Source organism: Fistularia commersonii, chromosome 8, assembly GCF_037954325.1.
Source record: "Fistularia commersonii isolate RoL2024-O1a breed Wild chromosome 8, RoL_Fcom_v1.0, whole genome shotgun sequence".
Taxonomy (NCBI): Eukaryota; Metazoa; Chordata; class Actinopteri; order Syngnathiformes; family Fistulariidae; genus Fistularia; species Fistularia commersonii.
Window position 1 is genome coordinate 9,883,754 of NC_141291.1, and position 71,886 is coordinate 9,955,639.

At 40.6% G+C, this 71,886-nt stretch overlaps 4 protein-coding genes across 5 annotated transcripts; 2 read left to right on the forward strand and 2 right to left on the reverse strand.

The window, feature by feature from the left end:
- Positions 1-2,353: 2,353 nt before the first annotated feature.
- Positions 2,354-4,666, forward strand: mnx1 (motor neuron and pancreas homeobox 1). Of its 2 annotated transcripts, XM_086150343.1 has the most exons (4): positions 2,354-2,475; positions 2,548-2,915; positions 3,686-3,846; positions 4,233-4,666. In XM_086150343.1, exons 1-4 carry the CDS (start codon positions 2,354-2,356, stop codon positions 4,518-4,520), a joined length of 939 nt encoding a protein of 312 aa, XP_086006469.1. In that variant the 3' UTR covers positions 4,521-4,666. The 2 variants fall into 2 exon arrangements, with proteins under 2 accessions (XP_086006469.1, XP_086006468.1); XM_086150342.1 differs by having other exon boundaries at positions 2,354-2,915.
- Positions 4,667-6,392: 1,726 nt separating this feature from the next.
- Positions 6,393-14,219, reverse strand: nom1 (nucleolar protein with MIF4G domain 1). Its single transcript, XM_086151064.1, has 11 exons — positions 13,167-14,219; positions 12,946-13,058; positions 12,334-12,529; positions 10,946-11,269; positions 10,730-10,840; positions 10,250-10,420; positions 9,806-9,927; positions 9,519-9,651; positions 8,451-8,582; positions 7,666-7,775; positions 6,393-7,137 (listed from the first exon to the last, which is right to left on the reverse strand). Exons 1-11 carry the CDS (start codon positions 14,073-14,075, stop codon positions 6,960-6,962), a joined length of 2,499 nt encoding a protein of 832 aa, XP_086007190.1. The 5' UTR covers positions 14,076-14,219; the 3' UTR covers positions 6,393-6,959.
- Positions 14,220-14,272: 53 nt separating this feature from the next.
- lmbr1 (limb development membrane protein 1) lies at positions 14,273-51,499 on the forward strand. Its single transcript, XM_086151065.1, has 17 exons — positions 14,273-14,515; positions 17,393-17,465; positions 18,147-18,186; positions 21,420-21,559; positions 22,558-22,661; positions 30,434-30,560; positions 32,156-32,224; positions 32,414-32,478; positions 32,799-32,871; positions 37,461-37,550; positions 38,571-38,647; positions 38,963-39,040; positions 43,904-43,977; positions 44,241-44,331; positions 44,914-44,980; positions 48,408-48,569; positions 48,994-51,499. The coding sequence occupies exons 1-17, from the start codon at positions 14,453-14,455 to the stop codon at positions 49,077-49,079; spliced, it is 1,479 nt and encodes a 492-aa protein (XP_086007191.1). The 5' UTR covers positions 14,273-14,452; the 3' UTR covers positions 49,080-51,499.
- A 608-nt stretch (positions 51,500-52,107) lies between these two features.
- Positions 52,108-58,838, reverse strand: rnf32 (ring finger protein 32). Its single transcript, XM_086151629.1, has 6 exons — positions 58,586-58,838; positions 58,356-58,498; positions 56,847-57,004; positions 55,905-56,013; positions 53,145-53,312; positions 52,108-52,338 (listed from the first exon to the last, which is right to left on the reverse strand). Exons 1-6 carry the CDS (start codon positions 58,836-58,838, stop codon positions 52,108-52,110), a joined length of 1,062 nt encoding a protein of 353 aa, XP_086007755.1.
- Between the last annotated feature and the right edge of the window lie 13,048 nt (positions 58,839-71,886).

A 71,886-nucleotide genomic window follows, 5' to 3' on the forward strand; every position in this document is an offset into this window, starting at 1 on the left:
GTCCCACCCCCGCGTCGCACCCGCATCAATCTCGGCCTTATCATCCAGTAATCAGCCCTGATCTTCCGGGGCCACAATTAAACGGCGATACTTTACTTGGAAACCAGCCGCTGACTTGTTGATTTCCCCCGAGCAAATAAACGTCCCCGGGGCCGCGGCGAGTTGATGGATTGACAAAAACTAATCAGCTTTATTGGTAGACAGGTTAAGGGCAACGGGGGTGTCAATAATTCTCATTTTGACCTCCTCTTCCATTAACTTTAAGTAGCTTATTAGACCGGAGTCACCAGGAGCCACGGGCCTGTTCACGCGAGACTTCGCTTCCAACAACGGGATTATGGAGGGCGCTTAATACCTTTGACCACCCAGGTGATGTTGCTACCTCCATTCTGCTTATACGTACGTAATGATCGATTGATTGATTGATTGATTGATCGCATTACACGGGTTCTGCAGAGGGAACCGGTTATTTGCTTTGGCCACGCCGGTCCATACAGTATTAGTATTAGTATTAGTATTAGTATTAGTATTAGTATTAGTATTAGTATTAGTATTGGTGGATATGATTCAATTGTAAGAATAACAATAATAATGATGACGCTCCAGGTGGGGATGATCATGAACTGAAGAGGCCCCTCGGATGAGGGCTGAAACGTCTTCAAGTCAAGATATTCAAGTCAAGTAGCCATGACAAGAGAATTTCGACGATGATAATAATAAGAATTGATGTTGTTCTTTTTGAAGTTATAAATGAAATAATAGTACTTAATAAGAGTACTTTACAAGTATAAACAATCTTCATTTAAACTCTACCATTTTATCTATCTTTGCTGCTACCTCATCATTGCATCTCACTGGCCATAATGCTCATTTCAGCTAATATCTCGCTTTACTACACAATTTTTACCCTGTACTTCGTACTCTGGACTCTGTGCTTTGTACTTTGTGTTGTCTTTTGTGTTATTGTCCATTCGGTGTTTACCATCATGTCAGTAGGAGGTGTAATGGCAAACAGTTTTGAAAACAGATTTTTTTCCCGACAGGCTGTCAGACTCCTGAACCCCCCCCCCCCATGCACACACACACACACACACACACACACACACACACTACATCCCCCCTACAACACTTTACTCCCCTTCCTTCCTTTATATTAGTTGGTATTTCTTTTCTTAGTTAGTCTTTATTACTTACTAAATGATAACTGTGCAATAATCTACCTTCTGTCTGTACTGTTCTAAGTACATCTCTGGAACCTGGTTCCAAAGCTGCTGTTGCATTGTCTTATGTTTTTGTCAGTTATTGTCTCTATTTCTATCCGTCTGTTGTAAAGGGAGTGCACAAAGTAAATAGCATTGCCTGAGTCACCATATTCTTGCAGCATATATGACAAGAAAAATCTTGAATCTTGAATCTGTATCTAATTGTCAACCAGAGTCACATTCCTTGTACGGGTGAACGGAGTTGGTCAATAAAGCTCTTGACTCTGATTCAAATTTGGATCTGGATTCAGATTCGGATTCTGTTTCTGATTCTGATTCCGCTCCTGAGCGGCCTTTTGTTTAAAAAAAAAAAAAAAAAAACAATACCAACAGACTGCTTCTGCATATAATACGTGCAACTTAAATTCAAAAAATCTTCCACATGATGATGATCACAATGTTCCAGACTCTCTGAATATTTTGATGATCTATTTTGCATTGCAGGGGTTTGTGCCTAATGAATTGGCTTAGAAATCTTTAACATTCAAACACTTTCCTCCATTGTAAAAAAAACACATGGAGTTCTTTTGACTAAAACACTTTGTAAAGAAAAATCATATCATATAATCTGATTCATAATTGGAGTTTATGTTTGCCAAAAAGTGAAGGGGGGGCGGTATCCTTGCACCCATGACCTTGTTCAGACTGGGGTTGTATCCGCCTGAAGCCAACCCCCCCAAAAAATGCACTTACTCCCATAATCATAAACTAATAAGGTCTTTAGTCACATTGGACACTTTTACTCTACCGCCCTCCCATTAATGAACTCTATATTGCCTCGAAAAGGCGAAAGATGGCATATCGTTATAATTAATGGAAAATATTAGGGTTTTGGGGGTGGGTGGGGGAGATTTGCGTCATATTCCTATAATAGTAACATCTTATGGAGACATTAACGCCGCCAACTTAGAGGAGAGCGGCTTGGCGGGGTCGGATGCGGGCTTTGGGACGGCCCCCTGCCAGGGGGCTGCACCAATCGCCTCCTCCCCACGGGGATGGAGTGTCACGCCGAGGCTCCTCTCCCACACCTCCACCCGCATTATAACTTTTCAGAGGTGGAGGGGGGAAAAGAGAAGTTAGCAGCCGCGAGAATGGAGAAATCCAAGAACTTTCGCATCGACGCGCTCCTTGCAGTCGATACGCCCAAAGTGCAGACCTCTCCGCTGGCGCTGGTTACTTCCCTCTCCTCATCCTCCTCCTCTTCCTCCTCCTCGTCTTCATCCTCCTCCATCCCGTCGTCCGGGAGCGTGGTCGCCCCGGATCTGACCTCCACCGCCGCCAGCAGCGCTGCCACCGGCGACGCGTTACGCGCGGAGACGCCGTCCCCGCCGCGGATCTCCACCTGCGGCCTGATCCCCAAACCCGGGTTCCTCAACAGCCCGCACGGCATGGTCGGATTACACCCACAGAGCACCGCAGGGATCCCCGCGCAAGCGCTCTACGGCCACCCCATGTACACGTACTCCGCGGCGGCACTCTCAGGCCAGCACCCGGCGCTGTCCTACTCCTCCTACCCGCACGGCTCCCACCACCACCATCACCACCACCACGCCGGAGACCCCATCAAGCTGACGGCCAGCACCTTCCAGCTGGACCACTGGCTCCGGGTCTCCACTGCCGGGATGATGCTGCCCAAAATGTCCGATTTTAATTGTGAGTAAAAAAAAAAAAGAGAGAAAAATGTTACCAAGTTTGTACATCCCCCATCTCAAAGATCCATTTGCTCTTTGATTGTGCATTGGATAGGATAAGATGTACTTTATTGATCCCAGGAATGGGAAATTATTCGACAGAGGCAGCATAACATATTAGGAACAGATAACGACTTGCTAAAATAAAAAATAAAAACAATTAAAAATATTTGGTAATCGGAAATTGGCACAAAAACACAACAGAATTAACTATGCAAAATTTATACAATCGAGTGCAATTTTTAAAAATAAGTGCCTGGCATAGGGAATGATTCTTGGCAATAATTCCCAATATAAAGTTACATGAGTTTCTGGGTCCCGGTTTCTCCTTCCTGAGTGATGAGGAGGAAAGGGATGTGAGGAGATGATGGTTTTTCTGAGAGGAACTAAAATGGACAGATAATGGACAGTGGGAAAGTTGCGCTGGGGTGAGAAACCCACAGTTGACATGCGATTTGCTCACCAGATACTGCCTTCTTGTTCCTGCTCGTTCTAACAGATTTGTTCAAAATGAGGTGGCAAATAGCTCCTCTATGGACATATTCATATGTCAAACGTCGTTTTTTTTTAATAGATGGGAGGAGGGTGTTCATGTTCATCAACTGAGATTTTGACGATTGCATCTTAAATTTCGATTGCGAAGTTCTGCAGGGTATGAATGTGGCTAAAATGAGTGAATGTGGAGATGAATGCACGGCGGGACATTGTTATTCCAGCGTCTCGTCCCTGCAGCCCAGGCGCAGTCCAATTTGCTCGGCAAGTGCAGGAGACCGAGGACCGCCTTCACCAGCCAGCAGCTGCTGGAGCTGGAGCACCAGTTCAAACTGAACAAGTACCTGTCCAGACCCAAGCGCTTCGAGGTGGCGACGTCCCTCATGCTGACGGAAACCCAGGTACCGACTGTCCACACACACACACACACACACACACACACACACACACACACACACTAAATAGCCATTCTCCTCTTTGAATATCACCAAAAGCACGAAAGTCATCTACTCCCTCTCCCCACCATTGTTCAATTTTTTGAAATGGAACACGACTTGCGAAATGCTCCTTTGCATTTCTTGGAATTTTCTGATGACTTAAAATCGCAAAAACGTGTAAGAGTTTTTTTTAATCGACAAAAAACAGTTAACCAGGATTAATCAAGACAAAGTGCTGAGCGCGTTGTTGTGTTGAAGGTTTGAACGGGTTGTAAACTACTCCATTTCTTTCATCTTTATCTTTTTCTTCAGGTTAAAATCTGGTCTTTCATCTTTATCTTTTTCTTCAGGTTAAAATCTGGTTCCAGAACAGACGCATGAAGTGGAAGAGAAGCAAGAAGGCCAAGGAGCAAGCCGCCCAGGAGGCCGAGAAGCAGAAGGGCGCCAGGAACAGCCAGGAGAAACCTGACGGACTCGAACAGTCGGATTATCACAGCAAGACAAACTCAAAAAACGGCAGGATAAGAGACTTCAGGGACAGTGACGACGAGGAGGGAGACAACTTCCTCTACAACTCATCGGACTGCTCTTCGGACGAGGAAAGGAATCACGCCAGCGACCTAAGTCCGCAGCCTTGAACCTGGAGATGGAGAGGATCTGCATTTCCGAGGACTGTGAGGGACTTTGGCGAAAGCGCATCTGCATGTCTTTTATCATCGAAATTATCCATTTTCCCCTTTCTTCCCTTTATTCTAAAAAGAATAGGTCGAATTCAGGCGATCCTCGTGCCAAAAATACATAAATAAAATAAAACCAGCAATAACGCAGATGAACCATTGAATCCGCACATTGCATTATTACGCAGCACTCGGCTTCTTGGATCTGCATGGTTTCAGTGCAAAGCGCATTAGGAGCTGCGCCAAAATGTAAAAACAAACAAAAAAAAAACATACCTGCAAAAACCTCTCCCAGCCTCCTCTGAACACCCCGCTGTCCTCTATCTGGTTTCTTTGTGATGCTCCCCTTTCCAATGTGAGTCGAATCACGCAAAGGGAAGAGAAAATAAAAAACAGCAAAAAAACCAAATATGTTATGTTTATTTTTCTATACTGTATTTATAAAACAGTCATAGCCTTCCAGTGCATGCTAAATTGTTGTTTAGCGTCTCTCTTGGTGCAAACAATGTGAAATAAACTTTTTTTTTTAATATATAAAATGGATCGATTATTTGGGATCACGCGTTTGGATATATGTTTATGTATTGGGTAAAAGGGTGCTTTTGATTTATGGTCGCCCTGCAGCTCGGAGTCGGACAGAGGCTGCTGTTTTCCCGGCGCTCTGACAGCCCAGGTCATGGGAAGCACCGTTAATAGCGCTGTCGGATGCGTGCAAACGTGCAGGGACAGCAAACAGCGAGCAGACGGAGGAAACATTTCACACCACACCAGCAATGGGCTCCTATTAATAACACTTTGAAAAAGGCAAACCGCTTAAACACACTGCTCCCGTGTTGAAACGACCTGAAAACACATTTGGCCCCTCTACAATAGTTGTGCACTTTTGGATTATTGGTAAAAAAAGATGTGTGATTATTTTTTATTTGGTAAGTATGATAGAAGTCACACATTTTAATCTTTCAATTTCCAAAATTTATTTTTGGAAAACCAAATCAGCTTGGGTTTAATGTCTTCCCGCCTCAACTTTTATCTTCTGAAGTTCTGAAAAACGGGAAATGTCACGACCCAGGTAATCTGGGCAGACTGGACCTGTTACTTCACAGAAAACCTCTACAGGACATTCCTGGTTTTCATTGTTCCTGCTAGTAGTCATCCTCAAACTATGGCATGCGTCACTGATTATGTGCCGTTTTCACCAGGATTACCAAAGGATCAGCTGGTTATCTTTCCACTGTTTGCTCTTGCAGTCTAAATCAAAGTTTAGCTGAGGGTCAAGCCCAAGCGGAGAGCGCCGGGTAAGGCTGAAGGCAGCTCCCCGGGCTCAGAGCACAGACATAGGTCAGCATGGGGACTGCACAACCAGTGGCAATTCCATTATCCTCGGTCTCCTGCAGAGAGATTCTGCTTTTTTAGCGTCCTCGCTATCAACATGCTCAACGCAGATTGCACCGAGTTGTTTTAAAATGTGATTCAAACAGTGCTGCACCGCCTTCAACTTGAAGCAAAGCTGTGGCATGTTAATGAATTAAGCAAATTTCAGCCTGCTGACCTTGTTGACCCATTCCCGACCTCGAGCAGCACTCTTGCCTTTCAGGCTGCACCGATGGAGCTAATTAATTGGAGTAAGTATCAAATGTAACAGAATGACTCTGCTATGCTAAACATGTGGGCAGATTCTGGTGTCAGTCCGCAAACAGGAAAGGCCAGACTCGAGGCCTCGGGTCAACTCATCCGGGCGCGTCAATACCGAAATAAAGCAACATATTACCGGTCGTCACAACTGCAGCGGCCAAGTGGAAATATCAACAGAGAACAATATTGTGCATTCATTCATTAATTGCTTGAGCTTATGGCAGCAGGGGACTTTATTAGAAATTATGTTTGCGTGAGCAGGTAAACAGACAAACTTAATCTCAGAAGAATGGCTCCAGGTATATGTGACATTACCAAGCGCTGCACTGATTCCATGAGCGGATACTAAAAACACATTACAGCAAAGATAAGAATAATTTAAAAAAAGTGAAAATTAAAAAAAAAGACCCTTCGCTTTATGAGGTTGTGAAATAAACTCTAATGTTTGCAATTTGATTTTTAGTAGAAAGAAACTGGACAATGTATCTGGAAGGTGAAATAAAGAAAATATCAGTTACACCCATCCCAGGATCATTGAAAAGAAGAAAATTATATGAATACTCATTATGGATTGAACTTATATTTCAGTAAAAATATACATAGCGTATTTGAAGGTATCTTTGTGAATTTTGCAAGAAAATAAAAATATTAACAGTAAGAGTTATTTACAACCAAAGGGCAAACACATGTTTATTCGTTCATGGGAATAATCCACAGATCAGACAGCATAGATGCCTCTCTGGGGTTAGTGATGCATTTTTCCAGGTTTTACAGTTTAAGCTTGGCCTCTTTGGCCTCCATGGCTTTGGTGGCGACCTGAGCATGCTCTGACAGAACGGCTGCTTGCTCAGGCGGCTCCTGCGACTGAGCGTTCTTCAGCAGGAAGTGGCTGATGAAAAGCTTCAAGCCCTCACGCAGCATTCCTAGCTTTGGAAATCCTGAAATCCTAGCGGGCAGAAGGAAATGCGGGACATTGATTCCAATTGTTCAGTTAAATGTAGTGCTGGTCAATGTCACTGAAATGTCAGATGACACGACTATCTATTAACAAGCGACAGATTTTCAGTCAGCGTAACACAGTGATTCACAGAGACGGACGACTGGTGTGACATTAAATCTCTGGATGAATTCCATTGGTGAAATTTGTTAAAAAGTCACACCTTACTCAAGATGAGGCATGTGCCCTCTATAAATCTCTTTCTTATTGTCATCAAACCAGTGTATCGATTTGTCAAGTACTTCAATGTTATATTCAGACCTACTGCTGTTTCAATGAGTGTCCAGTGTTTGCGGGCTGACAAGCGGAAGGTTACCATGGTGACCACTAAAAGAAATGGTATAAAGCTATGCCTAATAGCAGCAGGTAAATGAATATAATAAATGGGATAAAAAAATAAATACATTGAAATGAAAGGTATTGCTTATTCTTCACACGGCCGTCTAAGTGTTGAATTCTGAACAGACTTATGCCCACCTTCCAAATATACCGACTAGATCCTCTGGCTCAGTTTCTTTGAGCAGTTTGGTCAGCACCTGACGCAGGAAGCGCACCTTGGGCTTGTCCAGCTCTCCGAACTCTATCACCTGAAGGCAAGAAGGCAGAAACAATGAATATAAATGAATACTGCAAGTGAATAGAAATATACTGCACAGTTGAATCTAAAATAAACAATAGAAAAAAAGGCTTTACTTTGCCGTGAACAATAATTCTACCCAGATTCAGCCAATACAGATGAAAAAAAAGCACAATATTCAGAAATAAATTCTAATTCTAATATCTTTTTGTATTTACACACATACACACGCGCGCGCGGGCGCGCACACACACACACACACACACACACACACACACACACACACACACACACACACACACACACACACACACACACACACACACACACACACACACACACACACACACACACACACACACACACACACACACACACCTGTATATGAATACACATCAGACAATACAGTCAAAGCCTAATAATGAGAGGTTGGATACTAAAGACAAAGTTACAATTTTTTACAGAAATTCCAAACATTTAAGGAATAATTTTAATTGAAATTTGGCTTAATATATGTATATATAAATTCACATTCAATTTAGTGAGCAAAACCATGCATTACAATGTTTAAAAAAAAAATCACATCACACTCTGAAATCATGATGTGGATATAAATTTTATCAATGTTAAACATGAATTAATGTACTGCCCAGTCATTACCGTGTTCATAAAACCCACCACCTACTTTCAGTATAGAGAGGGAGAGGCATTTCTTCTGAAGGAACAGAGTCACAAGCTGGACCAAGTTGTTGAAGGTGTTGCTGGAAAGGTTTGAGAGCTCCCTGAATTTGTCCCAGAGACTGAACTGGAATGTCATCTGAGGGAATACAGACACTGTATGAGGTGGATGTGTGTTTCCAAGCATATGTATATGAATGAGATTTTCAAAGATGTGATGGTTGCCAGGATTATTGCTCCAAATAGCAGTGCCTGCAGTATCAACACCAGGAACTGACTTTCCTACACAAGTGATTCTCTCAACCAGATCAAGTTTACATGTGAAAAGCAAACATTCTCGCTTGGCCTCTTTGATGGGGACAATGGTCATCAGTTTCTGATATGGACCCGCCGCCAACATGGTGGCAAAGTAGGAAGTGGTGTTTGTTGTCACAGTATGAGCCTAATAATAGTCGAGGCGAAAGGTGTGAGAAGCTTCCACAAAAAGGGGTGAAATGCGGGTCATGAGCTTTTTAAGAGACTGGGTGGTCACACACACCCAGTGGGTACTCCAGTCTTAAACAGCAACCTTGTATTCAGCATTCCTGGGATGAAATGCTCAGTAACTTGTCTCACTTAACAAGAGTAGGACACCATCGGCATGGACCAGAAATTCTAACCTAACATTTGCACAGCAGCCTATACCAGAGCGCATGGTGAATTGTGAATTTCATTATGATACAATTTGAACTCTTGTAAAAAGAAAACAAGTGCATCACCAGTCAACTGGTACTGTGAGGTTATTTGATGCTATTAGCTGTTATCAGCTTTTCATCGGTACAGTGATCATTATCTGTGATGAGTGATATATTAAGTTTAATGATAAATATATTAATATATATAAATTAGCCTTGTGCTTGTCATTTGATTTAGAATACTGAAAACAGCAGATGGTGATGTGATGCAAACCAAACTGTAATATCTCAAAAATAAATAACTAAATAATTGTTAAAGAAGAAAAAAGAAATCAGAAGATCATGGCAAAACGTATCTATAAATATTTCTTGAAGTTCATATTTTGTAACAGTAACGATACCTGGAAGCGGCGGTCGTGAGAGCAGAATTTCTCTCCCAATACAGCATAAAAGGCATTGAAGGTTTTCTCCTGCATACAACAGTCCATAAGAACATGGACAATTTCTCTCTCCTGCTTGTCCTTCAGACCCATCCTACACATAGACAAAATAAAACACATTAAATATCTGCCTCAGTGCTGAGATTAAACGTCCTTCGAAGGTTATCAACAGTAAATCTCTTGGATCCCTCTATCTGGCCCCCCTGCATTGCTGCATAGATGTACAGCAGAGGTGAATGATGACAAACCTGAGCAGCTTCTCAAATGCATCCAGGTAATCTTCACTGGTCATTATCACACAGAAGATGTTTCTCCTGACCTCAGTGTTCATCCTCTGTTTTCTAGCCAGATCCAAAACTTTTTTGCTGAACTGAAAAGAATACCGTTATCTCAGTCAGCAATGCCACTCTGGCCAAATACCGTAATATTTCTGCATAACCGAGACAGACAGGGATTTATTGTGGTTGGTATCACAGGCTGAAAATACATTAAATATTAAACATTTTTATGAATTTACCACTCCTAACACTATTATGAAACTATCTTCAGATTACTTTTAAAATTAACCAAACGATCAAGTTGAGTGGAGCATTTAAATATCCGAGGATGGTTCATTGGTTGATGAGAAGGGATATCATCTATGGGTGTCATGCGTGTAATAATCTCTGCATTCTTTAGATGAGGCACTCCACCTGTCCTTCGTCAGTGCTCTGTTTTGAGGTTGAGCTCCTTTGTTTGCTTATCATGGGGGCTCCACTCCAGGAGGAGCCAACGATCCACCAGCGGCCCACTTTCTCCGCTGCTAGGAGATTATCCAGAGAGACCCGCAGTTTCATGTCGCTGCCTGCGCAGCTCCGCTGTATCTGAGTCACACATTTTTCAGGAATTAGTATCATCTGAACTCGGCAGGAAACTCAGTGATAAATTGCAATAAATATATGAAGGGTGGCTTTCACAAAGAATTTCGCAAAATTGAACGACTCTTCATCAGTCCTGCATGGTCACGCTGAATGCCTTGGCAAGCTTCTGAAAGGTGGTTTTCTGACTACCCCTAGTGGTAATAGTGGAAACTACTCCAAAAATAAAATCTTGGCATAGCATGATAATTATAGTGAAATAATAAGTATAACGTTACTGCCGGATTGTAGCATGGATAATAAGAAATCGCCTACCAGAGTTCTCTGCAACTTTCTCAGTCTTTCCACGGGCTCTGGATCATAGCCTGGAATCTTCCGCATATCATTGTTCTTCAGAGCCATCATGGTTTCCAACATGAAGCGCACCTGAGCACATGTGATCAAATCCAATTTTAGAAAAATTGTGTCAGGGGCCTAGTACATTAATGAGCGACTGCTTAAGTGTGGGTACTTGAATGGCTCTTTCCATACTCTGGTTTGATCCTGAAACTTCTTCCCGATGTCACTGGCCTTGCGTTGGGCCTCGGAGATCAGATCTTTGAGAGCCAGCGCATCGTCCTTCCTCAGGCCAAATCCCACATTCTTCAGCACAAACAAGACCAGCTCAATGTCTTTCTCTGTAAAAGCTGCCACCAAACGTTTCAGAATGTCGAAGATGAGGAGGGAATGGACAACTTGGAAGTTGTAGAGATGAGCGATTATGGCAACCAGGTTGTCACACTCTTTGCCCTCACTTGGGTTCTTGTATACCATGTCGAACTTTCGAACCACGGTTTCAAGAAACTGAGCTCCCACCTGGAAAATAATGAAATGTGAATGAATCAAGCATTATGTTTATTTCACATAACTTAGGACCGATAGCCAATGATCTGTTGAAAATAGATTTCCAATATGTTACAATCTCACAGGTGTAAAACACCAATGGTCAACTGGAATATGTAGTAACAATTGTATCTCTATAGAACAGGTATAATTGTATCTCTTGCAAAAACAGACCCGAAAGCAAATAATCAAAACATCTTGATTAAAAAGATTTTTACTGGAAATACAATAAAATGTCTAAATGTCTTAATATCAGCTTTAAGTAGTATTTCATTCTGACAGAGCTATGTTTCTAGCAGACGTCCAAACAGCTGACAGGAGTTTACGATCCTGGACAACCTTGGAACGATCAGCTACACTTAAATGTTTACATTTCAATTTTACATTCATCGCTGCCCTTGCACAACGATTGTCAAACCTGTCAAACACCCACTAACTACCCAACAATATCAATATTATATATATATTTAACTAACATCTCGTACTCTTTTCTGACAGCAAATTCAGAATTCCATTGTAAAGAGAAACACGTTTCATTATTGCGCATATGATAAACACAATCCTTGAATCCCGTCTCTAGCCTTGCAAACCATGCTTCAATAAACAAGAACACTTTTTTTAATTGCAAACAAAAGTTTTCATTTTATATAAATACAACATTCAGTCAAAAAAATGAGAGACAAGAGAAAATCTTTGTTATACTGCTTCACATTTTAAACACCTATGCTTTATATTTCTTAGCACTGCCTGCACTGTGACTGTTATTATTCTACATTATTAGGTAGTAATAAAATTGGAGGCCCAGCTAATTAAACTCTAACAGCACATACTGCTACAAAAACCAGTATGCAGTGGGTACGACATTCTGCACATATGTGTTTAGTAAAAACAAGCTGCCAAAGCAGCTTGAAACTTGTGCTCAAGTGCTCATATTACAAGGATATACCCTTTGTAGAAACATAAATAGCACACTTACTCTGTAACAGAATAGATACATTTTAATGCAAATTTAATGTTAAGTACTGAAGTTTCTGTACCTCCAAGCCCACTGAATGATGAATGATGCTGACAAGCAGGACATGCTCCATCAGTAGTCTGTCAGGCATCAAGGCTGGGGTGACGCAGGCTGCTAGTAGCACCTCGCTTAGGGTATCACTCATGTCCTTTCTGCTCCAGGTCATGTACAGCTCCTCTACCTGACTACTGATGGACGCCATGTTGGGCTCACTCAGCCTGAAGAGGAAATAACTAACTGTTTTATTTTGAAAGGAACATCAGTGAAACCCAGCCAACGGAGCAACAGGGCAAAAGGGGCAACACTGATCTTCACGTGAAAGAAACCATACTAATTTTGCATCATTTAACACTTAGTTGTTAAATAGAGAGTAGATCTTCCTGAAATCCTTTCAAGCAACATTCATGAGGTATTGTGCTTATTTATTTATAAACAATTTGATAGCTATCAAAACCGTATTGTAGCACTGAAACCACTGGTGTTTTCCCTTCTACGTCTAGGTTGAACAAGGAGGGGATTAAAAACAGCCCACAGGAATACTTAAAAAAAGGTATATGACAAATGACAAAGTGTTTTTCTCATATATGCTCATTCTAAATATTTCAAATAAATCAGTGGTCAGTAAGCCTGTTACCTATTCACCAGGCCTTTCACATTCTTCTTCAGCTTTTCCAGTTCAGCACTCCGTTTCTTGTCTTCAATATTGCGCAAATGAGGAGGCACATACTTGCCTTCTGGAGAAGTTACCTGAATAAACACAAGGTAATCAATAGATAAATGTAATAGAAACAAACCTAGCCTTATAGAATGTCAGTTTTATAATAACAGTAGAAAAAAAAAACATATTGAACTCACCAATCCTGTGTTCGATTCCTCTGCATCATCTTCGTCCTCTGTTGCTCCTTCATTTTCATCATCCTCTGCATCACTTTCATCCAACTCGTCTTCCATTTCCACATCTCCTGCTTCCTCTTTGTCAACCACCTCATCACATTTCCCATCATCTACGTCGTCATCATCATCATCATCATCATCACATCCACTGTGAACAGGATCTTTATCTTTTATGCTGCCTTCGTTTTCCATTTCATACTCGTCTGATTCTTGTGAGCTGTTGTCATCCAGCTTTTCAAAGTTCTCTCTGGCCATATCCATGTTGTCATCACTATCATACGCCCCCTCAGCCAAGGAACCAGAGTCAAGCATACCAAGGATATAATCAAGTCCGTCAGCAACGAAGGACTGCGGAAGGGTTTTCTTGTTTTTCCTCTTGTTTAATTTTAAGTAACGCTCAAGTTTTTTGATTTCTCTGTCCTCTTGTTCATTTGCTTCCAAAAGTGCTTTCTTTCTCGACTCTTGGAATTTATTCATTTTCTTGCCTACCTTGGAGGAGGCTGTTTTGGAGGGCCCAGCGGGGTTATTCGCAGACTTGCTTGAACTTCTCGGCTCTTCTTTCTTAACTGTCTCTTGCTTCCTCTCTATTTGTGTCTCTTTATTCGCAGAATTCACCGAGACTTCATCCACAGGTGAAACGGCAGTCTGTTTACCTTCATAGGAATTTTTCATCTTGGCTTTCTTAAGCTTTCGTTTTTCTTTCCGTAACTCCTTCCTGCTTTTTTTTTTAACAAATCCAAACTCTCGGCTGTTCTCCGATTCTTCCACACCACTTCTGTTTTTCACAAACTCATCCACAGCCACCATGTACTTTTGCAACATTACATTTCCCTTCTTCTTTTTTACGTTCTGTTTCCATTTCCCTTTCATTTCAAATAAAACCTAGCGTAGCAGTGGCAGCTAACGATAACTTTACCGGATAATCAATAGACAAGAAAAGGCAATAACAAACCGATGATTTCAAACACAAACCTATACATGCAACACCATGAGGAGAGTAGCTTTGACCCACGCAGTCACGTGACTATTCCCTTCCAGGGTGCTCTGTCGCATAGTGATGACGTATATTATTTTGTTTTTTTTTTTTGCTTTTTTTTCCTCCGAGCGGGTTTCCCTCGGTGTGTAAACTGACTTGCAGCGGTTCGGGGCAATTGTGGTGAAGGAGACAGCAACACCCGGAGTCTATAGCTGCCTGTCGGAGCTAGCATGTAGTGAGTCCGTAGCTTTTTGAATTTGCAATATGAAGAATGGACGAAGACGATGTTACTGTCAGAGAGCAGAATTTCCACAGTCAAGTTCGAGAATATATCGTAAGTAACAGACGGATCATTCGACCAGTGGAAGCTAAGCTGCTAACAACGTCCTCTATTGCAGAGTAACGATTACGATGGCTAGCGTTAGCTTGAGCTGTCAGATGGACTCAGCATAATTTCTTACCTTGCTTTCCAGACAAACAGAATTGAAATGTATTTTCAGACACGATGCAGTCAATCTTGCATTTCAAACAAAGCCCGCGCGGGAGAATGTTCCTTTAAGCGAGCCTGAAAATAATTTGACTTGCAACTTTTAGATTAATTTATGATATTTAATGATATTTAACGTCTCAGTTTAAGATGTGGCAGGTATCAGAATGCTCATAGGTGATTCGGAATTAAATGTTTTCTTTATTGATGGTAATGAACTTCAGCGTAATGTCATAGTCAAATATGAGATTGCAACCAGAAGCTAGATATTATTATTAGAGTCAGGAGAGTTTGTAGTCGCTTCCAGGGGGTGTCAGTTGTCCCGAAGACCCTCATACATCGCTTTCTTGTTGTGCAGTATCTGGTTATGCTAATAATAGCGTGCACCTTACATATGTGTTCCTGTGCTTAGTTAATGTGGAGCACTTTATTTGTGTCAGTAGGTGGAAAGCTGGTTTCATTTGGAAAAAGCTTACCACAGATGTCAGCTTTTTTCTGGCTAAATCTTATTAATGTGGAGGAACCACCTTTTGTGTGTGATGCAATGTTCTAATGTTATGGCTCCTGCCCTTTCTTCCTTTCTTCATCAGAAGACACATTATTTGTATTTTATATGTTAGCTTAATGCTTTCGGATACACTTGACAGGACTGAGACAGTGTTAAAAATAACAATAGTCAGACAGTTGATGCCAGTGTACACGGCTTTTTAATTTGACAGTTTCTCTTCTTTCACAAGGAAGCTAAATAAAGAAATTCTCAACACAAGATGCTTTTTAGTAATTTTGGTCTTTATCTGAATCCATTTGAACAAAAATGTGTACGTGTCAAAGAATCTGGAAATAATTCAGCCTCTGCCCTTTGCAAACTGCTTCTATATTTGTACATCTTCTGATGTTGATCTATGCCGCATTCTTGTTCACCCATTTCACAAGTCCTAATAGACAGGAAGGCACTATCAAATATCTATCTCACCAGCAGGCATGCCGAATATCTCAGCTTCAGTTTTCACATTTTCATTTTAACTGTGTCTCAGTATGTTGGCTTGTTTTCATTATGGGACCAAAATGTAAAGGTAAATATTCCAAAGTTTTGGTTCGGCATGTCCGTGTACAGTCTTCTTATGGAGATTTTTACAGGTGTAACAATATGTGCTTATTTTACTGCCAATGTTGAGTTTCATGCATGTAAACATGATTCAAAAATGTGCTCTTTACAAGAGTGCATTTGAGTCAAAAAAAGTTTTTACTGTACTCAGAAAACCTTCACTTTAAAAATGAGCTTTTTTAAACAAATAGCTTCAGTTCCAGATGTTGGTGGTTGCTGCCCAAAATAGCAATAGCTCACAAGGGGACAAAAAACCATTACATTCTCTCACCTCTAGCTTAAGTTAATCTATCATAAAGCTGTGAAATACTTTTGCTCTACTAGATGAGGCTTTCATATATCTTTCAAGAAGTAAAATATATTCTTTGCTCTCCTTTCATTGCTTTTTATTATTGCACCATATTTTTGATTTAAATTAGCATTATTCAAGGGCCTCGCACTTTGGCCTCAACTGGTCTGCCCAAGTCTTGCTGTTATCTACTTGTGAGGCTGTTTTGTCTTTGTGTTGCTGTCATTTGTCATGTCATTTTTTGTGACATGCATCACACAATGCCATGAGATGTCTGAATTGAGTATTGCTTTTGTTTTTGTCTCTGCAATTTGCGTTGACACGCTGAGTCATCTCATGATCCCAGCTCAGCCATGCTAAGTTGTGCAATGTTGAGAGGGTGCCAAGTGCTGAAGTTGGAGGTTCTATCATTAGTTATCTCACAGTCACTGTTACAGTCGCGGGGGGGGTGTGTGTGGAATTTGATCGCCTGTTGGACCATCCATCTTGTGGCTACTGATAGCTATTGAATACTATACGTTGGCAACTTTTGCATGACTTTGCAGTCGTGTCCATCACCACTGGTCCCTTCAGATATTGAATTCTTTTCCAAAATTTTGTATTAATATTTTTGCCAACATATTCACAGAAAAAGCTCCCATGTAACTGCAATACTGATCAACTGAAATGTGTTTATGGATCAGAATTGACTTGAAAAAAAAAACAACAAATACAGCTGGCGGGCTCTGTGTTAAATACTAGTCTTCTCTGAAACTTGTTGAATAGATTATTTATGTTTATCTTAAAATGGTTTGTGGTTTCTTAAATCTTACATTCATCACGTAGTTGCAGCTCGTGTAGATTGTATTGTACTGAGATGAAATTGCATATTTTCGGCACTAAGTATTGTTAAATAGAAGTTAATTAATTTGTTTTACTATTTTTACACAGCAGGCTCTATGTCACCAATAACTTATTGCTAGACTGCTGATGCTGATGCTCAAGGGAAGCTTGGAAAATATTTTACAAGTATAATATTATATTTCATGTCTGCTCTGTAGACTTTTGTAATGCTTTTGGAAGCAAATGTCCCCAACTGTGACAGCTTTCTAACTTGAATATACAATCACATTCCATGTGAAGAAAAGGCAACATAGCTGCTTTAGAATAGAATGAGCCTTTGGTTGTCCCACGATGGAGAAATTTCCATATTTCATTTTTAAATCTGTTTGTCTTTTCTCTCATACAACAACCTTTTTTTTCTCTAAACAAGGCTTAAGGGAGGCATCTTATAGATTAGGTTGTTTTATATATTTCATCAGCAATTAAAAGTCTTATTCTTTCATTTCAGATTTGCTTCCTCTTGTTTGCGGTCCTCTACATTGTGTCCTACTGCATCGTAACCCGATACAAGAGAAAGAGCGGTATGTCTGTCAGTAAAAAATGATCTCTGCCTTCATGGGAACAGGAATCAAAAATTGACTGTACCTCAGTGAGACGGTCATGCATTTTGAAGTATGTGTGTGATGGATCTATTTTCACAGCAAACACAGTGGAATGTAGGTGTTGTGTTTCCTAATAGACAGACTCCTTCATTGTGTCAAAACTGGAGACTGCGGTGGGAAAACACAACCATATAGCCTATGTCAGTTTGCTAACTTTTTCATATGAAAACATTGTAACATTTCAAACATCTATTGTGGCAGATACATGTAAATATAAATCTGACAAAAAGGCAGGAAAATAGATCCATGAGAAAAAATGAAGTGCATCATTTTTCTGCAAAGGACTGATAAGGTGTGTCCAGTTCATTGGAGCTTCAGTTATGTCATTTTGAAAGCAGACCATTTTCCACCAGAATACCTCCCTAGAGTCTGTAAAATATAAGAATGCTTGCTGTTTTTGTCACAGCTATGGGCAATGGTGGCACTAATCCTTTGTTGTACAAAAGAATAGTGAATCATAAATCCTGTCTTGCATGTGCCCCTTTAAATCTTTCTATAGTTCACTTCTTAAATAGGATATGCTGTACATCATAAACATATGATTTACTGTCAAATGCGTTCATTCACTGTATAACCGGTACGGTTTGCTCTCTGATTCAGATGACCATGAAGATGAAGATGCTGTTGTCAACAGAATATCGTAAGTAAAAACAATTTACAATTCCAAAAGTGGATGTTGCACATCAGATTGACTAATATTTTTAATATATGTAACATAAATGTTGATAGAGGTATAAAATAACAATTTTGACTTCAAATTCTTATACAAATGATGGCTGGCGTCTATTTTTGTGTCGTAACTGCAACACATTGATACCTTCTGTCCATTGGATCAAAAATGTTTGTGAACATAAAACTGTCTGCCAGTCAAGGAAAAATTGAATAACATGCAATACTAGTGAAATGGTTTGTGACCAGATAATAAATTATGGCACTACTCAACAGTATTTCTCAGTTGTGTTCCACACAGTGTGTTAAGTCAAAGTAGCGTTGGCAAGTAGCATATAATTACGTTCAAAGGGTGTCTGGGCCCTGCAGTTTCATCCTGCATCAGCCCACACCTACTGTGGAAAATGGCACCTCAGGGTCCAGCTAAAAAAAAGAAAGCATTTCAACTAAGTGAACTTCCTTGTTGATGTGGTGAAATTGTGACTTGGTCTCATCCTGAGGGGAATGCCATCGAACAGATGGTTTAGAGCAGTCTTTTGGACCCCTGCCCCTGAATCTCAACAAATCTCTTGACATGGAGCCAGTGCAGGTCTTTTGTTCAGTGACTGAAATACTGGCAGTTCATTTGTTGGACTGAACACAGCTTTGATCAATATATTTTACAAGACTGGGCAGCATAGCTCAGAGACAGAGAAATTAGTTATTGTGAGATTACTGGTTCGATACCAAATTTGTTGTGAGACTTAGGGCAGCACTCTGAGCCTGTAATTTGCTTCTGAGGAATGGACTGACACCTTGCTGGCTGCATCCTCCATCAGAGTGTGAATGTACAGTGTGCGAACATGTATGCGAGGCGGTTCGGTGCAATGCTAAGGTGAACAGGCCATTAAAAAGAGCGATGTATGTACTTGTTGATGTGCTGTATTGTCAGAGGCATTGCTTTTACTCAGAATTGTGCTCAACCCTGCATCTACCCTAAGATTGGCCAAGCTTTACAGCAAGGTTTTACTTTGGTAGCATCAATATGCACCTGTCTGGTTGCAACTTGTGTTTCAGTTGAATCTCACTGCTTTTATGGTGTTTTCTTTCCACAGCAGGCAATTCTCAACTAAAATACTCTTCAAGGTCTGCACTCTGTGCTTGTTTTCAGATAGAAAATGGTAGCAGTTATATATTATATACCAATATGTCCAATATTTTGGTTGTACAGAAATACAGAAATAGGGGTTGGCAATTATATAGTTACTTATGAACAAAGAGTTGTTCCAAGTGATGACATTCAAAGAAAATTCTTGAAATCATGTCTTGTTCGAAGCATTCTATATAAAAGTACGATTAGATTGTGGCAAAGCTTAAAGCTATTCACAAAGTATTTTAGCCCTTCTGAGAGTATTGATTGCTCGAAATGTGCTCTGACTAGACAGGAGGGCTTTTCAGAAGCTCAGCTGTGTCATAACAGAGCAAATGTTTGGAAGAAAAATGAAGAAAGGAAAGATATCCTCAGATTGCATTGCATTAAATCTCTTAAGAGATAATTTCCCAACCCCTAACCAATGTCATCCAGTATCACCTTAGTTAGTTACAGTATTAAGATAGAAAGCAAGAATGAGCGAATTTGTGCTCACAAGGTGGTCTCACATCCGTTTACATAATTCTTATATCATAACAAAACCTTAGTGTCCTAGCCAGCAGGAATGACTTGTTTCATCAGGGCTGTACTTATTTCTTCGAATGGTTTTATCCTCCTCTACTCGTCAAGTTCAGTATTTTTCTTCTGTCCATTTGGCGTCTCTTGTTCGTTTTTGCTTTCAGTCATTTCTCAATTGCTGGCTTATCTTTAGAAACTTTGATTTTGAACAATTAAATGTCAAGCAACACTGTGAGTAGACACTGGCTGGCAACCCAACAAACATTTTAGAAACATCCAATCCAACAAGGCAGTCCATCTCACAAAAGCAAGAGTTTATGTTCTTTCCCAGCGTTTAGTGTATTTGTTTCCTAGCTCCTCCTGCTAGTCAGGTTTCTGGTTATTTTTGCCATCCCTATTTGTCAGTTTATTGTCAGCCAGAGTGCAGACTGCAAACCTTGGCTAGACTAATCATGGATCATAAAAGTGATAAAATTGTTTTCCTCCAGTTAATATTATTTCATGACCTCTACATTATCTTTTCACCCTTTATGAATTTAGAATCTATTCCACAGAGACATCCATTACTCTTAAGTATTATCTATAAAAACACAATGTCATAATAGAGAATACTGGGCTAGTTTTTAATTGAGTATTTTTTCTTGTTTTTTTGATGGCCCATCCACCCCTTTTTGAAGACTGACTCATTCATCAAACCTTTTTAGAGTTAAGTTTGGCGCTGCAGTCACAGCCTGAGGACTGGGAGGATACAGTGCAATGATCTGGCATCCTTCCCTTTGTTTGTGTTCAGTACGGTTTGTATCACAAGATAAAGCTATGAAAATGCCGTAAGCGCTGGTATGTGTGGCCACCCTGCTAATGGGACGTCTGCACAGGGCATCCATCGTCATGACTGCCGGCCGGCTGTGTGTTTGCAGTTGCGAAACGGTTGCGAAGGTGCAGGGATTATTAATTTGAAGCAATGTTTCGCAGCCTTCGGGTGAAAGATATGAGACCATTTCTAATGAAACCTCATGATCGCAATCCCCCTACAATGTAACAATGTTGAAGAGGAAAGATATTTCTCCTTCTCCTCGCTCATAAGACACTTACAAGCCACTCAGAAGACCTCCTCTCTACTATGGCTAAAATGCACTGGGAATAGATTTTTAAAAAAATCTTTGTCAATATCTAGTCTTAAATTCAATAGGAAATTTCTTTTGAAACACATTTATCAAAAGAGTCAACTATTTGGACTGGGAGGCTGTATTAATATTGCTCCAGTTATGGTTTAGTCAGAGCTCCTTTATATTTTCCTGTTTTGCAGTTAAAAAAAAGACTAGTATTTTGTGGCTAATGTGGTTGGTAACAATGAACAACCTGTTTTCTCACATGCTGTTCTGGTACTCCAGTCACACAGGGAATCATTTAACTGTGACACAAACCACGAAATTGCTTGTAACATAAACATTTTAGCCTTATAAATCACTGACATAGCAGTGCTTACTAACGTGCTCTCTTTGTACCAATCATAACGTGTGTGTGTTTGTCTTGTCTGTGTTTGATTTTATTCACAGAATGTACTTATGTACCTTCACCCTCGCCGTGTCGGGTGGTGCCGTCTTCCTACTGCCTTTCTCAATCATTAGTAATGAGATCCTCCTCTCGTTCCCCAAAAACTATTACATTCAGTGGCTCAACGGCTCACTCATCCACGGTTAGTAGATCTCATTGTTGATTTTATTTTAGTTGAGTTGTTTTCACAACTAATTTGCTCTTTCTTTCAGAGAATGCTCAAAATATGCCACCTTATTGCCTGTTCCCAGTTAAGCATACAGTCCATTAAGTATGCTTGTAACATGCTGCTCCCTTTATGTTGATACAAAAGACACAAATACGTGATCTGGTAAAGTATTGTAAAACAATGCCCCCAAATCCTAGCAGTGAAAATTCGCCATGGCAGTATGATTATTTTTTCGAGGGTTAATAGTTCAGCAGCCTTCTCTTTATTTATAGTATTCAGGTTGCATTTTCAAATGCTGTCACTGCACTATTAATCAACAGATGTATGAATTTTGCTGAGCCTTTAAATGTATTGAAACTGATTGGCACAAATTGTTACTTTATGTGTGTTAATCAGTGATAATAAGAGAAGTGGTAAGTGTTTTTAACTAGGCATAATTATTTAACTATGGGAATTCCATTAGTTGCTAAACTGGGAATTATTAAAAGGAAGACTGTGTTTCATACACCAAGGAGCTTAATAACTTGAAGTCAAATTAGTATTTTCAGGATGTAGAATTTGCAAACTTTTACAAATCTGAAAGTTGAACTTTTTATAGAAGGAAACATACATTGAGTCTCGATGTATTGAAAGGTAAATGCTTAATTAAATGCAGGCCAGTGTACCCACCTACATTGGTGTGTGTGACAGGGAATTGTACTTCAGAGAGTCTACTTGACTTCCCCTTGATTCTCAAGGATGTTAGGTATCTCATTTGCCACGAGGTGGCAGCAGAGTCCGTGAAATTGCCACTGAGATGAGAAAAACTTTTTGACTTCTTGACATTGACTCCACTGTGTTTTTGGAATTAAACTGCTGCATTCCTGAAAATCACAATTTTCTTTAAATAGAAAACCTAAAACTTGAGCTTGAGCTGACTGGAAAAACTACCTTTAATTATATTGTAATGCATTCACCAATTCTTTTTGTAGGTCTGTGGAACCTGGTGTCTCTGTTCTCCAACCTTTGCCTCTTTGTCCTGATGCCCTTTGCTTATTTCTTCTTGGAGTCTGAGGGATTTGCAGGCTCTAAAAAGGTAAATATACTTTTATTTTTATCCACAAGATAAAAAAAGATTGTGGGACTTTAATGGGAAACACTAGATTGGGTATAAACATCATGAAAACATGCTTCGAAGGGTCATTTGCATTCTTTTTGAAAGTGACATACGTTCTATTTAAAATGCAAGGTATGCAATTGTTTAGCCCTTTAGTAGGTGACTTGGGTATTACAATACATCCTATGTGCCCTGGTGTATACATGCATTTTGACATTCAAATAGGAGATCTCAACATCCAAAGCAGTGGCGGCAGCAGCAGCAGGTGCCTCGTCTTTGCCCTCTCCCTGACTCACACCGCCGACCGTAACTGCCACCACAGAAAGCTCATTAACCATGAAAGTCTGAATCTGGTCTTCGCTCAGCGCCACATCCTGACAAACTCTTCCAATAAGGCCATAGGCCGCAAACGCTTCAACACTGCTACATCGGCCCCACTGATTTAAGGCCTGATTCCTTGTCACCCCCTCCACAGCCCCCTAAAATAAAACTTCAAAAGGACAGGCTAATAATCGAGTTGTAAGGCTCAGCGAACTTCCTCGTTTAATTGATTACCCCCAAAAAAAGAGGCTGGGGGCTCGTGTTCCAAAAGTCCATAAAGTCGCAGCAACATGACAGCACAATAGAACCTAGCAAAATGGAGGGGGAAAGATTTACTTTTAATACACCTCTATCCTGTGTCACAGTTTGAAACACCCCTGGTTTATGTCCCTCCTGGCAAAAGCACATAAAAATTAGTCTGTACTGTAGTGTAGGCCAGCTCTTTTCTTCTTCAGCCCACTAATTTGTTTAGGTTGGATTTCTTCAACAGAGCGCGGGGCCTGATGTGTGGGAAGCAGGACGAGGGCCTCTTTCACATTTTCCCTTTTTTGTTCTTTTTCATTTCAGCAAGACTGTTTCTTGCTACTGATGTTCCATAAATTTGCTTAAAGGGAGCACTGTTCAGTGTTGAGCTGCACATTCAGGTACACATAGTGTGCCGAGGAAGGGTTGGGGATATGTGGTGGCGGCGGGGTTGAGGGTGACACTCCTGTTTCACCTGAAAGCCGAATTGGTTGCAGAGGCCCTCTTGCAACTGGGAGGAAAAGTGTAAAGCTCAGATCCACCTTTTATAACATGATATTATCCCGTTCCTTAAATATCAGCATTAGACCACAATGCCGTAAGGTTTTATGTGACATTTTAACCTTCTGGGCTGATGTTATGGCACCAAGAGGTCCTTTTGACTGCGGAAATGAAGTGAATGATGAATTTAACTACTAATGTTGTAAGTCAGCCTTTTCATGTGGCTGCGTTTACGTTTGACGATGCACTAAAAGATGCCACCAGAATAAAGATTGAAATGTGGATGTTTTTTTTTTTTTAATGTTAACTGTTCAGCTCTTCAGAGGCTCTGTCAGACAAGTGATTAATAGTATAACAAATTGTCCAAATTGTGGATGAATTGGAGAGACTTAGAGTCTTGATGTTTGATGTTATGATCTCACTTTATTTACTGCTGTACAATGTCTCCTGGTTTACTGCTCTTTTCTCAAATCTTTGCAGAAAAGCTGCACGTGAAGTTTATTTTATTATTCAACTTTTTTAGATTTTGGTGATGTTTTAAAACCAAGGATGTATTAATAACATTGCAGGTCACATTAAATGTGTTTGGAAACAATTTCTTGGCTGATTGCGAGAATGTTTTTAAGGCGGTGGGATTAATGAAATTGCGTCCCTACATTTTTGAGTTCAAGATTGCCTTTCTCTTTTGTATTTGTTCAAGTTAACCTCACACTACCAGTAGATGGCATGATAATGATGAGGTTGATATATCGTGTCATCCTTGTAGATGCTGGTGACAGACGGTGAAGACAGCTCTTTGCTCTAATTTCTATTTATATGGAGAGAATTTGAAAACCTCAATAATTACAGATAATGAGACGTGGCTACAGGCTATATTTAATGAAAACAATTTTAAAAATGTTTTGATAAGGACATCTGAATGTGCAATAACTTTTGGATCTCTGTTCATAATGACCTTTTTTTAAAAAGTATTGCACTAATATATTTGTTTATGGGCCTAAAATGAAAATATCCCTGATATATCTGATCATTGTCTACTTACTTCTATGTACTGATAAAAAAAAAAAAAGCTTTACTTGTTTTTTGTTGATTTTTTTTCTTTTTTTATAGAAAACATGGTACTGTTCATGATGTGAATTATCATGAACAGAATTATCATCAGATAGATTGTCCAGCAGAGTGCGCTCCCACTTAATTGTTTATATTTTCAGTGCTGCCTGCAGCCTGTGACAGAGATGTGCCTCACAGCTGACAGTAGTTAATTGCTGTGCAATTCCAGTGATGCAGCACTTCGTGGGAAGCCGCTACCACTTCAACCGTTTTTAACAGAAATCATAATGACTCAGCATTTGTCAGTTTAGCTACCCTGAATCTTTTCTGCAGCTCAGCAGATAAGATAACGCATAAATGTAGTCTGATGATTACATGATGACTTCACGCTTGAATATGTCTTATTTGGTGACATTCGCAGTTTTGCCTGTGCAAAGTAGTTGGGTTGGATTATTATATTAAATAATCTTAGATTAAGAGAATTGTTTTAGAAAACGGCTTCTCTGAATTCCTGTGCAATCCATACAGGAAAGACAAGCATTGACTTCTTCCCCCAAATTTCTCTGTTTTGACTAACATATTAAAGTAAAGTGGTGATCCCCTCCCACATTCTTATCCTCATATAAACCAATATCAATTCATCTATGCACAAATGTCTGTTTGTAAGATATGCATTTGCATACATGTATATTTGTATATTTAGTCTATTTACTTATGTGATATTTTATATATATATATATATATATATATATATATATATATATGTGTGTGTGTGTGTGTGTGTCTATACATATATACATACATACATATATACATACATATATATGTGTGTGTATATATACATACATATATATATGTGTGTGTATATATACATACATATATATATGTGTGTGTATATATACACACACACATATATACAGGTATATTATATGTCTATTAATAATGATAATCATCATGATATATATTATACAATATATTGTAAATGCTGTTCCTTCTACTTGATCCGCTTAATCACAAATATTCTTTCTTAAACCAAAAAGTTTTCAAGTGTTAGCCGCAGTGTTGAAATGTGTTTGATCCTGAAACAAGTTGGAACGAGTCTGACCCCCTGACTGACCCAGCAAAGGGCCAACAGGTTTCATCTGGTAGTTAAAGAAACTCCTCATCAATCTCATCCTAAGCCTTAACCCGCTGATGATGAGAAGTGTGTTTATTGTGGAGGAAGGGGTGGGGTGCAAGAGAGAAAACGTCTCGCCGAGCAAACCCGCGTGGTGTTACTAAGATACTCCTCTTTGTTGGAGCACCACAATGGGGGCCTGGATATTTATTTCAAATCTCTTGCACATGCAGACATTTTTCCCATGCCTTCTTTCGGGCAGGGCCAGCAGAGAATATAAAGTGGTGTTTACATACCTTTCTTTAAGGTCACAATGTCTCCCTAAAGCTGTCTGTTACAATGTTCGTTACCATGGTAACATATTAGTTTGAGCTGGGAATGTTAAAAAAAAGAACAGGCAAGTGGTTCAGGTTTTTCCCCCTCCTCTCGTGACTCAGTTTATCTACACTGAGTGATAAGTTCTGAAATGTAGCCTCTCCACTCCCGTTTTTGTTCATTTCAAGTTATTATGTCTTCTAATTTTTGTTTTCATATTATTATACTGACCAGAATTCTTATTTACTTGATCATTTATTGCCAGAAGGTTATAGTTGACTTATCTGTTTAACAACCTTTTAGAATCGGAACAAGCTGTCAGAATGGCACGAAAACCCCCCAAAAGCCAACAAATGAATTCCCGAAACTCAATGAATCCTTCCTTTTTTTTCTTACCGACATGGTGATCTGTCATGTAAGTGTCATGTAAACTGCGGTTTCGATTCACATACCAAAAATTTCGGTCTTTTATTGAGAGGCCTTATTAGAGTCTTTAGAAGTTCATTCCGCAGCTTTACAGGGTAGTGTCCCTCTCCTCTGCTTTCTGTCTTTGACACGGTCATTGTGGTGTGGCCAACTGCTTGAAGGATACACTAATAAGGTTCTTTGGCATCTGGCATGTCTTTAGCAAAGCAGGCTGCCCTTTTTGCTGGGGAGTGAAAAGGAACCATGCCCCCTCCCTCACTTACACTCTTGGCCCTTGTTCCACACGCCTCTGACAGTGAGCAGAAGGATGGTCCGCAGGATGATCTCTGCCACCGCCTGCTGACCTGCAAAGGATTGATGGCAGTAACTAGGAAGCTCCCGCACCACCTCACTATATCCTATTGTCCGATTCAGTTTCTTTTTTCCCAGCTCCTCCTCAACATCCGACACAAGTATCGTCACTCTCTCTCACATTTGTCAATGCACTACTTCAAAGACAGTGGCAGGTTATGGTTTCGTTTTTTTGCAGCCCAACCTAGGGGCGGGGGGAAGCTTGCGAACGGTTTCCAGACCCTTGGTGGCTTTGTTTAATTGGGCTCTATTTTCTTGGCTTGGTCATCTCTGCTCCGTCTAGTGTGCACGATTGAAATCATATATGTTTGGCACCGCATATGAATTGTTGACTTTTCTCGTTGGTCACTACACACTTTTCTTCGAAGTCTTTCCAGGCTTGTAGAAGCATAGCTGCAGTAAACCATCCCCTCTCTCGATGTCGGTGTAAGGATCGGGGGATGCTGAATATTTCAGAACTGCTATATTTAGAGGTAGCTACACATTTAGAATATCAAGAATAGAAACTTTCAGTGGGCATTCAAGATACCAAGGCACAGGTCTTTTTTTTCCCTCCCTTCACCAGTTGACACTTTTGTCTTTTGATTGGGGATGATGCCTTAATTGGATTGAGCTATTTTTAACTCATAATTACTTCAGATAGAACATTTGCTCCTACTGGTCTTTGTGATGGAAAACAAATAACCTTCTTTTCATCCATTCAAAAAGAAGTAAGAAGAAGTCAGCTACACAGAGCGTTCAGTGTGCAATGCTATGCGCGTGGCATGATAAATAAACCCAGTCTTGGCTCTCAGTTCAGTGTCTTCTGTCTCCTGTACAATTGAATCATATTTGACTCAGTGGATTGTTCCTTTTTGGCAAGGCAGAAGCCAGGAATGATAGTAAGGGAGGTGACAAGCATTGCTTTTGCCCTAAATGATCTGAATGGGTAATGCTCTGAGTCTTATAAATGATTGAGAGGCCTATCTAAAGGGAATACACCTTCAGCATGGCATGGGCAGCTTGTTAAGGTGGACTGGTACGCTTGAGCAGACGTACATTATGCCTGTGGTTTCATCTTGTCCTGATGCATCCTTAAGCAAGTGCATGTGGGACGAGGTTGAAGTCCCTGAAAGCTTCCTCTCTCACCTCTCTTACCTCTGGGGAATGAGATGTGCTCAGACGTTGACTCCTCTTCTCTGGTGTTCTTTCTCTTTATTTGTCTTTCATTCTCCATGGTTCCTTTTTATTGAATGGTTTGGGGCTAGCTGATATGATTTTTTTATACATATCTCTGCATATGTCTGTATTTGCTATTGTGGGCTCTGCACAAGCAGTTATTTTGTAATCAATTTGTTCTTGATTATTTCATTGGTTTGGGAAATATGCCTGGAAATCATCACAAATTTCAAAATATTTCCTAGAGCCCATGTTAACACAAATATCTATAGTTCACATTTATTGAACCATAGAGTCTTAGAAAGATTGTTGAACCAGAAAAAAAATCAAATTTTGAAAGAAAAGGACATCGACAACTTTTCCTTGATTCTTGAAGTGTGAAACAGATCAATAAGAATGCCATCAAAATAATTGTCACTGAAGTGGAGACAAGTGGAGACAACTCATTGATTAATTATTTGTGTGTGTGTGTGTGTGTGTGTGTGTGTGTGTGTGTGTGTGTGTGTGTGTGTGTGTGTGTATATACACACATATGTACATATATGTACATATATATATATACATATGTGTATATATATATGTGTGTGTGTGTGTACGTGTGTATATGTATATATAGATATGTGTGTGTGTATATATGTAATTTTTTATATATATATGTGTGTATATATAAATATATATGTATGTATACATATATATTTATACACACGTGTATATATTTATCCATATGTGCATATAAGTGTGTGTGTGTATATGTATATGTGTGTACATTTGTGTGTGTCTATATATATATATATGTATGTATGTACATGTGTACAGATATATAGAGAGAGAGAGAGAGAGAGAGATGTGTGTCTATATACTTTATAGACACACATACGTTTGAATATTTAATAAATAAATGAAAGAGATAAGTATATATATATTTATCAAATAATATTGTACAATTTTGTCTGGATATTTTTTAATCAACTTATTTTTTGTCTGAAAATGTCCACTACTAACGTTACCTTTCAAGTGGCTGCAGTGTCCACTTTGGCCACATTGGGGCACTCCAAACCCTACCCATTCTGCTGTCTGATGTGTCTAGAAAATTCTACATTAGCTGAAGCATTTCCAGAATATCAGTGTGAGTATGTCTGGCTTTAGCAGTTGCACAGTTACAGTAAAAGGAGGGAAAGAAGAACTTTGCCACTTGACACCGATATCAGTGTGAAAACAAGCAGGAATGACTACATAAACATCCTAAGCCAGGACTGAATGGACCAGTTGCAGACAAATATCTGTGACCCTTGATATATTTGAGAGGTGTCAGCATAGGCCATAAGAGCTAATAAATGAATTAGAAGGCAAAATGTCAGGTTACATAGGGGAGGAAGCAGCGACCAACCATTGACCTAAATTGTTATGCAATTGGTGAAGCGCTTCTACCTACAACATAGTTTTAAAAAATACCTGTCTGATTTAATTTACAGAATTAAAACCACTTCCATTCTGCAAAACAGTTTCAGGATTAGCAGGGGGGACTTTCAAAGAGAGAACCTCCTTCATGTACCTGTTGGCAAATACTGAACAGCAACCACACAGCCATTATGTTAGCTGGTAACAAATTGCTCATATGTACCCAATTTAAGCTGGGCTCCAAATGCAGAGAACCCTTGTTATCCTGTGCCTGGCAGCCTACCTGACATATGTATGAGAATGCCTGTCTATCTTACAGTGCTAGACAGCTTGGCTCTCCAGCAGGGGGGGAAATGGAAACTGTGTGAACAGGTAGAGGAGGACTTTATTAACCACTCAGCAGTTTGTGACCCGGAAAACCCAAATTACCCCAAAACCCTCTCGTCTGCACGACCCAGGACACAACTGTGCTAAAAGAGCCCCTAATCGGCCCCAGATGGGAGGCCTGCTCTTGATCGCAGACAGTAGCTGACCCAGCCAGGTTTAATGCTCCTTATAGTACCCCCATCGCTCCTCTCTTTTTTTAATATCACCTCTGTCACCGCCAGGCCCTGTTAGACCCACTTTATAGACCACAATATGTGTTTATAAAAGAGCTGTTTTACACAGGAATCCGTGGGAGCGTTTATGTCATGTTTGTGTACTGTGATGTCTAGTAAAATATAGCTTGTTTTGTGTTAATAAAATGGATGTGATAGGATTAAACACTAACCTTTTTATAATATGTAGTAAACTTGATTTACAGTGGCAATATTTTATTATGGTAGTGATTTTGATTGTGTTAAATGTCCCTCTCCTTGATTTCTTTCAGGGCATTAAGGCTCGTATCCTGGAGACATTTGTGATGCTCTTCCTGCTGGCTCTGCTCATCATGGGCATTGTGTGGGTAGCATCGGCGCTCATTGACAATGATGCTGCCAGTATGGAGTCACTTTATGGTATGTTTCTGACAGATTTGTTTGTTTTTCTAATCCTGTTTTTTTTGTTAATGTGCTTTTAAGCTGTGGATCAAGAGTGATGAGTAGACTGCTGTAGTTGGTTTAGTTGAGCTGTTGTAAAGACTGGGAAAAGAAAGGAAATCGATGGGCCTGTTTGATCCAAAGACTGGTGAAACCCAATTATTGTAACCTGCAATAAATACATGAGAAAATGTCTATATTGCAATGCCTGTGATATTGGCTGCGAGGTAGGACTGATTCATATGCAAGCCATTGTCACACCATGCAATTTATTGCCCTTGAAACATGACCATGCTACTCTCCAGTTAACTTTGTTAGCTTTGACCAATGTCACATCAAGAAATATATGAAAAACCTTCAGCACAGCGCAGGGCTGTGGTAGTTTGCTATTTATTGTACCTTTCAAGTAACCCCTGCTCTTCGTAAAACCTTCCAAAACCAGATGCTGTCTAACATACACACCTGATGCAGTCACATGATATAGCAACATGCTTAGAATCTTAAATGCAGCATTCAAATCTAGGAAATAACAAGAAGTATAATATATGAGAAATATATATATATGTGTAAATATTTATTAAGGTAGTAACACTGCATCAGCAAATAATATATTTTATTTCAGATAACCAACAATCAGACACCAACTTGTACAATATTCACAATTGTCTGACTTTTTACTTGGATAAGATCCTGTCATATCCTCTGCTGTGTCTGTATTTATTCTTCTTAAAAGGTGTGAAAATTTATAACGAAAGCCATCCATCCATTTCAAATTGGTCTTCATTGTCAGCTGGCAAAATCTGTTTCCAGACAAAGTCTTACACGTTCCTTTTTATTTTCAAATTTAATGGACCATCTCACACAAATAACCCATTCCAATGTCATCCCTTAGTGCTTATATCCATGTTCACAGCGTAACCTAGAATACTGTCCTTAAGGCATCTCTTAGTGGCAAGTTCTGAAAAACTGTTGTGCAAGAAGAGCTATTCTGTGCAAGTAATAATTCTCAACTGAGATGGCAAACTTGGTCCATGATGTTCTAATAAGGGTGTGCTAAGTTTTGGCTCAACAATTTCAGTGGGAGTCTTGAGTCTGGTCTCAAACTTTGCTTTGGCTAGAAAAAAAAGTATATTGTTTGTAGTTTTGAACAGTGCTGGTGCTGTTTTAACAATCCAGCAGTGAAGAAACAGTATAATTATTTATCAAGATGGCCTAGTTTTTGAAATATGACTGTCACAAGTTAATCAACTTATACTAGAGTGACCTGATTGCAAATTCAGGTATATTAAGTTTTCAAAGAACACAACATGGATCAATATGGTGGTTTCACTTCGCAGTTGGGTCGATGACTTCCAGCTGATGGTTGAAATGCATAAAATGTTCAGCATGAGGGCCAAGTGTCAATTCTGTTTGCTATGTCTACGTAAAACAGACGTGTGCCATGACAAGACACTACTTATCTTTTAGTCTGTTCAGAGAACAAAATATAAATTACATGTGGTGTGATACCCATTCAGCTCTGTATTCGACATTCTGTTTTTCACTAATGAAATCACTTTTTTTTTTTTTAATAGATCTTTGGGAATTCTACCTGCCGTACCTCTATTCCTGCATATCTCTGATGGGAGGACTGCTTTTACTCAGTAAGCCTTGAATCTAGACAAATAAATACTGAGGCAAAGAATATTACAGATATGGCTTTGACATCATGTTGACATTGAGTTTTTGCACAACTTTGCCAATGTAGTTTGACTCCAGTTTAGTGATATTTGGACAAAGTTACATCTTATTGACAGTTTAATCAGTTTGAGGGTTTTGTTTCTACTTTCCAGTGTGCACTCCTGTGGGACTGTCCAGGATGTTCACAGTCATGGGCCAATTACTTGTTAAGCCAACAGTAAGTAATTTAAATGAATGAAATATTTGCTTTTTGACATTTCTTTAAAAAATAACAAATCTTAATTGAATATCTTTAAAGTGAAATTCTACAGCTGGCATTTTCTGTTAAACAGCCAAGAGTTTAAATGTTTGCACTAACTTAAAGCTTCTTTTTTCCCCAAACCTGAAACAAGTCTGCTTCAGTCAGCCATTTACATGCCCAGCAGAGGACTACAAATACATCACCAACTCATCCTCCCATCTGCCATCTCTCCAGTCCCACTTTGGACCTAATTATAACCCATTTCATCTCTTCCCCCTCTCCTCCCTCCCCTTCAGATCCTGGAGGACCTGGATGAGCAGATTTACTGCATCCATTTGCAGGAGGAAGCCCTTCAGAGGAGATTAAACGGTATGTCTGTGTGAGACGTGTTGGCACATTATAGGGGAGGGGTTAACTGCCCTACTGGGTGTGATGGAGCGCGCCACACTGGAATCAATTAGCATTGAAAATTCAGTCGAGAGCACACACACACACACACACACACACACACACACACACACACACACACACACAGAGTTGCAAATACCCGCTCAAACTTGACATCGGCTGTTCTCTACTGCTGTCCCACTAATAACTTTTTGCTAAAGGGCATAGCAGCTACCATGGCAGGAATCATATTTTATGTTTAGTAAGTTCAGGGTTTCATTTAAGACACTCCAGTGCCACTGTCATTGCTGGCAAAACGATTGCCCCATTTAATGTCAGGCCCAGAAATGTAGTCCCGGTAATGGGATGGAAATTAAATTTACAAGATTTCTTTTACACTTTTGGCTGGGTGCTGCAGACAATCTAGAGCAGTGACTTTTCACTGAGATATTGAAAGAGACCGGCAGCCTCGCTTTGTTCTCGGGGCTTGAGCACAAAGTGAAAGTCCAAAGACGCTGAGTGTGGCAGCGGTGGATGTGTTATTTTTTCAGCCTCCATTTCCTTTTCATGTCTAATGTGTTTGCAAATTCCTCATTTGACGTTAAATAATCTCAAAAAGCAGGAAGTATTTGGGCCGGGTTCCAAAACCTACTTTAATATTAACTCAAGCACGCAAAACAAGTGTACAGATGCGAGTAAATGAAGAGGATGAGCTTCTTTTCAAACCAGGGAGGTAAGGGAGATCACTCCTCGATAATGCATGTTTTGGAACGCTACGCTTGCCACCTCCATTGACTGCCACCTAAGCGTATGGTTCCTTAGGGCTCATTCCACACTGCCCTGCTTTGAACTAAATGATAGAATAATTGTAATCTGTTCCTTATCATCCCCATGACTATTTGATCTTTTCAAGTCCCTTCATGGCAAAAAAAAAATGTTGTCAACATCTCCTCAAGTGCACGGAGGCAAAAGTACAATACATTTTTTACAAAAATTGGGAATTAGGGGTAAGGAGGATGTTGATCAGTTTAGCCTTATCAGACATGGATGTTTTTATGCTCGTGCCGTGTGTGTGCATGCTCACACATTGGTGAAGCTGAAGGCCAGTTTCTTTGATCTGCTTCGGTCCTGGCTAGGAGGAAGTTCAGGAACAGTTCACGGGACACACTCCAGAAGCGAGCAATGTTGTCTCGTTTCTTAACTTCCGTCTGCTATGCAGCCGGTTTTCTCCAATTGATCACCCCGATCCAGTTTTTGTTTATAGAATGAGACTGTTGAAACATATCAGTTGATGGATTTGTTTATTTACACTGGCTTTGCTTTGCTTTCTTCTCATGCGATTTGTCTTCGCAAATCAAATGTTTTAAATTTAAATCTTGTGTGGTTACAATTGGCTGTGTTGATTATTTCTCCTAGTCCGAGGCATGTATAATTTCCTGAATGTTAAGGATGTTGCATTACATTTTAACTTACATTTTGCAACATTTAAGAACGTCATTTGTTCAAAATAAACACGTAGTGCCAGACAATTAATAATGTATTAACCCTCCAAAGCATTAATCATCATTTCTTTTCATTCTAATATTGAATGATCAAAATGAATTGGACAGCAAGTTGATTTTTATCACCGCAATGTCTTTCGACAAAATCACTATACCCATGATTCAAAGGTATTAGCTATGCTGTGATTATATTGAATGAGTAAATTTTTTTTTTTTCTGTGTTTAGTGTCTGAACAGAGAAGTGAAGTGTGCCAATTGCTCTGTATTGCAAAAATGCGTTTCAATGATTGGAGATGCAGCGCGGCCCGCAGTTGCCTGTATTCTGTATAATGCTGCTGTGTGTCGTGCAACACCTAGTGGTCGGATTCAGTAAATCAGAGGAGTGTTTGGTTCAATAGCAAAGTGGTTTAAAAGTTTTAGGTTAAATGTGTATGACATTAGTAATGCCACAAACGTTACATCGATGAGTTGCCTATTGAAAAAATAAGAAAGATAAAGAATGTCATTCCACAGGGCAGGGCTTCGTCTCAAGTTAGACAGGCCCATAGATGGAGCATTAGCTGCAATGCTGAAGGTCTGTTGTGGTGCAGATGGAGTTGAGAGTTGATTGATTTATATTTAAACCATCCTATGGTCACATAGTTGGAGACATATTTTCAAATGCACTGGGCTTGATTTAGCCTTTGATATAGGCCAATGAGCTCAGATGTCTTTGTCACGTCAGATGTCAGAGATTTCCGGAGTCAAGGAGCTGCACCTTTTGTAGTCCCATAACTTTCTGTTGCCTTTTGAGAGACAAAACTGGAATACTGAACACATTAGCGCTAGCTGGCTAACACATTTAGCAAGGGCTCCTGTAAGAAGTGCACATCCTCATGTTTTTGGATCATTTTCTTGATTATGATGCATAATCTCTCTTTCTTTAAAGAAAACATCATTAAGTGCATTTACTCTCCAAGATATGAAAATATAGACAAAATTAGCCATTTTCACAATTGGGTAATATTTTATGGAATCATTAGTTGATTCAAAGAGACACATAATGACAAGTATCTGAGCAGGTCCTGTCCTAATAGCAGTCGTTGTGTCCAGACGCTAAAGAATAATGAAAGCTATCACTGAAGTGGAAGAAAGTTGCTGTGTCCAAAAAAATGGTGACATGGCTGCTCCCTATAAATCAGTGCTCAGCAATGATTTATAATGATGTCTGAGTGCTTGAATTTCCAGCAGCCAGCCAAGACGCCGATACATATTTGACTACATTGCCCTTTCAAGACCCTGATCTGCGGATGGCTACAGCACTCATGTCCAGATGCTATGCGGCACAATGACCTTGCCAGTGCCTCTGTTGTCTCAGCATGGTGTTTCGCATATTTGTGGATGATGTAATTTTTTCGAAGGTTGGAGAGGATACGTTGAATTACTCCGGGCCTTCCTGGCTGCCAGAAGCCTCACTCAGCATCTCTGCCTCGCTGTAACTCAGTCTATTACTTGATGCTGCCAGCAAGAGAAGGAGGATATATTTAACTTCAGTCTGGAGTGATGTCACTAGAGAAACTGCAGTTGAAAATATCCTACTGTTATGCTCCTTTTTGAACAAGTGATGTTATTGTTCTTTGTTATTAACGTGATCCTTTTATCTCATAATGTATTTGTTTGATCAGTGATTTATCTGTCCTGGCTGACAGGTAACTGAGGCCATGTCGAGATATCTTATGCACATACATGATAGATTAGTTCACTTGCGGCTAAGCAGATTTGGCTACCCTGCGGGCAAGTATTTAGTTCGTTTCCAGAGAAAAGAGCCGCTGAACTGTCCGTAACATTTCCTGTGGTGACTGCACTTGCTTGAAGGGTTCAAACTTTCCCCTGCCGAGCTTGGGAGACGGGTATCCCCGACAGTACAAACTCGCTCTCCCTCTATATCTCCCTCCTCAGCCTACTTAAACCCATCCAGACAGGGTGTGTCATAATAACAGAGGGAAGAAAAAGGTTTGATCAAAGTGATTGGTCCTTCACTCTTGTAACAAAGATGAAAGATGGTATTTTTATTGCACTCTAGTAATGGTGTAACACAGAACTAATTGGTCTTGATCTGCCAATCACCCCAGGGGATGAGAATGGATATCCTTCCACTTTGACTCCAAGGGGCCTCTATGCTAGTTCTTCAAGCTGGAAGGAAGACAGAGTAAAATAGATAGATTAGCCTTAAATGAGCCTGCCTTGTGGTTTTCCTGGAGAATCCCTTACTGTCTTCTCCAGCCCAACCAACTAGTTGTGGCATGTGCTAGACTGTTCCAGTCATGAGACATTTTTACCTCTTGCTTTTTTATTTTGAAGAGGGTTACTTTTTTGATGGAACGTTCCGTGAAAAAAAATATCAGATGCTATGCCAATAAGACATAAACAATAAAAATCCTCATTAATGGAATAGAAAAGTAACTTTGATTTTATATTTAATGTCACTCTAACTGTAGTCATGTAGCTTCTGAAAGCAGCGTGTCAGATGGTGTATATCAATACACACAGTGGTTGTTGATGAGTTCTGTAATTGTAGGTGCTTGTGTGTTTCACATTTGATTAATAAACAACATACCTGACCATACAATCAATTCTACCAGTTCTGTACAAGATGTGTTGAAAACAAAGTAAACTGCTGTAAATTAAAGAGTGAAAAGTGATAGAAATTGTGTTATTAGACAAAGGAATTTGTTTAGTTTAGTTTAAAAAAATCCTATTTAAAAGTACTTGCAATTTTACTCAGTAAACATGTGTGGATTTAATGTAATACGGTTGAAAATTAGGCTATTAAATTGTACATTTCAGAAAAATTCATAAGCTGTTACTTTGAAAAGATGTTCCCAATTCATACTCATGCACCAACTACTTGCCATTAGAGAGTTAGCAAATGATTTATGGTCTGTAGACGAAGGGGTTCTGCATCAGACATTGTTTTACCCCATTGTCATGGAAATGATGCAGCAGAGCAGGTGAATTGTTTATTTCAAGAAAAAAAAATCAAGACAGCATCTGATAGTACTAACATGAAGAATTCATGTATCCCTGCAGGATCAACAACTCACACGTTTGCCTCAGGGGGCTTTCTTTACCAGCTCAGCAAAGAATTGGACAATATCAAAAAGCTGAGAAATAAATTGGGTAAGTATTTGTATTTTTTTTACACAACTTATATTTATTGTTGTAAGAACTCACACTTGTTGTGTATATCTTGTATACAAACACACACACACACACACACTTCTGGACACACACACACATATGTGTGTGTGTGTGTGTGTGTGTGTGTGTGTGTGTGTGTGTGTGTGTGTGTGTGTGTGTGTGTGTGTGTGTGTGTGTGTGTGTGTGTGTGTGTGTGTGTCCGTGTCCAGAAGTTTGTTTTTTTTATATTGCTGACAGGCAGAGACTTTCTGTCTGTCTGCTTTTATTTCTTAATTTGGATGTGGACCAGAACAGCCTGATAATTTTCCATCCATTTTAGGATATTATAAATGAGGCCTGAGCCTTTTCGGGAGCAGGGTGGGGGGAGAGAGGGCACATAGGCACTTAGGATATTGGACAAGATGCAAACTTTATATTGTAGCAAGCCTTTCAGTGATGTCATTAATTTAGAAGGATGGTGCATATAAAGTGCATTTGGCAAACTTCTCAGGCAGGCAGGGTGGGTGCACTTTGAGAATAAAGACTAACAAGGTTGGAAATGGAGAAAGAAAGTCAATATGGTAAGAACCAGATGGTAGTCAGATACACATTTTAAAGAGACTTTAGATGTCTATAACAAATGACACAGTGCATGTGCCCTATCACTGTCTACAGCACAAACATGACTGATTAGCCAATGAAATAAAAGGGTGATAAAGTTATACATTTGACACATGCGATCCATGGTTTTGTATAGAGTTATTGATTAAGGCAGTGATTAGTGTTTGTAATTAAAGAGTTTTGTTGAAGGATGTCAAATATGATTTTCATATAGCTCATGTTATTTGGTACAAGTATCAGTTTTACAACACCAAGTAAATAAAGATAGAGTGCACGATTCGACTATGCATACATTCATTATCATATTTTTGAAATTAAGATGCGAGTTTAAAAATTCGTCTTAGAGCGTATCAAACATGCTTGTCAGAACTTTAATTTCACGCCTAAGTTGCTTTTCAGAGCGAAGAAAAAAGGCATCAGGGTGGGAGAAGAACTTGTTATATCCCATAGTGATGCTGATCCTGCTTGCTGGAACGGTGAGTTTGCCCATGGCATGTTCAGTCTGGCTGGTGGCCACTGGAGGTAGCACCCCATACCTCAATCCCCTTCTTCATAGAGTTTTCCTAAAGCTTGGGTGGGGAAGCTACTTTGGTCTAATGGCTGTTTTTATTCAGTCCTAAATAGCCACCTGTGATTTTCAATAGATTATAGTTCTGACATGTTGTTTATGCAAGTTGATAGTGTCTAAAAGAGCTTTTGTGATTTAACATGCATATATCATGATATTTTGATACTTTGAGATTTTATATTTTATTTATTAAACATTTCTTTATCTTTCTTTCTGGCTCTAGACAATCTCAGTTCTTATAGTTGCACTGAATATCCTCTACCTTTTAGTGGATGAGACTGCCATGCCCAAGGGTTCCACGGTAAGCGTAACAGAACATTTCTTTTCAAATTCCCCATTGTTACACATATACATACACACACTAACACACTCCCAGAATGTAAACTTCAGAACAGCTTGGCTATCAGACCTGCCATGTTCCTGGCGGAGACATAAATCAAATTCCGGATATGCTCAGGTGCGTTTTGGAAGAAAAGGCCTGACCAGATGTTAATCAGGACCCAATCAGCTTTGGGTTTTTGTTTTGAAAGCTCATTGAAAGTCATTTCACAGTAGTGTGCAGATTCAATGAGCTCTATGCGTCTCAAGTCGACAGTGGATGAATAAGCGACTTTTCCTTCCCTCTGCTTGGGCAGACAGGGCCAGGCGAAGGGCTCTCGCTGTGAAGCAGATCGAGTGTGGAATGGCTCTCTAAGATTCTCATCTCTGCCTAACATGCAATGTGTTTTAAGCCCTCCTTATCTCATCTCTTTTCAGTGACAAAGGTGTGTGTGTGTGTGTGTGTGTGTGTGTACGAGTGTACGCATACACTTGTGGTTGCATTCTTGTCTGAGTGGGAGCAACAAAACATATCCTATTTCTCCCTCATTTCATTTCACATCTTGCGGGCAACTGACAGAGCTGTCCTCGACATTCCAATTATTTTATTGAGCAGGGATGTTTTCTTTGGCGTGACGCGTCATAGAAAATCCCCCAAATTACACTTGTCATGCAGCTTGAAGCTGTCCTCCCTGACAGTGTGGCCCCACTAAATGGTTTACGCATTTGTTAAGCTGGATGAATGCCACACCTCTGATCTTGCGGCACAACGTAGAAGCTGTGGCACGGTGAAAACGGCCAGTGAGGGAGTTGTCTTGCCCGAACAAAACAATCAATACTGATATGATATCTGTCCCTCGGTTCACCCTCCATTTCCCAACCACTCTCTTCCAGTACACTGGAGTAGAGACAGGCAGAGGAGGTGAAATGATAGAGAGAAACCGACAGAGAGGCTGGCTTGAGGTGGTGCTGGAGCAAAAGGACCCAGACTGTGGGAAAGTCAAATGAGGCCCCGAAGCGTTGATTGTTGTGGGGGGAAAGAACACAATGGAATTGCCCTGTCAATGTTTGTCTTCCCTTCCAGCTATGCATCCCTCAGTAGTCTTTAGCATACTGAGCAGTGTCCTGCTCAGCTTTACAGAGCACAGGATGGAGGTGGAATGGGAGGATGAGGAGCGGGTCTGAAGAATAGGAATGGAAAGCAGGTTGATGGAGAAGGAGAATATGGAAAGGAGAGAAAAGAGAAAAGAGGAGGGAGCTGGAGCTTTTACAGCTCTGATGAACAAGCACTAAGAGGAACCAATAAAATCCTTACAGCAGGCCCTCCTCTTTAGCAGCAGCCACACTTGTCACTGTATTTTGTAAAACGGACAATTAGTTACAAGTGGACTATAATTTCACTTCGCTAAAGACAAACACACACCGACTTTAATTGCAGGACCTACAGCTTAAGAACTGCTATGGCCTTGTGTACCCGCTGTTTACTCCAAGTCCTCGCTTATTTAAAAGTGAAAACAAAGGTCAGAATGAACACAGCACAGTATGAATTAAAAGTTAAAATCTGTTGAGCCGCATCTCCAGATACTCAACTTATTTAGTGGTTCAATTCCATTTGGGCTGAGTTGTCAATAATGGCCATTACATGTGACTAAGTTCATAATATGTTCATAATATAAATATAAAAGTTCATAATATGAAACCGATAGAAGAAGGCCAGCTTACGATTTCATTTTATTCGCCATAGTTCACAAACAAATAAGTGTCTGCACTCCTTTGAATCTAGGCATCCACCTTTGTGTCTGTTTGGAGTATATTTATTTTAAAATGATTTTGTGTTCCCTCATGACTTCTGGGATGTACTTTGCAATGCATTCATTGTAAAGGTAGAGTAATTCAAGAGCTAAAGCTTGTTGCGTTGTGGGGTGTGTACTTTGATTTCAAAGAACATTATATAGTTTTCAGAATAAGGCAGGCTCTTACTGTATGCCCCCATGTCACTTCATGTCACCAGAGAATAGAAACTACTTTTTTTTTCACCAAAGATTGACCACATAGAGTTTGTGCAAGACTTGAGTTTAGGGAAAACTCCAAGTTTGGGAGTTGGAGGAGGGTCTGGATCACACTTTGATCACAAGAAAATAATATATATATATAAACATATATTTGTATATGTATCTATTTATGTGCTGCAATGTGTGTGCGTTTCTGTGATAGCCAACCCATGCTCCTCTTCCAAAGTTGCCACAGTGATGGGAATAGCCTAATTGAGAAGGGGATACAACTTTGGTAGGAGGGGATGTACAAAAGAGAAGAGTGTATAAAGGGTTGTACAACATACACAGTACAATATGTCCTGGTTTGTGAAAGCATTTACTTTGTAATGGTTGTCAAATCTAGTTGTGGCAACTGGACTTAGTTTTTCTCCTTGAAGATGTTTCCCGTCTTATCCGAGAGGCTCCTCCAGTCTATTTAGTTGATATACTGTGTACTTTGTTTCCTAATGCAGAAACACAGCAAGGTTAAAAAGTTTTTTTGTTTTTTTTCTAGCATGGGGGAATGTTGTTAATCTTGCAAGGAGCAAACGCAATGTGTCTGATGACTGAACTGCTGCAGGCAGCACAGACAAAATTGTCAGTCCCCCACCCTCCCGCTGACCCCCTCTTTCTTTGACACACACACTTACACACATACACATCACCCTTCCTGCTACTGGAATGAAAAGAAGTAAGAGTTGAAAGGAAGCGTACTGTGAAAGCTAGCTGTCCTATGCCTGCGCATACACGCATATGCGAGTGCACACACACACAACCTTAATGCATGCCCGCCTACCCTTCCTTCTTCCCTCCCTTCTTCCCTCCCTCTCTTCCCCCATTAATAAATGACATCAGATGCTGTCTGCTAAATCTGTGTAAGAGAGAAAGAGTACTGCACCAGGGCTCTGCAGTAAGCTCCCAGGGATGACAGTTGCATAAAAAGGCATGAAACAACCTGTCAGGCTTCCCCCCCCCCAGGCCTTTTAAGCAAAGCAAATCAAGATAATGACACTCAAAGTTGGTAATAAAGAAATAAAAATTCATTCAAAAATGTGAATGCTTTACTGAAACATAGACTTACCTGGAAAAATAATTGTCTTTTACACAATTTAGCTTTTTTCAGTCAACATACAATACCCTCTGCAGCAGCCTGCTTATTGTCAGTAGTCAAGATTCTATGTCATTCTGTGAAATCGGCTATTTGTGTTAATCTTACCTGGATGAATTTGCACCTTACAGGTATATACAATAACCTTTACTTGTTATGTCCCAATTTTAAATCATGTGCTTTTGTGCAGTAAAATGTAATGCAGTGTAAAAGTATTTTTGATTATTAAATTACTTAATGATTAAAATGTATAACTGTCAGGGATTTATATATCTTGCTGGTGAAGGTCATATAAGAATGATTCGAATAATCTCACCCCCTCACTATAAAAATCATGTAAATAGTACTCTTGGCTGTACATCCATTCATTAAATCACAGATGATATTTCAGCTGATACAATTTTATTGGGATGATCTAGCTGGATTAATTGTTTAAGTAGATTATATCTGATGTTTGGGATGAATTGATTTTATGGTGAAAGGAGAATGGCCTCCTGTTCATGAGCTTACCATGCCAGAATGGCAAGATACACAATGTTCTTGTGCTGTCCGTCAAAAACATTTTAAAGGGCAGGAAGAAAGCAACAGTAATGCCAGATCACCCAAGGTGTTTGGCACACTCTTAATTTAGTTTACGGGCTTTTAAACATTTTTACTTGTGTGTTTATCGTAATCTGTTGCCGATCAAATCAGTCCGCATTTCCGCTCAAACAGAGCACATCAGCTGATTAGCCCTTCATTGTTAACATTTGCATTCAAAGTGTAGGAAATCATCCTCAACAAAACCAAAATGGTATCAAATTGCAGCCTGGCTTACTGTAATTTTGAAATTGCAGAAAGGCAATTTTCATTATTTTTACAAAGATGAATGGCATCTCAGAATTCCATGTTTGATAGCGTTGCTTACTCATCACTTTCTACTGATTCAACAACACACATCTTTCCTTCGTGTCCCGGCACAAATTGCAAAACACTCGTGTTGTGTTTGTGGTGGGTAAAGAAGAGGAGAATTGCTTTGTAAAAACTTAAACAGGTAATAAGTTTAATCAGAACCTCTGTTGCCTTTCTACATGATGCAATTTCAATAACTTTCAAGATATTGGGCTTATGGATGCACTGTGGACAGTATAATTCCGACAGGATCAAAGTGAATCTCCAGTTGCTACTTTCTTAAAAAGTATTTTGCGTGTCTCATACATTAGGGATCCTCCTGAGATCACGCCTGGTGCCAAGGCCAACTAAAGCAAATATTTATCATTTGACAACACAGATGTTTGGTATATGCGGTGTATGTAGATGTACGGGATCTCTTTCCTGCTCTAGTTTCAAAAGGCCTATGGAGATGCAGGGGTATGCCGAGTGTGTTTGCTGAAGTATTTGTTTTGTTGTTTTTATGTTGGGGTTTTTTTCGCTGCGCTTTCAGCTTGTTCACTCTCCTCACCATGAGCAATGTGCCGTTTTTGTTTGAACACCTGTTCTCATATTGTATGATCAACAGTGATTTGAGAAGAACTTCTTTCATCTTGTTCCATTCATTACTCAGCCGGTCTGATTCTGTCTTTCTGAAGTGGGGAAATTCTCCACGTGCAGCAACTTACTTTGCAGGATTTCTGTAATTGCACATATGTGCAACTGCATGCAGTAATGTGTTTAGATGAGTTAGATGACATTCAGTAACCTGCCTCTCTTTTTCTGCTTTTTCCAGGATCGAGGCATCGGGGACACCTCTCTGTCCACTTTTGGTGTAGCTCAGGCAGCTTTGGAGATCATTCTCATGTTGTATCCTTTAACACCCCCACCCCTTTTTGTCTGTGGCTAGAATAGCATGCTCCATGGCCAAGAGCAACATTGACAAGCCAGCTTTGTTTACCCAGGACATAGCTTTGCCACGCACCTTCCGGGAGACACGTTCTGCTGTTTCGTCACCTTTTCTCAAAGGTGAAAAGGTGCAGATTTGGGACACTTTAAAAAGCTGTCTCCATAAAGCGCCTTTGCTACCAGCAGAGAATTGTTTTTTGGTCCTTGACTGATTTTCTGAACAGCTACTTGATGGTGTCCTCTGTCCTTGGCTTCTATAGCCTGCGCCTCTTTCAAGGACTCACTCCCAGGAAGGATGATACAACCATGACAACGGTAAAGATGGGCTGGATGAAACGGGGGCAGGGCGGCATAGGGGCAGCGAAGGGTGCTGAGAATGTTCCTAAGGTGCAGATGTATTTGGGACCCCCTGTGTTTCATCTGTTTCCTCCCCCCCCCCCCCCTCCCCCTTGTGTGCTCCTCCCTACCCCAAACTCCTATTGCTCACTAATGTTTTCTTCAGGGCCACTCAATGGCCAATATTTGTTTGTGGGTTGTGCAAACACTGGCAAAGTGCAAGCACTTTTCTTCCTCATGTGGCTTGTGTGCTCTGTTTGGCCCATAGTGGCACCAATTCACTTGGTAATGAGTTTGGGAGTGGTGAGGCCTGTTAACTAGCTATGACGTCTCAGACAATACCGAGAACCTGCTAATGAGCAACTTCAGAGGAATCAACTGTACAATATGCGGGCCCAATTTAACATCAAGTGGTATGTGTGGGTGCGTGCGAGTGCTCACACACATCACCTTTATTGGTACAATAAGTGCTTTTTCTAAATTCCCTGCGTGTTCTATTTGAACCCACAGTGTGTCCTGTCTGCTCACTTTGATTCTTAACCTATATTTTCTATTTTGCAGATTATTGGTTGCTGTGTGTCAATCTTGGTCCTGAGTTCTGCCCTGCCAGTGATGTCTCGGACTCTAGGTGAGTGTGTGTGTTGCCTGCCATGTGTTTTTTTACTTAATTTAAGACATATGAGTGTTCATATGTATTGGATAAACCATATCTAATCTGTTTTTGCACATTCCCCAGCAGGTACCGTTGAATTTTTTTAGAAAGTTATATTGACCCAAACAGTTATATTGACCTTCTAGGAAGCATGAAAATTGTCGTTCCCACAAGCACTGTCATTATGGGTTTGTAAGCCTGAAAGTTGAATCCCCTCTTCTTTTATTTCTGTGGTGATGCAAAATAGGAGCGATAGAACAGGGGATTAAAAAAAAATGCCAGGAGTCGCACCAGCACAATGGCACTAATAAACATGCAGGCTGCAGAGTACAGCTGTTCAAATAGCACTTTTGCGTGTGTGTGTGTGTGGAGGCACATAGTGTGTGTGTGGGGGCACATAGCAAGCATACAGTGGCGTACTGGAAGCTTTGCAAAATATCAACAGGTTGTGCTTTGTGATGCAGAGTCATTTAAGAAGGTGATAATTCCCTGAGACAGAGTTGAAGGAAGAGAGTGAGTTTTTCCAGAGATGTCAAGGGGTTTGGTGTTCTGACGTGGTGTTCTTGTGCATGCACTATTCCACAGATTAGACCACTGCACCAAGAAAAAAAAGATACATCCTTCTCTTATTCTATTCAATGACTATTTCAGGAAACCTCTTTTTTACTCACTACTAATAAAAAAAGATGGTTTTGATTTACCCCTCCATGAGCTGCCACCTTTCTGTGGTGTAAGGGTTTGCGCGTCCCAGTGATCCTGGGAGCTGTGTTGTCGGGGGTTTCATGCCCCTAGAACAGTCATCCAAGGCAAATAGGTCCCAGATGAGGGACCAGACAAAGTGTGGCTCAGAAGACCCTCATGTGGAAGACAATCATTGGACCCAGTTTTCCCTTGCTTGGATGCGGGTCACCGGGGTCCCCCCCTGGAGCCAGTCCTGGGGGCGGGACTCGGTAGTGAGCGCCCGGTGGCCAGGCCTTTACCCATGGGTCTCAGCCGGGCACAGCCCAAAGGATCCACATGGGTCCCTCTTTCCCCTGGGCTCACTACCCACAGGAGGGGCTAAGGTGGTCGGGTGCAGTGTGAGCCAGGCAGTAGCCAGAGCAGGTGACCTTGGCAGTCTGATCCTCAGCTGTAGAAGCGGACTCTTGGAACATGGAATGGACTCCCTTGTTCTACTCTAACCAGGTTTAAATCACTGGGCACGACCAAGATGCAGGCTGTATATACTGAAAAGTGACAAATCGACCGTAGGTGCTCGGTTAACATCCAGCTCCATTCAAGATCTGCTGCTGTGTTGAGTGTGTTGGCATAATGTATGTTTCCCCCGGTGCCACAGGCCAACCTGTCGACAAGATTCTTATCTGGAAGGCACCCACCCAACTTGTGACACATTACTTATCATGATAATTTGACTATGGATTGAATCCATCCAGATGCTTTGCAGATCTCCAAACCGCATCTGTCATCAGCTCAGGTACCTGTTGCAGTAGTCGAGTCAAGTATTTTGACATTTTCCCTCTAATTCAGCTCATGAAACTGGTGGCCATCCTGCATTTATCAAAGTTTATGAAAAATCAATTTTAAATTTGACAATTTTCCTGTATTTATCTTTTTTTTTTTTTTATCGGTGCTGCATTTATCAAAGTTTAGGGAAAAATCAATTTTCAGCTTGGTTATTTTTCCCAAAGCATGACATTGAAAATCCAATAATATATCAGACAGCTCCATTAAAATATGTCTTTCAGAAGGAAAATTAAAATGTGTTTTTATTGTTTTCGGCAGCCCTATTTGAAACTGTAATTATACGGTCAGCAGCTGAACCCCCCCCCCCCACAAGCCAGCGAGAAGCGCCGTCATCTTTTGTTCGGCTAACAGCTGTGGCAGCACCGGACCGGTATTGTTCTCACTTGTCGTGAGTTGGCGTTGACTGCAAAAATCACGATGCCCGGGACATCTGCTGTTGTGGGGAACCGCCACAAAAAGGTTTGCTTTTAGAACCGGCAGTTGTCTTGTCACTATGATGACGCCGCAGTTGCTAAAGATGATGAAACTTCTACAGGTGTGCAGCCGAATAAGCAAACTTTAACGATGGGTATTGTTTGACTCACAGGTGCTGACTTACCTTCTTCTCTTACCTTGCTGCACTAAAGTGTGATGATAATATAATTAATGACATTGTGGCTAGTTTAAACCCCTGGTGACTAATAATGTTTTTAACACTTTTGTGCTGAAGAAATTGGGGCTGTCCTTGCCTCAAGCAGTTACAACTCCTCACCTGCTGGGCTCTCATACAGGAAGAGTAAAGTTTGCCAATACCAGGGAGATATCTTTCCTTTTTCTTTTTTAAAGGAGTAGAATTACTAGACCGCAGATTCTTATACACACCCACAGCTTAAAATAGCATCCCAAAAAGTAATCCTATTAGCAGGGCAAGACAACCAAGGACACTTTCCTGGCCAAAATGTTTAGAACCCCTATAAAATTCATGTTAGAACTCAGAATCAGGTTTGAAGACTACCTTCCTACGTGCATACCCAGGAAAAGTGAGTTCCACTCTGTGTCATCCCCGTGTCAACGTGGGTTTTCTTTGGTTTCATCCCACAGTCTAAAAACCTGGAAGACTCCAAATTGTCCATAAATGTGAATGAGAGAGTTGCATATCCATTTGTACGATAGCCCTGTGATTGACTACATGACCATAAACCTGCTCTCGTCCTATGCCAGCTGGGATCGGCTCCAGCAGCCCATCAACCTTGTATGCAGGATAAGCGGTACAAACAATAAATGAGTGTTTCGGTTCACTCAGTTCAAAGATAACGGCGATAAAATGTGTTTGTATTGCCTCAAGGAGAAAAATGTGAAGATCCATCCAGTTCATGGTCCAAATGGCAGGGCTGGAGAGGCACTGGCCTCCTAGGATGAGGTAGTTTCATAGCCTGTTGTTAAAATGTTCGACTGGGCTGATCCCCTTTTGTCTGGGCTTTACTGCTGTGAGTGGGGCCACTGGTGTGACCCACTTACAGCTGCTGCTTGGACCCTTGTACTCTCCAGAGGTCGTCCAAATGTCCTTGAGGTGGACAGTTAACCGCAGCTTGCTCCTGATGAGCTTGCATTCGCATGGCTGTATTTTGTCTGATTTTGTGAGTGAGTGAGTGGGTGAGCGAGTGTGTGTGTGTGACATGCTAAGAGATATGATAATGTTGAAAAGTTGTATATGGTGTATCTGTCTGTACCATTTCTATTATATTTAGTTCTTGGAAGGACAAAAGGTGCTTCTTATATGCATAAACCTACCTTTTTGATTCAAGACTTCAACAAAAAAACCCAAAGCTAATACAGTGTATCAGTTTCTAAACTGAATGACAACCATCTGTTCTGCTCTGCTCTTTTCCATCCTGCACAGGTATCACAAGGTTTGATTTGTTGGGAGACTTCGGAAGATTTAATTGGCTGGGAAACTTCTACATTGTCCTTTCGTACAACCTGCTGTTTGCTGTCGTGACGACGCTGTGTCTTGTCAGGAAATTCACCTCGGCGGTGCGCGAGGAGCTCCTCAAAGCTTTAGGTAATTTTATCCATTTATCCGTCGAAAGTTTAGGACTAGCAGCCAAAGTCACTCCCATGCGTCGGTGATCGACTTCCAGCCTAATTTTGCATCCACAAAAATTTGGGTTAGAGACATGGACAACTCCAGCCGCTTCTCAGTGGGGAGTGTTTATTTCTCCCAGACGGCGTGACCTGGAGTGACAAAATGGGGATAAAATTGCCGCAAGATCTGATGCACTGTAGGACTGATATGTGACAGATGATCGGGCTGGTCTCAAAGGCTTGTGGTGACAGACCCTGGATGATTGATACACACGAGGGAATGGGGTTAGAAAATGTCAGACAGACGCACCGAGAGGGAAAAAAGCACATCAATACCTCTGTCTAAGTGAAAGTCTGAGGCTTTATAATGAAATTTCTCTCCCTTATCTCCCCTTGCCCAGGTCTGGATAAATTGCAACTGTCAAACAGCCCCACAGACCCCGAATCTGGGAAGCTCGCGGCCAACGGGCATCAGAAAACACTGTGAAGGAAACGATAGATCAACACATACACACCTTAGCAGAGCCAAAGGGAGATTTCAGACAGCACTGCCTGACTGCTTGAAAGGTGAAAGGGATTGGAAGGAACTTAATAAACCCGGGCAGTGTCTGACGGATGCTGCAAATGGAGGCTTCGAGCAATTTAGCTTCATGACATTCCATCCTCTGTCTCGGATAGTAGTTGGGACGGAGCCAGGAATGAGACCGAGGAGAGAAATAGACTGGCATCATTGCAGTGACCTTGATGTTGACCTCCACCATGACTGTGACTTTCAACCACCCATCTCTTGCTACAGGGACCCCCCCCCCCCCCTTACCCTAGCAGTGCTTCCCACTACCCCTCCATAATTCCCCTCAAATTTGCACTATCCAAAAGCAAGAGTGTATGTTTGTTTGGTTTTTGTTCTTTTTTATTAGCTCTCCTGTTTCTCTCTTCCACTCAAATACAATGATCTTACTTCTGCTCCTCCTCTGTTCTTAGTAAAATTACTGACTTCCCCCAGAGTTGAAACGTTTTTAATGTCTGTACGTCTGCAGTAATCGGTGTCAGTGATAGATGAAGTGCTTACTGGTCTATAAACGTTAAACTTTGATTGTTAGATGATAGAGGCATGATAAAGGTGTCAGTTTAAAGCTCCGAATGTAAAAATAACATTTACCCCCACTCATCATAGCCGACGCATTTTACAGCACTTCATCAATATCATTAATATCCAGAGCTCTTGTTGTTACCGAGCTACACATTTTACTACTCTGTCATCTGTCTTTACTCCAGCCTGCGTTCGTTTTATTGATGTCATTAGTTTGTACGAAGTAGGGTATGGACTTTTTTTAGGTGCTCTAGATTAGATTCGAGCTACTCTACAAATTGGGTACCAAACTAAATGGGAATGTCGGTTCCAGCTGATCCTGTGAATGTATTTACTGAAAAAAAAAAATCAATTGTAATCTCACAGGCCTCAGTAGATGTCTTTTGTTGGTGTAAATATTGCATTTACATGTACATATTTGTTTCATACCTCTTTTGCATCATTTGGATGTAAATAATTGGGCTGCACATTTAGCGTCTGATTCACTAAACTGTATATATTCTTTTTTATATCACCTCTGATGCAAACCTGCAATAGTCCGCAAATACCGAATGCACATGTCAACAATGTGCCATCAGAAGAAATGTTTGGTGAATCAATTGTCATTTGTGTTGTACCACACCTGAATAATTTTCTGAAGTGTAATGTACCTGTCTCCAGAACCATCTTAAATGCCTTAAATTCATCTCCCAGGCTTAATGTTAAGGTTGTTTCTTGTTGTATGTTTATATACGTGTGCATTGGTCTCGACAGTTCCACTGTGATCCCCGTTTGCCGTCATGTTTGTGATCTAAAGCCAGCCTGAAATATGATGCACACATTTGCTTTGGCCATTAAGCTCAGAAACGTTCATCCAGTGCCGCCTTGTCGAGACGCATTCATCTTTCATCAAACTCAAGCACTTTCTAAGACAGGAGTTCAGCGACCTAATGATGTTATATTATGGTGTTGCACTGAGGCCATGTGCTGTAATGGTGACAAATGTGGCATAATTGTGATGAAAGAAAGACAGTAAGTCATTTTTTAGCTATCAGTTGTTGGATGTTACAAAAGACATCATTTAAAAAAAAAAAAAAAGGAATTTCAAACTCATAAGTCAAACCATGTTCTCACATGATCACATCGGTGTGTGAAACCCAGTGCCAAGATAGAAAGTTATTTTCAGTTTGATACTGAAAGATGTTTTTTCAAGGGCACAAGTTTACTCAAAGTCTTTACAAGGAAAAATGTTTTCTTAGATTGTCATTGAAAATGTGCACCGTTGCTCATTTTTCAGTGCTTCTTTGCAGTGGTTTTCAACTATGCTGTGAACAAGCAAGCAAACAAGCTTGTAAAATGAAAATTTACTATGAATGAAAGGTATTACTGGATCTAAATATACCACATTAATTGAAATAGCTCAAGGTGGATTTTTTTTTTTAAGCACCATCATAATTGTGCCTATGTCAAAAAGGCTGCAAACCACAGTAAGACCGAACTCAGGGCTCTGTGATACCTGGCAGGGACGTTTGCACTAGCTATATTCAGCCGAGCACACAGGTCATCACACCCCTGGTGAAACAACACATTCATGCTTGTCTCTGTGGCTTCCGAGGCGACATTTTTATTTAGGCCAGTTTTCCTGGTCAGCTATTGCATAACATCTGTCTTATGTTGGGGATTCTGCAAGTGAAGCGGCTTTCAGTATGACACTCTCTGCATGTAACTTTTTGTATATTTTGTGAATGTATTTGTTTGTATGGTTTCTCAGTTTGCTATTCGTATGTTCTATCATATATGATTTTTTTTTATGTTTTGTGTGTTTGCAAATTAAACAAACGAAAAGGAAATGTCTGTTAACATCTTTCACTTGTACGACCAGAACGTTTGCTTTGGGAAAAATCCTTGAAATTAGCGGTCATCTCCGCGCACTTACTACAATTGCACATATTTCTAATTTGACAAAGTGAAATACAACCGTTGATTAGAAAACATTTGAAAGCAATGGCTAATTCTACCCTGGTTGCCAGGTGACCTGACAACACCTAGAGTTGGTGTATCCTCCTGCGCTTTGTCCTGAAAAATTGAACCCCCGCCACCTAATGGCTTTCTAAAGTAATATATGACAACAGATGTGTCTACAGACACACCAACATGGAAACACCACTCAAAGTGCTCAAAATTACTTTGGGAATCGTTCCCATTTTAAAATCTCGCTATAGGATCATATTCAGGTAGTAAGACTGGGCCGAGTGAATTCCTCTTTCCCCCTTTTCTTGGGTTTCCTCTGCATCGTTTGCACAGCTTCTCCAATAAGTATATTCTCCAGTACGTTGCAAAACAGTTTTGTTAATCTTGGTATTCCAAGGCAAAAAATAGTTTGCCTGCAACAAAAGGGGCCAAAACTACTACATTGTTTAAGGTGACTCATCTTGGTATGTCTTCCTTAGATTATTTTCTTGTGGTAAAGGGATCTGCAGAGGGGGCAGGTCGGCCTGCCGTCAGCTGTAAAAGCCTCAAAAGCGTCCAAACAGAGTTGGTGGAAGAGATGGGAGCAGGACAGAAGGACAGTGCCTCTGTATCCTTTATGGTTGGATGGAGGAGTCTCTGTCGGGATGCAGGGGCTGGTCAGGGCTGTCAGGCAGATAGGACAGTCCCAGACACCCCTCTCAGTCACCTGTCATGGATGAAAAACAATACGCTCCCTGTTAACAGCCACTGGCAAGAAAGATGGCAACAGAAACATGAATGAATGGAATTTAGTATTTTCACTGTCATTTCATCTTGGGATACTACTCAGTTATTTTGAGCCAGCTGCTGTAGTTTAGTTAAACTGTTGGCAACAACCCAGAAAGTTTGGAAACAGAATGACATGTTTGTCAGTGATCTTTCTCAGAACAATAATGCAAACACAACTTGGGCAATAATTAACCAGGGCAGCTTCCTGTGTTTAGGGGCCATAACACATTGCACTCAGTTTTATGGAGTTTGCATTTATTTGAAAAAAAAAGGGTGCAATATGTGTTGACAGCACACTCAATGTTTAATTCTCCATGTCAAAGCTGCGCCACTCCTGACTGGAACACAACCTTTTCACACCAGAGAAAGAAAATCTTCTTTGCACATACTGCACCCCTTTTATGGAAAATGGTACTGTCTGCAAAAACAGCCAACAATAGAGCCTTGTGAAAGAGATGGTCTTAATGTCATTCAGGCAATGAAAAGCCCACCATGCATTTCTGACTGCTTGTGTTTTGTGTAAAAACAGGATTATTGATTATTTGGGTAAGTGAATGATCACCTCTGGAGAGGTGTGTACTGTCTGTAGAACAGCTGGGATGCTGTCGTGTCCATGCAAGCGTGAACATGTCAGTGGAAAAGGTGAGGCTGGGTTAAGAATTAGACTAGGATTACATTTTTGTTTGGGGGGGGGGGTGTTTAATTATGCAAGTGGCTTGCGGTTCATTGTCTCTTGTTCCTGACCTGGGTCTTGATTCGCTCCCAGTCGTTCTTGCGAGGTTCTGGGATGTGCTTTCTCTCCAGCTGCTGGAACACTCGTCTGCTTGATGACAGGGAGCGGTCGATATCACTCAGAAAAGCCTCTGTGTCGGTATGACAGTATTGGACAAAGCTGTCATTCAGCTCCTGCAACTAATTAGAAAAACCGTTTAAGTGGCACAAAGGAGGCATGTTTCTTTCAGTAACACAATGGCGTTGTGTGTTTTTGGCAAGGGCTAATTGTGTATCTGTGTACTGTAACGGCTGATGCACACTGACAGAGTGCAGTTGTTAAACAGCCAGATCGATACAGCCATGTCTCCCATTAATATGGAGGATTAATGATAAGCAGTAAAAAAATGAAGCTGCTGGGAGACCTTGGAAAACCACACACACACACACACACACTCACACACACACACACAAACGCTTTTTATCTGCACTCGGAGTGATGTTCTCCTCATTGTCCAAGACACAGGATATGTGTTAGACATTTTTCATTCACATTTCTTTTATGAGACACATGAGACAACTTCTTTTGCAAAAACCCCCTCCCAAAAACCATAACAAAACCATTACCATGACAACCCAGTGAGCCCGATCCAGTGATTGAAGACCAATCTACTGTATGTGGTGAGAAAACCAACAATGCAACTGGGCTGTGTAATTTTTTTTTTCCCCACTGAACATTTTCAAATTACTTCATGCAGACAGAACATATGAGTGAGTTCGGGTTTGAAAAAATGGCAAAGCTGTAAATTTGGTTTCATTGAGATACATGTTAATTATTATCAAAATAATTCAGAATATTATTTCACTTGACTGAAAGTTCCATCTCTTCATTTAAATGCTAAAGAACATGTGCAACCCCCCCACCCCACCCCACCGGCCCGTCACAGTAACATCACAACTGGTTTATAGCTGGGCTTTTATCACTAATTAAACAACTGTTAACCATTCGGGTGGAGGGTTTTATGAGCCAGGCTCCCTTTTGACAGGAGATGCAAACAGTACAGTTTGTGGTGAACTTTGCCTTCCACCACAGTAGATGTGGATGGGAGAAAACAGGAGATGAGAAGGGGGAGTGCAGAGGTGTAATCTCGCGGCAATCCGTCTAGATGTCGATAGCGTCCCCCTTAATGTGTTGACTCGGGGTCAGACCTCTGAAGCAAGTTAAAATTGAAAGCTGTGCATCGGCATTAACTGATAAGAATTGCGACGGGCTTCTTATATTCGTAAGGTGTTTTTATTTATTGTTTTTTTTTTTTCTCTCACAAGTATTCCCTGTAGTTCCAAGGTACAAAGATACTTTATTGCCTCCTGCTATCACAAGAAAAAAAGAAAGAATAGGTTTCTTCGCCTCATACAGGTTCCAGCCCGGCACTAACACGCCTGTTTGCTTTACAGTCAGCTAAGCAAATAAGTCTTCCCCTTGAAAATCAAGTCAATCAGACCTGTCAGCGCCAAGTTGCGCAGCTTGCAGCTCTTGAAGATCATCCTCAGTGTGACAAAAGATATGAGACAATCTCATGACCACCCACGACCGCTGAATCACACAGCCTAAATGTAAAGTGGCTGACGGTGTCTATGACTCCTTCCAAGGCATGTGGATGTGGACATGGCTTAATGTGTTTGAACGGACTTAATTGGCTTGGCAAATGCGGTATCTTTGTTTATATGTCATGTTAAGGCATGGCTTATGGGGGAGATGATGAGGCCGATGGGGGATTGGGAAGGGCAGCCCCATATTATGATATTGAGTGCCCTCAATCGTTTTTCATTTTTGCTTAATCAGCATTTGAAGTCCAAGGCGAATGTGCATGATGACTACACGCTAGGCTTTTTTCAGTCAGGTCTTCTAAAGTGACAGGACATACATAGTGTGTCATTGACTTTTCAAGGCAGGGTCACTGCACAGCACGTCTCTGCTCATTTCTCATACTGATTAAACTATGTTTTGAAAACTGCCCTCAATTTCTTAATTGAAAAAATTGGAGTTGGTTTGAGAGAAAAATTGACCTGACTTTATGGTTATTAGAACCCCCAGCTGGGAGTGGTTCACTAGGTGGCAATGTTCCCTTTTCCTCAGAGCCTATGTGAATGCACTGGGTGCATCGAAGACCAACAGCAAACCACTATGAACTGCTCCCTCCAGTCATTGCATGATTTATGGCTTTCAAATAGGACAAGAGGTCAAAATCTGAAATGGCTCCCTGCGTCAAGTATCCAAACACTACAGTCAGCCTCAACTCTTCACCTCCACTCATTCCGCCCCATTGTAGTCCCGCTGCAGAACGACACACACGACCAATGGGGGAATACAAGACCCAATCACCCACAGCGGACATTGTGCTTTTGTATTTGGCCAGGAATGTCCAGACTATTTGACCGAAACACAAAACTCTCCATATTAGAGGACAAACAACATATGATACACAAAGCATCAAAGGAGCTAAAATGGGTGACTGCAGGTAGAGGGAGGTGTGTGTGTGTGTGTGTTTGTGTTTGTATGCACAGGATAGGTAAGGTCTGGGGTTAGACTGTCCCTAAAACCCAAATTTCAACCTTGTTATAGCCTTCTTTTTAATGACTAAATACTCAAACGTCAAGGTGAAACATAACAAACGGCATATGCAGCAATATCATTACTGTCCTTTCTCATGATCCAACCTGTAAGATGTTTAATGTACATTTGTTGTAAATTACTGCGAAACAATTGCTTGAGAGATGAACTCCAAAACACACCTTTGTTTCAAAAAACTTGCGCCGCAGCGGTTTGTCTTTTGGGCAAATGGTTTTCTTCTTTTTTCTGACCCCCACTCGGGCAGCATACCCACGCCAGCAGGCCTGAATCCTGTGAATACAGATGAATCATTTGAATACATTGTTTTCACTTCCATCTAAAAACTTGATGTCCTGGAGTTATGATGAGTGCAGCTTGATCGTATCTCAGTGTTTTCATTTTACATTTAGTATATGTTTAGATTCTTTTTTTCAGTGTCACACCAGCTTGACACTCAATTAAACTGCTAAAATATCTCCTGGGAGACCAGAAACTACAAAGACGATATCTGAAATGTGCATTTTGTGTATTAGTTTTTAAAGATAAGTTTTCTTTCATTGAAAGTCAAAGGATGTCATTGCTACTTTGGAATATTACTGTTGTCAGGTGGTCCCATCATGGGGTCTCCACCCCACCAGTGGCAAGGAGATACAAACTGTGGTATGGGATAATCATTTCCAGAAGTGAAGAAAGTTAAAAAAAGGTATAAAATAACCCATGTAGGCCACAAATATTAGAAAAGATAAAAAAGGGACAAATTGCTCACCTCTTTTTTTGACAATTCTTTTATTCTACATTTAGTGTTTTTCAAAATTAAATGAACAAATTATGATGGATGAACAAGAATTTCCAGACCTGGGGATCACCCAAGAATTAAATAGCCATAATTATTTGGGGGGAAAACAAGCAACATTTCAATTTTAAAGAACCAGATTATTGGAAGTGTGCATTCTACAAATTGAATGACTGCTAGAGGTCATCAAATGTCTCTGTCACCTTTGTTTTGGGGATTACGCTTTGAAAAATTGGATGAATTGACCTAAGGGGGTGTGCAATTTTTTTGGTATTCGAGGGCTTTGTTGATACAATTACGTGAATATAAAATCAACTGTTGATTTATTTACCTGATGGCACACTGATTTCTAAATAGTTGAGCAGCATCATGGATTACCCGCGTTTCATACTGTTCCCTCCTGCACATTGGGCAGCACTTTCTTCCCGAAAATCTCTCAAAGGCTTGCAAACATGCACGATGGAAAACATGGGAGCAGGACAGCAGCACCTAAGAACAGTGTGAAACCAGTTGCTTGATTCATATGATATAGAAACAGCATCATGCGTGCAGTGAAGCAAAATTAGATTCAAACCCAAATTTGAGTTCACAGTTTGGCTCCCTATCTCTCGAGGATGCTTCTGAACATGCATTTGCTTTCAGGGTTCCTTCTCATTAACACATGTCTTGTATGTGTGTGTATGTGTGTGTGTGTGTGTGTGTGTGTGTGAGTGTGTGAGAGAGAGAGAGAGAGCGAGAGTGAGAGAGCAAGAGAGAGAGAGAGAGAGAGAGAGAGAGAGAGAGATTGAGATTCTTCTAAATCCACCTATATTGATAGGCATATATGTGAAAGTGTATGTCTAAGTGTTGTTTGCCCAGAGGACAGAGGGAATACGCGTGACCCCCAGTGGGCCGGCTAGAACCTGGACCATAGGCTCCTTTACCTATGAGAAAGACTTTTATCATCTGAAAGGAAACGGCCACAGCTATAGGACTTGGCACACAAACCAGTTTACTCAAATCTCAGGGCAAGGGGGAGGCATATTGATTTCCCATTGTTTTTGGCCTGGCCAACACACTCCATCACCAGTGAAAGGGCCCCCCGCAGTGTACAATTTCCAGGAGCTCGACAAGCCATTAGACCAGAGAGAAAATTCTCCTCTCACTACAAGCTATAGTTAATGGTTGGATGTAGAAATGCAATAAAAAATTAATAGAGAGCAAAAAGGAAGTTTTTCTCTTTAAATACTGAACTAGTCCAGTCGAACCATTCTGAATTGGAATGAGCACCAAATATGTTACTTCCCAAATGCGTACACTTGTTTAGTCTTTTGAATTGTAATGATAAAGTATGGTCTATAAATTCCCTGTTACAACATGCAAGGGTTTCATAAAATGCCCTTTAGACATTTCCCCTTGTTAGCAGGATCTAATTAACTTTTTTCTCCTTTAGTCAAACTAATATTTACATGTGCATCTATGGCAACTGTGCTTTGTGAGGCCACCTTTTCTATTCCTACATTCTTCAGGAGATTGGCATCTTAAAAGGGGATTGGAAAGGTGTAAAAGACTGAATGACCCTCACAGTAACACACTGATTGCTACATCATCATGTCACAGTTGAGTTCCAAGGCAGTATGGGTAAATTTGTACAGTTGTCTACACAGATTAAAACAATACAGGGTAATACAGGAACTGCAGGGTGGTTGTGTGTGTGTGTGTGTGTCTGTGTTCCCATGTATACTGGGAAACACAAGTTCCACCTGTTGTGAGGCACAGAGCATTTGAAAATACAAGGAAAAACAAAACAAATACCACTCTCTCCCAGGGTACTAACAATAGCTACTGGGTTGGGGAATACCTGGGGCTGGAGGCAGAACGCCTCCTTGCATATTGCACAGGGCTGCTCTGATTCCCCCTGCTGTATGGACCTCGCCTTCACCTGAGTCCATTCATCCTCTGTCAGCCTCCCCATTGGGGAGGCCACCAAACCCATCTTCTGAGCTAGGGGAAATAATTGAAATATAAGCACGAGATTGCCAAATGAATCACAAAACGATGCCAGACATTTCTACTCTCCTACTGGCCTACCCAATGTTAAAGGTGGTTGCGCTGCATCAAGCACATACTCTCCTTCTTCTTGCCCATCTCGTCTCTGCAAGTCCCTCTCTTCCTCTCCTTGTCTCCCAGATGAGTTCCTGTAAGCTTTTCTTTTGCATCTCAGCATAGGGTCGGAAAGCAAGCATTTTGGAAGGAGCAGGGTCCGTGTGATGTGGTCTTGAAATGCAACTGAAGTTATCACCAACTTCCTATGTTTTGATGTTGATTCCTGTATAACATGCATAGATACGAGTTATGATTTTTATAATATTCTACCTAACTTTCCTAATAGTCAAAAGTCAACTTATTCAAAAAGCATCAGCTAAATCTGTATAAATTGCCAACCACGTTTTTTAATGGTAGTGCTGGTAAATATACAATTCGCAAAGGCTGCAATAACACTAGGTGTAACTGGATAGTTTTAGTTATTTCCCTCACAGATGATAAACCCGTGTAGGCGTTTAATGTGTTCATGTATCTATTATCTATAATATAAACAAGAATCGTATCGTAAACACGGACATTCACAGTATCGTTGATCTAACTAACCCAAGTCAGACGTGGAACCATTAAAACTTCGGCTTTGGCTATTAAGTCGTTCAATAAAAAATGTAAAATGGTATAAAAAGTGCCTGTAATGATACAATAATGCATGTAAACAAATTATATTTGTAGTTTGCGCCTCAGAATTAGCACATTACAGTAAATAAGAGTTATTAGAAGCTAAAATACAAACCTTCCGCATAGCCATCCTATCAGCGCAGTGTTTAAGTGGTTACTAGGCAGCAAGCTCCCCCCGCCCCCTACGACCGCCGCGCTCCATTAACGCTTCTGATTGGCTGTGAGAGAGTAGCTCGATCTTCAGTCCCGAAAATAATTATCTATAAAAATTAATTCGAAGTGATTTGGAAATGTAAAGTGCCTCAGCATGTTGTCAACCTGATTTGTAGATTGTCTTGATTTTTTAAAAAAAAAAAAAAAAGTATATAGACATAACAAGTGTTTGATTTGGTTGCCAGACTGCACTGATTTATTCATGCAATTTGTTTTTGGTTTTCTAACACAATCAGTGGAAGAAATGTTGGACTTAGCTTACAGTATATGGCCTCTTAATCCAGACAAAACATTGAAGTGGTATTCCTATTTATTTAACCAAAAATGCAATATCAGTTTATAATATATTGTTCTGGGGTGATGAATATCAAGTCTCTGATCATGGGTAAACAAAGCTCTCAAAACCACTTTCATGGGCAGCACTTCTTATGAAAACAAAGCACAATAAAAACAAATTTGATGATAAAAACAAACGCTGTCTAGTAGAACAGGCATTTTTTCACCATCAAACATTCTACCTCTAATTTTTGTCCTTGTTCTTTTTACATTACATTACATTACAGTCATTTGGCAGACACTTTTATCCAAAGGGACTTACACAAAGTGCAATTCAGTCACTGAAGATCCAGATGTTTTCCTTGAAAACAAGTGTTTTGTCACCATATATGATTTGGAAGAAAGAATGCTCAGAGTCCTTCAAACACCTTGCAACAAGTACAATCGATTCTTAGACCACTTTCTTTTTGCAAATGGACAAATAAGTGGTATGAGTTGCATGTGTGATAAGTCAGAAAACAACGAATTTACAAACAAAAGTGGTATAACTTGTATGTTCTATGTCCCCTTGCCATTTATAGTACAACATTGTAGCATTTTATCTTGGAAAAACAAGTGGTTGATGGTAAAATGTCCGTTTAATAAGCAACAGCTGATGTTGGCCACAGCCACGACACACAAGCCTGCAATACAACTAACTGTTCCCGCTCAATTCCAGGTAAAAAAACAAACAGAATTTCTTGCACCCCAAACCACACCCACAAATTCCCAGCAACCCCAAAATCACAGAGAAAACAAGCATCAACATAAATCCCAACATTCATGACTTGCTACACTATAATTTGAGTCACTTTTTTTATTACATACTTCAGTTCTCCCGCTGTAGACCATTTTACTCTCACAGATTGGTGAACTGAGGTGAATATTACATCAGGAGATTTATATTAGGACAGTTATATTTCAGGTTAATAGCACTGACTGAAGGTTATGTGATAAAAATAGTATGTATATATACTGTACATATGTGTGTGTATACATATACACAAAGGCAGCATATCCAATGTATGTATTCATATAAAAGACAAAAATTGATAAGTAAGGGAAAAAAGAGATACGGGTGATTCTGTATCAATCACATTTTTTTAACATCACAAATGTTTTACAGTTGCAAAGTGTCTCATGTCTAACACCTTCCATCACCATTCAAAATCAATTTTGCCCCTTTCAAACTGTGTTCAGTGTCTCAATCTCACTAATGATTATTTTATTGTCAGGGAGTTGTCAGTGAATGGCTGGAACCCGACCAAAGGAGGATAGTCCGTGTGACTCACCAAGCTGTCGTCACAGTAAGCAGTGAACAAAGCTAAGCTGTTCATACCTGTGCTATGAGCTAAGGGATCCCTCCCAGGTCACCTCTCACATGGAAAACCATACACACAATTGCGCAGTCCAAACCGTCTCTTTTTGTGAACGCGATGAAAAGTTTGCTTTATTTCTCACACACGGTGCACAGGGTGTGCGACTTTTAAAATGCTTTGCAGCCGTGATTGACTTTGATGTGCTCAGTCAGGATCGGTGAAAACAGATGGTCGGGAGGAGAGCTAACGGCGAGGCCTGTCAGTCCGCGGAGTCCTCTAAGAAAACAAAGTGAAGACCTGACTCGGGGGAGAGGAGGAAACCCCTGAGCCTCTCAAGAGGCTGCTGCATTCTTGAGATTAGGGCAAGAAAAACTTAGACCACTGCTGTTAATGCTCTAGACAAAGAGGTGGAACAATTTATTAGTTAAGAATTCAAGCTCAGAGCTCAATCAAAGGCCTGTCATCCAAAATGCCAGACTTGGGGCTTTGGTTTGTTTTTTTTAAGTAAATAATCACACTTAAAAGATATGGCAAAGATGGGGCACAAGTCCCCCATAAAGCCTGCATTCTTCCAACTGTCATCAGAATGGATTTCAGTGTGCGCTCTTATTTTCAACAGGGACGGTGTTTGTCTTTTTCCTCATGAATACCATTTTAAACGCCGTCTTATTTAACTCCCCCCTCCCCCGGACTTCTTTACCTTAGCCGTGGAATTTTTTGAAAAGACAACTCACCTTGACATGCAAAGAGCTGATGACTTAAGCAAAAGTTTTTTTTTTTCCTTTTTCTTTTTTTTTTTATTTTAGTTTTTGGAAGACCATGCCGTTTGTCTAAAGTGAAAGCAGGGTGAAACTACATCATTGTGTTTGCATCACCTGTCGAGTATATCACAACCCTCAAGCACATAAAACATCGAGACATGTGACCAACACTTTCCTCATGCTGACTCTTTCCATAATCTTTACATGGGTCGGTGTTCATGCATCACACACACGGTGATATATTGCTTTGTTGTCAAATGAGTAATTGCCACGAGATATAGATGAGAGAGGGCAGCCCATAATGGTTAATTAACAATTATGTCAGCCACCGAGATGACCAGGACCAATCACTTTGATAGGAGACAATGGAGGGGGACAGAAATCAAATTATTTTATGACTTGACCCATAATGCTTCCCTAACATGACTTTAATCACTTGGTGGTGGGTAGGAGTCCCCTGGGCTATCTGGGAGCGAATCGGTCGGGAGAGGAAGACAGGGAGGCTTTCCTGTTTGCTGTTATCTCCTGCTTTATTGCTGAGTAAGTAAGCTATAAAAGAGCACAGCCATCATTACAGCAGCTTGGTTGCTTTTCCGAGAGATGGAGCTCCTAATGATTAGACATGTCCTTTGTAAATGAAATACAAATCACCCGAGGCTTTTGGTTTTACTTAATTTACTAAGTGCTACATTACCTCATACTTTGGACCTAACAATGGATGTCCTATAAATCTCGGGGCAGTTGAAATGATGGAGTGGCTCACATATCACAAAATGTGCCAGTGCTTATTAGCACTTGAGAAGTTATTGATTGGCCATTTTGATTAATGTCCACTGGGGGCTATGGTGGCATTCAGAGGGCCATGGTGACCCCCCCCATGCAACTGGCTGGGACTTTTCCCATTTAGCTACCTCAAGTTTTTGCTGACTGCCAGCCTGAGCTTTGGCGAGACGACAGCCACTGCAGTGCCCTGGTGCCAGGAATAATAGAAGCTCACCCACTATTTCTTAGTTCTTTTCTGGAGGGCAAGAAGATGACTCTGGAGGATTTACTGATTGACCAGGGTAGTGCATGGGTCAGCACCCATGTGGGACAATGATCGGATGATTAGCAGCGAGCTTGTGAAGGAAGAGACGGTCGGTGCGACGTAGTGAAGCTGGAATGACGTCATTGCAAAGAAAACTTCACCGTCAGCTAAAAGTTGGTGTCTGAGAGTTCAGTCGTGACAACATTGACGCATCAGAGTTCAGCAAAGTTATGAGAAAAGATTAAGAGAAACATTTCAGATGTGGTTTTAGTTTCCGGTATTCATGCTTAATTTTTCATAGGTTTTTTGTCTTTACCTGTTTCCATCATAGGTTTACATTTTAGCATTCTGACATTTGCAATTCATTTCAGTAGGTGTAGTAACGAATTATAAAAAAAACAAAATCATTTATGTCAAAGTTACGATGGCGCCTGAGGAAAAGAAAAGATAACCACAGTTATCTACTGTTGAGACCTTGAGCTCATTCCTAGTGGCTTAATGGTGAAAGTGTGTTTATATCCAAAAGAACTAATATTGGATGAGCTTTAACAGTGTTGAGATCTAAAGGATTGTCTAAACACACAAGTGTTTCCTTTGTCTCCACTGACTGGATCTTGTCAATATCCTCCTTCCAAACTGATCTTATTGATGTTGTGTATGTTTGCACATGTAAGTTGCCACACACTCTTTTTGCAACTTAGCTGGGCACGAGCTAAACCGCTCCAGGAGCTCAACAGCTGAATGTCAAGTGTATTCATGGTATTATTATTGTTGTTCTAGAGATTTAGATTTTATACTTAAAATAATCAATGGAAACTTAAAAATACAATTTAAAGTTCTTGTTTCAGAAGATGAAAAAATGATTATTCAGAGCCTTTCTGTGCTAGCTTTGCATGCTTCCCTCATTTCAGCACGGGATTCCTCCGGGTTATCCCTGCATGATGACTGAATGACAGAGTGAATAGTTGTACATGGCCCTGTGATTGACTGGTGACGGGTCCAGGTATGGTTCGCCTCTCGCCCAGTGGCAGCTGGGATGGGCTCCAGTCCCACTGACTCCAGGATAAGCAGTATAGACACTGAATGACTCATATCTTCTTGACAGGACAAATAATCCCCGTGAAGCAGGAAGTTTCTAGGTCTGAGAAATCAACAAATAATTGAAAAGGTCACTACAAAACAGTGTAAGACTGACTCCGATCTGTAGTAAATTATTTATGGATATATTAATAGTTTGATGAATAGAAAGTGGAATTAAGATCATTTGCATTGGTAAAGGACCAACCTTTAATTTCGTCAATTACTATCACAAATACTATCTGTAAAATAGAAAATCTCATTCCTAATTTCATATCCAAAGGTGTTAAAATAAAGAAAATTTACATGGGCAAAACCTGTTTAAGTTGTTTTCTATTTTAGATTTCCTTTATCTGTCTTTGTATCATTGTAGCTTTTATTCACTTCTAAGATTGAATGAAGGTAAGATACGCAGCCTTTTGCACCTAATAATAAGTTGACGTTCATGTTGTGTGTGATGAGCAAAAGCTGTAATGAACTGATGCTTTCATTAGCGGAAGAACAGCTGAATTTCAATTTGGGGTTTTCCTGAGCTGAACATGAATGCTGAATGTCACTGCAGAAGGAACCAGTAATTTCTGGCATGGCTGCACCGCCATCTTTCTCCATAATGGACAATAATTGAGCAAAATCCATCACAATAGCTCGAAATAGTTCACTGTAATGACCATAAATTATGCTCTCGAAAGGCATGGGCACTGGAAATATAGCCGCTCCTGCTGTGTCTGAGAAGTGTTCCAACTTCTACTCATGTCCTTTCATCTCCAAATTTTGACTCCATGCTGATTACATACAATGCACACGCAGTCGAGTCAAATCACACCTTTCAAGCACAGTCAATTGACCTTCGTAGGGTGTTACGAGTGTAATCCGTGGCAGTGATTCCTGCAGATAAAAGATGCTTGATTGAAATTTAACATGCAAAATCAGATGTGTCTAAAGTTGTTTTCATGTTAATCAGACCTAAAAACATACTTTTTTTTTTTTTTTTTTTTACGTTGCTTGATTCAACACTTTGAAGTATAATCACAGTGCTGCAAACAGAGTGCCTGTCATGGCAGTGGAGATTATTTTTGTAGATGTATTCATCAGCTCTCTCAAGTGGAGCTTCGAGAGAGGTAATTAACTAATCTCTTTTTAACACGGCACCTGAATTACCTTTGCAGGGATGCAAACGAGTTTTGTTCAAGGTCCTCTACAAATCATCATCGGCTATTTCATCTGATTGAATGGATGCACAGAGCCTCAAGTTTGCCTGTGCAGTGGGGAATGTGTTTGTGGCGAGTCCCATAAATGCCAAGTTCTTTTGGGCAATAAGAATAAATATCGCAACCACTCTCTAGAATTACCACATAATTGGGGACTTTCCACGTCTGCGCATAACCTCGTCACTTTCTCCTCCTGCCCTCCACGTACTATAATGAATGAGTCCATATTTGGGTGAAAAGGTGCGCTAACATTGTTGGATGCACCATAGATATCGGTATGAGCGTGTATGTTTAATCGTTTTTCTACTTAATATATTTTGTATGAGTCCTAAACAACATTATTCCAGAATGGATCATAGGGTCTCCTAGAATATCATAGATGCAGTAAAATTGCCTTACTGTTCCATAATATTTAGATTTTTTTTCTAATGCTTGTTTGAGAAATCACTTGTGTGCAAGAGCAATATTTTTAAATGGATAGATAATAAATACTTGAAGACTAGCATGGAAAAAATATATGATTTTGTCACTTAGATACATTTTTAGACGGTAAACTGACTGTACTGACAAATTTTATGGATCTCTTATGAGGCAGAAAACTTTACGGAAAAAAAGGACAAACACAATTTAACTATCACCAGAAAATTCACAAGTAAACACAAACATTAAAAACAACAACACAAGGCCCACCTGCCATTTCATACCAATACAATGGTTTTCCACCTGTAATTAGTTGTTAGCGTGAAGCTTTTTCCTTGGGCACGGAATAAATTTGTAACGCGGAGGCTTGAAGTTGCTGATGTGATGTTTGACTGTCACCACTTAATTGCATTTCCCATGGTGCATTCAGGTGAGGACTGAAGACTGAAAGACAGCCTACGAGGTGTTGGGGAATGGGCAAGTTCGACAGTGGAAAATGAGGGTTTTGACTTGCATCTTAATGTGCTGCTGGGGGAGCCAGGAAGTGTTGTGTCAACCACAGAATTCTTCATAAAGTGTTTAATTTGTGTGTAAATCATTGAAAAGTATCTTTCTTGCATTAACCAGCTCAAATAAAATTCTCTGTTTATGTCTCAACCATGAATTCAATATATTTCAGTTCAAGTCCACTATAAATGTACCAGAGTGTGATAAATGTCAGGGGAATTCATGTAAACCCTTCCAGACAGGACTGATCCTGAAACGTTGGTCTGACCTGAGCTCCCCCGTGCAATGGTGGGTTACACGTCTGCACGACTTACATTAGTTCCCTTACATTCGAAGGGACATAACCAGAGAAGTGACAGGCTACTGGCTGTTTGCCGGCGCTGTCTCCCATGCCAAAGTAAACAGGGGGGGGTGCTTCTCATCTCTTCACACCTTTGCCTGCGTCTGATGGAAAACGAACATAATCAAGAAGTGCTTCAGACAGTACGGACGCTAGCGCGGCATCACTGTAAGCACAGGTTTGCTGATAAGGCCTCATCAGACTGGAGCCTACCTTTAATGGTTTAATTGGTTGAGAATAACAGGAAAACAAGACTCATGTCTGGTAAGAGATGATGACTGCTCCTGCAAAAGAGTTGAAATGGAAGACAGTGGTTAGGAAGGCACTGCAGTGCTTTGTTTACATTCCTGCATGATGTCCTACTCAACATTTCTCATTTGACGCCACAAATCAATATTAGAAGAGATGAAGTGTGTGGGGGTTGGGGACTTGTGAAATACAAACATTTCTCTGATGTATATTCCAATTCGCTTGACCTTTCGATGGGGTCAGTAGAGCCAAGTCAGTCACAACAAGACAACTCTGTGTTTATCACCCCCAACGTTTGTCACATGCCTGTGCTGAAAAGCAGGCCGTCTCAGCTGCCTGCTGGGAACCCAAGATGTCATACAAGCAGCGAAATACCTGGCCGTCACAAACTGACAACCTTTGAACTGTCACTCCTCAAAACAACTGGATTGGCTGAGGCTAAACACGATGTGTCAGGCTAAACAAGCTGGCGTGTAAGCAGACATTTTCAAGGTCATGCAACATGGGAACCACAGAGAAAATTCTTTATTCTTTAGAAGCGCTCTGACCATACACATCTCCGGAGATTGATGCACGCTTACCTACTGTACATGCGCTCGCATGCACACACACGCACACACACACACACACGCACGCACACACACTCCACGGTGTACACTCACACCTTACCCATGCAGCAGTGACTTCAAAAGGAACAAGGAGATAAAACAAAATGAATTGCAGACACATCAAGCCTCCCATGCCCTTTAAAGCTTAATTATACCTGTTGGGGTGATGAGAGACACATCACACAACCTAGTGATTAATAAACAAACGGCGCATCCTATAAAGCGCCTGACAAGTCCCTGCTCATCGCCCCTTGCACTCACAGTCTGGGCTCAGGTGGCGTGAACATATCAAAGTGTATTAAACAGGAATGAAGTTGGCCCAGCCTTGCCGAGGCTTAAGTCCCGTCCTCCTTGTCCTTCTCTCTTGGCTGTCCTCACACTCTTCTCCTCCACCTGTCCATCTGAGGGCCAATGAGCGCATCATCCAGACAAACGCTTCAGAGCTCCAGTCTCGTTCTAAGCTTTCATCTTTCACTGCGAGGCCGAGATCACTCGACTGGGGCTTTGTACCCGCCGCCGTGGTAAGTGTTGCATTTGCCAGGGTTTTGTAAACAGACACACCTTTTGTGAAAGATGATGTGAATGAGATGAAGTTACTAACTACTGGAGTTCTCTTGCTGCTGCTGAATGAAGGGGCTAACCCGAGGCATATTGGATTGCCCCCCCCAACACACACACACACACACACACACCTGTCCCCTCCCCCTAAAAGGGTTACGAGCAGCGCGGGAATCAAAGTTACAGCAAGTGGCACAGTGAGCACTTCCACTGTGTAGTCAACACTCATGAAACACCATCAGTGTGACGAGGGAGAGGTGTGGGATCATTTTTCCGCCAATCCTTTGACCTTAAAAGGCTTCCTTGCCAAATTTAAAGTGATCATGTGACGTTACATTAATGAATGGAGCAAATGATTTTTTCTGTCTGAGAGAAACATCAAGTTTGTCCTTCACAATAGCAGCACCGCTGTGGAGCAGTGACCCCTCCTGATATGTCAGTGTGTTGTGCACAATAGGCTCAGAGCTGGGAATTGTTGGTTTTTTGGGTTTCTTTCACACCTGCCATGGTTTGTTACTAAAGGATTTGGGATAACCTTTCCTGCCTGAAAGTAGCCCTTATAGCTGAAGGAGTTTTGTGCTGGTTGGTCTTAATGTGACTTAGTTGTAAAACAATAATGGATAAAATGATGGGTGAATAAGGTGGATATATTTATAACAAGTGTCAACATCCGTATTTTTATATTTTACGAGTCAAGATGAAAGATATATAATTGAGCTTAACCACAAGCTTTGACTCGTGACTTACCCTCCAACCAGGGGTTTTTATTGGCATTGGCACACCTCGAGTGTTTCGAATAATTTCCGGCCGCTTCGAAAAGGGAGTATGGATTCTTTGTCAGTGATACCTGTGAAGAACAGGCATCATTATGGGCACATCAGATGAAAAACGGAGGCATCAGAACAACATATAAATCTCCTTTAAAGGGGAATATTTTTAGCCGTGTGATTTTTAAACCTCAGGCTCTGTCTGGGGAAGTGCCAAGTGCTTAAAACATCACACAGCTAAGAATAGAAATTCATCTCCTGTAAATGATGCCCAAGTACTTTTAAGGTACATCGGTATCCGTTCTACTAGTTTCTGGTAGTGTATGTATCTTTTTCACTCTTTAACAAAAATTCTCGTGCTAAAACAGCCCTTTGTCTACATGTGGAGTTGGGTCAGTTGGACGCATGACCTCTGGACTTTTTTTTTTTAACCATGTGAACACCTTTAAATTATTAAGATTTTAGAATCGTAACTTTTTTAGTGCATGAAGGCCATGGATGAATAATTATATTTAAACTTGAAACATTAACCTAAAACACATAATGAGGCCATTCTATTTGTTGTTCAGTCAGACTTTTGGTATTTCTTAAGCCCCTCTCCAGTCATTGTTATTATGCTGTTGGCAACACATGTTTCTTGCTTTAAGCTGCTTTAGCCAAACAAATGTGATTTAGCCTAATCATTTCACTCAAACAAGTTGGTATTGTTTGGGGTGTTTTTCCACTTGCCGTTTTGTTTCATTTGCATCAGCGCATTGATCAACGCTTTCTCAAGACAAGAATCAAAGTTTGAACATTGATACGACATAGGTAAAAATAATGCAAAGATTGCATTGATACATGAGCAAATAAAACCTACAGCATATATGGATTTATAATATTTGTGTCACGAAAACTGGATTTAAAATTATGAGGAAAATTTAAATGCATCCATACCCTTGGCTTTTGTAAATGCAGATCTTCTTCTCCTTTCAGCTTTCCCCTTCAGGGATCGCCACGGCCAATCAGCCTTCTCCATCTAACCCTATTTCTGTATCCTCCTCTCACACCAACTACCTTCATATCCTCTCTCACTACGTCCATACATCTTCTCCTTTGTCTTCCTCAAGACCTCGGCCTGGAAAGTCCAATTCCAGCATCTGCCCACCAATATATGCTCTATCCCTCCTCTGTACATGACTGAACCATCTCAGTCTGGCTTCTCTGACCTTCTCTCCAAAACATCTAACATGTGCTGTTCCTCTGATAGACTCATTCCTGATCCTATCCATCCTGGTCACTCCCAAAGAGAACCTTAGCATCTTCATCTCTGCGACCTCTAGCTCTGCCTCCTGTCTTTTTGTCATTGGAACTGTTTCTAGTTCATACAGCATCGCTGGTCTCACCACTGTCTTGTACACCTTTCCTTTCGTTCTGGCTGATAGTCTTCTATCGCATAGTACCCCGACACTTTTCTCCACCCATTTCTCCAACCTGCTTTTCTTCACCCATTTGTCCAACCTGCTTGAACCGTCTCTTCACGTCTTTTCCACACTCTGCGTTGCTCTGGACTGTTGACCCAAGTTCCTGAAATCCTCCAGCTTCTTGATCTCCACACCCTGTAGCCTCACCTTTCCACCCAAGTTCCTCTCATTCACACACATATTCTCCGTCTTGCTGCGACTAACTTTCATTCCTCACCTTTCTAGCTCATACCTCCACCTCTCTAGATTTTCCTCAACCTGCTCTCTGCTCTCACTGCAGATCACAATGTCATCTGCAAACATCATGGTCAATGGAGATTCCTGTCTAACCTCATCTGTCAGCCTGTCCATCACTACTGCAAACAAGAAGGGGCTCAGAGCTGATCCCTGATGGAGTCCTACCTCCACCTTGAACTTCTCTGTAACCCCTACAGCACACTGCACCACTGTCTCACAGCTAGCATACATGTCCTGCACCAGTCTAACATACTTCTCAGTCATTCCAGATTTCCCCATACAGTAACAAAGCTCCTCTCTTTGCATCCTGTCATATGCTTTTTCTAGGTCTACAAAAACACAATGCAGCTCCCTCTGGCCTTCTCTGTACTTCTACATTTGTATTCTCAAAGCAAATACTGCATCTGTAGTACTCTTTCTAGGCATGAAGACATACTCAAATGCTAACTTCTGCTCTCATTCTAGTTTCCACTACTCTTCCCATAACTTCATTGTATGGCTCATCAACTTTATCCCTCTATAGTTGCCACAACTCTGCATATCCCCCTTATTCTTCAAAATGGGCACCATCACACTTTGTCTCCATTCTTCAGACACCTTCTCACTCTAAGATCCTGTTGAATAATCTAGTCAAAAATTCTACCGCTGCCTCTCCTAGACACCTCCACACGTCCACAAGTATATCATCAGGACCAACTGCTTTTCCACTCTTCATCCTCTTCAATGCCTTCCTCACTTCACTTTAACTAATCTCTGCTACTTTGTGGTCTACTGTATAGATCATTCTCTCCCTCCTTACTATCCAACCGAGCATACAAGTCATCGTACGCCCTTTGTTTTGGCTTTGCTACCTCTATCTTTACCTTTCGCCGCATCTCCCTGAACTCCTGTCTGTTCTCTTCAGTCCTCTTAGTGTCCCACTTTTTCTTTGCTAACCACTTTCTCTGTATATACTCCTGCACTTCCTCATTCCACCGCCAAGTCTCCTTATCTACTTTCCTTCCAGATGACACACCAAGTACTCTCCCACCACATCCTTGTCACCAGAGTCATCCTCCAAACCACCATCCTATGCTGTCTGGCTACACCCTCACCTACAACTACTTTGCAGTCATTGATCTCTTTCAGGTTACCTCATCTACACAAGATGTAGTCTCCCTGGGTTACCCTATGTTCCTGTCTTTTCTGGGAAAAAGTGTTCACTACAGCCATTTTCATCCTTTTTGCCAAAGCTACTACCATCTGTCCCTCTGCGTTCCTATCCTGTATATCAAATCTACCCATCACTTCTTCATCCCCTCTATTGCCTTCACCAACATGCCCATTGAAGTCTGCACCAATGAAATAAAACTGTATCCTGTGATTTTCTTGTCAACATAGCAGGGACAAAAATAGGGAAAATAATGAATGACAAATAGAAAATAATTAATAATAGTAATAAAATTATTACTGGTATATAATAATCATGATTACCATCATCTTCATGAAAACAAAAACACAAATTCTACTTGCAGTAATACTGCTGCTACTACTACTAATAATTACTATAATGGTTTATTCATACTATAATCATAGCAACAACAACAACAATAGCACAATGTC

Bases quoted from the DNA above. Each gene is read 5' to 3' on its own strand.
- lmbr1 (XM_086151065.1), top strand. From the start codon at position 14,453: ATGGACGAAGACGATGTTACTGTCAGAGAGCAGAATTTCCACAGTCAA. The intron at 38,648-38,962 runs GTGAGTTTGCCC...TTCTGGCTCTAG, and splicing joins TGATCCTGCTTGCTGGAACG to ACAATCTCAGTTCTTATAGT. The intron at 39,041-43,903 runs GTAAGCGTAACA...TGCTTTTTCCAG, and splicing joins CCATGCCCAAGGGTTCCACG to GATCGAGGCATCGGGGACAC.
- nom1 (XM_086151064.1), bottom strand. From the start codon at position 14,075: ATGAAAGGGAAATGGAAACAGAACGTAAAAAAGAAGAAGGGAAATGTA. The intron at 13,059-13,166 runs GTGAGTTCAATA...GTGTTTATTCAG, and splicing joins AGGAATCGAACACAGGATTG to GTAACTTCTCCAGAAGGCAA. The intron at 12,530-12,945 runs GTAACAGGCTTA...TTTCCTCTTCAG, and splicing joins GTGAAAGGCCTGGTGAATAG to GCTGAGTGAGCCCAACATGG.
- rnf32 (XM_086151629.1), bottom strand. From the start codon at position 58,838: ATGCATGTTATACAGGAATCAACATCAAAACATAGGAAGTTGGTGATA. The intron at 56,014-56,846 runs GTAAATAAATCA...CTGTATTCACAG, and splicing joins AGAAATCAGTGTGCCATCAG to GATTCAGGCCTGCTGGCGTG. The intron at 52,339-53,144 runs GTCAGGAACAAG...CATCCATGACAG, and splicing joins GGGAGCGAATCAAGACCCAG to GTGACTGAGAGGGGTGTCTG.
- mnx1 (XM_086150342.1), top strand. From the start codon at position 2,354: ATGGAGAAATCCAAGAACTTTCGCATCGACGCGCTCCTTGCAGTCGAT. The intron at 2,916-3,685 runs GTGAGTAAAAAA...TCGTCCCTGCAG, and splicing joins CAAAATGTCCGATTTTAATT to CCCAGGCGCAGTCCAATTTG. The intron at 3,847-4,232 runs GTACCGACTGTC...CTTTTTCTTCAG, and splicing joins TCATGCTGACGGAAACCCAG to GTTAAAATCTGGTTCCAGAA.